The 71,505-nt window shown below is 44.0% G+C and overlaps 3 protein-coding genes across 3 annotated transcripts; 1 reads left to right on the top strand and 2 right to left on the bottom strand.

The window, feature by feature from the left end:
• Window positions 1–23,802: 23,802 nt before the first annotated feature.
• On the bottom strand, window positions 23,803–28,859 carry C12H7orf25 (chromosome 12 C7orf25 homolog). The gene is made up of 2 exons (XM_033165729.1): window positions 28,841–28,859; window positions 23,803–26,023 (listed from the first exon to the last, which is right to left on the bottom strand). The coding sequence occupies exon 2, from the start codon at window positions 26,008–26,010 to the stop codon at window positions 24,754–24,756; it is 1,257 nt and encodes a 418-aa protein (XP_033021620.1). The 5' UTR covers window positions 26,011–26,023; window positions 28,841–28,859; the 3' UTR covers window positions 23,803–24,753.
• A 2,922-nt stretch (window positions 28,860–31,781) lies between these two features.
• PSMA2 (proteasome 20S subunit alpha 2) lies at window positions 31,782–41,777 on the bottom strand. Its single transcript, XM_033165225.1, has 8 exons — window positions 41,672–41,777; window positions 40,204–40,280; window positions 37,157–37,289; window positions 36,396–36,518; window positions 35,316–35,397; window positions 34,340–34,413; window positions 32,234–32,291; window positions 31,782–32,148 (listed from the first exon to the last, which is right to left on the bottom strand). Exons 1-8 carry the CDS (start codon window positions 41,710–41,712, stop codon window positions 32,032–32,034), a joined length of 705 nt encoding a protein of 234 aa, XP_033021116.1. The 5' UTR covers window positions 41,713–41,777; the 3' UTR covers window positions 31,782–32,031.
• A 460-nt stretch (window positions 41,778–42,237) lies between these two features.
• Window positions 42,238–47,447, top strand: MRPL32 (mitochondrial ribosomal protein L32). Its single transcript, XM_033165226.1, has 3 exons — window positions 42,238–42,388; window positions 44,400–44,581; window positions 47,123–47,447. The coding sequence occupies exons 1-3, from the start codon at window positions 42,280–42,282 to the stop codon at window positions 47,375–47,377; spliced, it is 546 nt and encodes a 181-aa protein (XP_033021117.1). The 5' UTR covers window positions 42,238–42,279; the 3' UTR covers window positions 47,378–47,447.
• Window positions 47,448–71,505: the final 24,058 nt, after the last annotated feature.

Genomic DNA, 71,505 nt, shown 5'->3' with positions numbered 1-71,505 from the left:
ACAATTGTAATGTGGAAAAGAGGCTTAGGGAAAATCCATAAGGATTGTTTCCATTTTCAGTAAACTGCTGAAGAAATTCCATTTTGGAGGCTCCACCCTAATATTAGAGATGGTTCCAAGAGCATAGTGAAAATGGGGAGGAGGAAGGACGTTTTCATGCTTCAGAAGCCTTTGCCTCAAATGTGCTAGTTTTTAATATGTAAAGAGAGGGTTTGTTTCAAATGGGATCAAGCATGCCGTTCCCAGCTGCAGTCTGCAAAGTGGTGGTTCTCATTCATACATGCTCACCATTAGGGGATTCTGCAGTTATTGTGGCAAATGGGTGATTATTTGAGTGTGCACACTGGCCCTTAAGATGGAGAGTTTGACGTACCAGGCCCATTATTATTGGCCACTTAGGAAGAAGATTCATCTGGTAATCTGCATGTTTCTTCCCCCACAATTGAAGATATGGTCAACTGTGTTTTTAGTATTTTGAAAAGCTAACCAATCATGTTTACTCCAAAAATATTCTGAAATACTAAGCATGCCAAGTCACATGTTTTCAGCTTCTCATCAGATGCTTGTGATCAGTTTTCAAATACATTTCACTTACTCTACCTTGATGGTATCATAACTCCATCATATCTTCTTTTTTTAAGCTGGGATGATTCTAGACCTTTAACGTTTTTTATCATCTCAATAGTACACCAGTATAGATAAAGGGTTTAGGATTGAGTTTTAAACTCTTTGATCACTATCATGCCTTGCAAGTCATCAAACTCCTGCAGTTGTATGTTGCACTATAAAAGAAAGCTGGGGTGAACATTCCCAAGCCCCTGAGTCATGAATGATCCAGATTTAATCAGTGGGGCTGCTGCTACAGTGGGTTTAGTTTATGCTTTGCAATCAAATCATCCTATCTATAGACTCCTCTCTACAAGCTGATGTGAGAGCTTGAACACCTGGAAAACTTTAAAAGGAGCATGTTTCTTCCTTATTTGTGATGCATCCCTCTTTTGCATCTCCCATCAAATCTTAGAAATTTCAAGAAAGTCTAGTTTGAGACACATTGCTCCACTGCTTTTTCTGCTTCTTATCTCCGCAATTCTTCATTCCTGTAGTAGGTCATTATAAAATGTCTACGATAAGATACAAGACATCTATTTAAACAGTTTGTTAATATATGTATCCAGTTTTAGTTCTATTAATGTTTAGCTGTATTTTAAGGATTGATTTTTCTATGGTTTTAGCAGTTCTTGTTTTTATCTAGTAGCCGACTTGAGTCCCTTCGGGAAAAAGGTGGGGTATAAATAAATATATAACGACGGCGATAACAACAATAGTAATAATAATATTAGGGACAGGATGGGATGTATGGGGTGTTAGGGGAGGGGTGGTGGGGGACACACGTCGTGCTCCTTCTTGGATAGTTTGTCCACTTTTGGTCCCCACCCTGCCTTCAGCTTTCACCTGTGGCTCCTAGAAGTTGTCAGCATGCAACAGCGACCACATCCTGGGAAATGGCTTTGACTGGCTACTAATCCAGCCGATGGGTCTCAAACCCTCGGTGAGTTAGAGGCTTCCCCTGCATGCAAAGTCAGGTGGATGAGACCAATAGTGGGTCCAACAGTCAAGAAGGCAGTTCCTCCACATGTTGTAGAGGAAAGTGAGGGGCAGATGGGGGCTGTCAGCCTGGGAAGGTAGTCCATCTAAGAGAGGCAAAACTCTGATCCGAAACCTCTGCTGCCATGTGGGATATCTTTGAGAGAAGAAAGGGCTCAGGAGTAAACCCTACACAAATCTGGAGTGGGGTCCTTAAAACTGTTGGATGGTTTTTGTATGCCTCCTTCCGGAAACTCCTGCAGCCAAGGTGGTGCCAAACATTGCTCTGCTTTCCTTTGGACAACATCATTTAGACTGAGAGGGGGGCGGCTTGTCATCTGGGCAGCCCAAGATCTCCATACACACTGCCCAGCAGTTTGATTTCACCCCCAGAGGCACACTCCATGGTCTCTCGAGACAGGCAGATGCCAACAGGAGATGGGCCAAAAGCAGAGCTAAATAGGTGGTGTCCTATACAAAGCATCCTTTGGATTTAGTGTTGCCCACCATTTGGCTTTGTGGCAAACCTCATAACCACATGCAGGAGGAAGTAGTGATGAGGCAGTGCCCCGGAGTCACCCTCCTGACACAAACTGTGTCACTGCTGCTTATCATTGCGGGCAGTGCAGGTCTGTAGCTTCATGATGCATTAAACAAAGGGATCCATACAGTCATAGGGTCAAGGGGCTATGCTGATAGCCCTGTCCCAAAAGTCTCACAGCTTTCTTGCCCTCCTACGGAAGTTGAGCGTGGACATCTGCAAGAAGAAAGTCGACCTGCATAGGTGCTCAGTGCATGGACATCTGTGGAGCAGAGCAAAGAAGTTTCAGAATCTCAGAGCCATGCAGACCCACATTAACCAGTCGTTTCCCTTCACATGATCAACTTGTGAAAGCGTCTTAATTAGTGTACTACTATGAAAACCTGATGAGAATCAGGGCAATGTTTCTTGTCTGCACTCTGATTTGGCTTTGAGATGCTGGCCCATATAGCCAAATGTGATGAGCTGCCATACAATGTGACATCCCAATGCCTATACAATTTCTAATTAATTTATTAACATCCCCCACCCCCACCCCTGGCCGGCACTTTTTAAAAACTGGTGTCAAAGTTACAGAGTGGCTGGGAAAACCACTGGGGTATAAATAATAATAATAATTATTATTATTATTATTATTATTATTATTATTATTATTAACACAGAATGGTTGCAAACAATAATATGTGTTTGTGGTTTGCTTTTGTTTTATTATGTATTTTTTTTTCTCAGATTGCCTTGCTGCCCTTTCTACATCTGGACATACCAACAACAGCTCCCAGGCACTTACTTGGACATCTGTGCTGCCAACTCTGACAGAATGTCAACTTGAATTTACCTACACTCTCCTCCTCCTCCTCCTCCCAGCAGTCCCTTTTAATCTGAGAGCAGTAACTTGTTCCCCCTGTACCTTAACTGATAGCCTCTGTTATGTTCATATTTACGACGACAATGATTAGCTGTTGGCACAACACCTTTGCCCAGTGAGGCATTCAAAACCTCACTCACCCAGTCAACTGAGCCCCCTTTGGCTGGCTGAATCTGGCCTTTTTAAAACTCTTGACTCACCTTGATGGCAAACAGCAATATGGTAGCAGTAAAAGGTAAAGGACCCCAGACAGTCAAGTCCAATCAAAGGCGACTATGGGGTTGCGGTGCTCATCTCGCTTTTCAGGCCAAGGAAGCCGGTGTTTGTCCACAGACAGCTTTCTGGGTCATGCAGCCAGCATGACTAACCCGCTTCTGGCGCAACGGAACACCGTGACGGAAACCAGAGCGCACAGAATCCCGCTGCAGTGGTACCTATTTGTCTACTTACGCTGGCATGCTTTCAAACTTCTACGTTGGCAGGAGCTGGGACTGAGCAACAGGAGCTCACTCCGTCATGGAGATTCGAACCACCAACCTTCCGATCGGCAAGCCCAAGAGGCTCAGTGGTTTAGACCACAGGAAGAGGTTGAAGGGTGGAACTGGTAGTACAAATCCCAGTGGGAAGCATAGTACAGGAGGGAGAGATCTTCTAGATGTGTGAAATCCCCATCAGGAAACACAAGTAGGGAGGCAAATTGCCCAAGAAACACCTGAAGGTTGGCTTTGCAACAGTACATACTTGAACAGAGGAAGTCTGCAAATACATTTACATACTAGAATTATAAATCAAATCCAGCTTTGATGTAATTGGGTGAGATTCCTATTGATGTCTGTCAGTGGTGCACCAATTTATATTGCGGCTTCTTTGGGTCCATAGCCTATTGAGACCTAGAATGTCCACCATTGTGAATGTTTTTGCATGTAAATATTAAAGAGACCGGTTTGACAATAGCTACTATTTTGAGCCGAGGAGCACAACAAGCGTCAATCTGAGATGCATAATGCTTCCCATATCTAGGGATTCTTTATTCTGAATAGTTCCATACAAGCAGCATTCTTAATCTCTGCAGCACGGTTACTCTATAGATTCTGTATCTAAAGGAACGGTGCACAGCTCTTCTCAATAGAGGCACCTGTCTTCGCTTTTGAAAGAGCCAACCAAACACTGGAATAAGAGAGATTGAGGTCTGTCTTAGCTTTTGCTTCTCTGGGATGTGATCTGTTGTGGTATAAGAATGTTTCTTTTTCTTTTTTAAAAAAGAGGCATTTGGTTTTCATTTGTTTGGAACTGTTTCTTAGCCTGACACACTTTATATACGGAAGTTAACTGGTTGTCTTTGGGCAAAAGGAAGCTTTTTCAATTATTGCTAAGTTTTAAGGCAACCTCATAAGCAGAAACATGGGACTGATTTCATTTTGATTTTTTTTTCCCATACCCTAAACTGGCTTTTTAAAGGACAATGTTAACTATCAGTACAAAGGCACGAATTGCACAACCTTTCTTTTATCAGTGTTCCAATATGAAAGGAGAGAAATCTCTATAAACCATCAAATTCTGTTCTTCATGGACAACCTTCATAAGCATATTTCGAGTGTCCACCATTTAAGCTGTCCATCCAGCTATCCAACTTCCTTAGTCCACCCCGTCCATTCAGTGTGAGGTTAGTCTGTCAATCTAATCCAGGGGTCAGCAAACTTTTTCAGCAGGGAGCCGGTCCACTGTCCCTCAGACCTTGTGGGGGGCCGGACTATATTTTGAAAAAAAATAATGAATGAATTACTATGTCCCACAAATAACCCAGAGATGCATTTTAAATAAAAACACACATTCTACACATGTAAAAACACGCTGATTCCCGGACCGTCTGCAGGCTGGATTGAGAAGGTGATTGGGCCGCATCCGGCCCCGGGGCCTTAGTTTGGGGACCCCTGATCTAATCTATCTAATCTCACCTTTCAGTTACTAGCCCAGTTGTGAACTGATGAAAAGAAGGATTTGTATCACTAAAAACATGGACAGAAGAGCACACCAAATTACCTATGGCAATTTAGATGAATTTAGAAATAATATAAACAAAAAGCATCTCATCATAGGGCAGAAGACACCAGGTGACTTGTGTGCCTGCTCACTCTGTTGATGGGCAACTTCAAGGCTTCTGCTCTCCCTTCGTTCGGTTCTTTATTATTAGGTCAGGCTTCAAGCAGAGAAGACCTTCAAACAGGGGGCTGTCCCCTGACCGTCCTTCAAAACAGAGAACTGTTTTCTGTAAAGTAGGACACATGGGCCCCCCTAAGTGCTAAGCTGCAAGCAACAGGCAATTTGTCTGCCCAATCTCACATTTTAGGAAAGATTCAACAGAAATAGCAATAACAAGTCACCCATCCTTTTGCCATCCTTATACAGTTCTCATTTTCAAAAGCTAGCCTTTTATTTTATCTAATCAACCAGATGATTAAATCACTCATAGAAATCGATGTGCAGATAATTATTGTAGGATCATCAGCTGCAGAAGATAAAATATTTCTACATTTACAGCCATACCCATATACTTCCATGCCAGTGGTTTACAGTACTGCCCTATACTACAGGAACTAAGATCCTACCATAAAAATGTGAAATATGGGGAAAACAAAATGGTCACTTTACTCCAAAATACGCATAAGGAAAGTATTTTGAAAAGGTGATTTCCCAGCACCTCAGTAAAAAAGTCCATTACCAATTTCCCCAATATATAATACTATCCATGGTGCCAAGGAATTTTTCCTTATATAACATATGCCTAGTATATAAGTCATAAACTAGTAAGGCTTGACTGAGTCTTAATATAGTGGTCCTCTAGTTCAGCTACCATAATCAAGGTAGGCCTAACACAGGGGTCAGCAAACCTTTTCACTGTCCCTCAGACCTTGTGGGGGGCCGGACTATATTTTGAAGGAAAAAAATGAACGAATTCCTATGCCCCACAAATAACCCAGAGATGCATTTCAAATAAAAGGACACGTTCTACTCATGTAAGTACATGCTGATTCCCAGATTGTCCGCGGGCAGCATTTAGAAGGTGATTGGGCCGGATCCGGCCCCCGGGCCTTAGTTTGGGGACCCCTGGCCTAACATATCAAAACATTAAGTGAGAAGGAGCCAGGCTGGCTCAGACATTTGGTAGCCCTCCAAGACAGAGTGGCTCCTGAGGGGCAGCAGCACCACACCCTCCAAGTATCCCAGAATCATGAAAGCCATCCTGGCTTCTGATTTGATCCTGGAACGTCCCTATTTCCACCGCCATCACTGCCACTGAGCTCAGGGAAGAGGATGAGCCGGCGCTTGTCCTAAGCGGTGGCAGCAGTGGCAGCTGCAAAGGAGCATCTTGTGGCCTCTCCAAGGCTGCCGCTGCTGACCTCCTCCTCCCTTGGGCAGCGACTGCTGGAGAGCAGGAGGAAGAGGCTGCCACTGCCGAGCCCCAGCCCTGTGTGACACGTCCTCTCTGGGGGGCAGGCAGAGGGCACGGCTGCCCTGGATGGGAAGAAACAGGGAGCAGAGCGGAGCTCAGGGAGTCTTGCTTTAAAAAAATGTTTTGTGCTTCTGCAACTAATCTTGCCCCTTTCTGAAATTTATTGGTGTGTGTTTTTCTTTTTTTTGTAAATCTAGCAAATAAGAAAATAAAATAAAATCAGGATTAAGGGGTTTTCTCAGGACGGTGGAGGGTATGTGTGCGCTGTGTCCCGTTGGTGTGCTGGTGGTGGCACTTGGCCTCCTTCTGATAGGAAATGCATTGTGGTGGGGGAGGGACAAAATGGGGTGGACAAGAAGGGTCAGTTGGGAGGGATGTTCCTATTTTCATCTGAGGAATGTTGGAGGCTGTGCAGCATGGAGCAAGTATCTCTTCTGACACCATCAGCTGGATGGCCTCTGAGCTCCCTCCAACTTTATGATTCCATGGGAATCTTGAAAGCATAAGGTGAGTACAGGTGAGTACATTGGCACCGTCCCAAGAAGGAATTGAAAGCATTCACTCTCCTTTCTTTAATATTCTAATTCTTCAGTACTATTTTGTGTCTGTGTGCTTTTGCAGTGCTGCTTGGGAATAGCAGTGAGGGGGAAAGGCCCGCAGAGCCACCAGTTCTCTTTCATTCTTTGTCCATCATGCTGTGGGAGCGAGATCAAGCAGTTCACAGCTTCCCTGTGGCTGAAGGGGGCTGCCCTTCTGCCCACCAGCCAGGGCTTTCACCATCACAAAGCTGACTGAACCCACACTGGCGATAGGAAAAGTCACAGAGGTCCTTTGGAAATGATACAACAGCCATAAATGTTGTTTGGGCTTTGGCTTCTTGTTTCAAAGTAGCCTGGGATGTACCTAGAACAGAACCCCCCTCGTGCAGATCTCAGCAGCCTGTATTTGCTTTTTTAAACGTCACCCAATTTACACAACACAGACTTATGCCTTTGCTGCCCTTTGGCATTTGCAGCCTCCCCAGACATCCATGGGAGAGGAAGGAGCAAGGCAATTCTTTGGTAAATTACCATGCAGCTTTCCAATCTGCCCCAGTATCATCCTAGGAGGCACCAAACTGGCCTGGCTCCATTCATTCCTGGAGGGCAGGTTCCAGACTCTGGGCTGGGGAGCTACTGCCTTGCCTTATGGCCATAAACTTCAGGGGTCCTTCAGGGGTCCATCTTGGCCCCCTACTCTTTAACATCAACATGCAATCTCTCACGTAAAGTCATCTAGAGATTTGGACTAAAGTGTCATTTGTATGCCTATAAACTTCGGAGTGAAGAACACGAACGATTATGAATTTCAGACAATGACAAGTATGACTGTCTTGCTTTGAAGGAGGGCTCCCTCTGCAGGATTTTCATTTTCATTTCATTTGCTGGGTTGGACGGAGTTTTTTTAATGTGGGCTTAAGGAGACTTCCAAAACGTTTTTTCTTTCTGCGTTCCAGCACAAAATATGGTGTTTTGTTCATTGCAGGAAATATAATTCAGGCAATCCTACCACTTTTAAGTCTTGTTGATCTCTCAGTGGAAGAGAGCTAAGCATGTGCTTAACTCTTCCGCAGCAATCAATGGGACTTTAAACTGCTTAACTTTGACTGGATTGATTCCTGGGTTTCTTGAAAGAGCTAGTATGCTTTCAATTCTTTTGTGCTTGGAAACTCTGGTTTTTATTTTTTTAATAAATACAACCTGCAGTGGCCCTGCTGGCTGGGATCGAACTTCATTTTTCCAACAACAATTTATGGTTGTTTTGAATGCTGAGAAAAAATTGTTGAATGAGCACAAACTCTTCCACCCCCCAAGCTGAGGCACAGAAGTGTGGTGGTGGTGAATTTATTTATATCCTTCCCTGACAAGGACTCAGGGCAGCTTACAGATAAAAATGAGAACAGCAAAAAAGTGTTATCCTACCTTTGAATTTTCCTAATACTTCATTACTGCAAAAAGTTTGATTATTTTTTGGAAGGAGGTTTGTTGCATAAGAGCACCAAATTGCACGATCTGAATTTGCCAGTATTGCTGGCATGCAACTGAAATTCATGCACATGATTTTTGGCTTCTTATTCTGAAAGCTTGACTAAATGGAAAGAAATAAGAATTTTTTTATTGATTAAATACACTGATATGGAAAAAAGCCCGATTCTCACACTCTGTTTCAAGCCTGATTTCCTCAGTGCCTCACAATTAAAATGCACACCAGTGAGTCAAAAGCTGGCTTAACAACCATCAGCTGTGACCCCATCCCATGCTGCAGATGGGGTGTGTATATGTTTTATTGTTTAAAGTATTGCATAATTGCCAAAGTGTGTCGTGTACATTTAGAAACTCTTGATTTCTGAATAAGCCCATACTTAGGATGCATATGTATAAATTCACATTATTTGTTCTCAAAAGGCAGCTTTGTAAAAGTGAGTACAGCCAGTTTAGAGAGAGGAACATTTTTGGCAGCATCACAGCACTCGGCCAATCAGTGCTATGCGTTTTGCATTTGAACCCTTAGAGAAGCCTTTTGGTCCTAGGGCTGGGGAACCTTTTTGGCTTCATCTTTCTACTCCCGTGGGCCAACTTTGACAGCTGGATGGGATAACCCTCCTGTCAAAAGCCCTGGCCCAGCACTTCCCAAGCACCTAACAGCCAGCTGGTTGTCTGGTGCTTGGGAACCAAAGCACATGGGCCTTTAACACCCCTGCGCACAGAACATGGGAAACACTGAGCCTGGGGCTTGCAAAGCACTTTGCACAATGCTTTCTACACACCGAACAAGCAACTGGCTGTCAGGCATATGTGAAGTGCTGCACCAAGTGCCTTGCAAGCCCTGAGCTCAGCATTTCCCAAACACCTGCCCCCGCAGATGACATCAGGTAAGTGGGTATATTTTGGTGAAAACTGCCCCCATGGGCCGGAGGTTCCACACAAGTAGTGTGTTGGTGCACAGTGCTCAGAAAGTTTCATTACACTATTCCCTTGCTCCTGCTACACTGCAGGTGAAACAAGCCACAATCTGCCTTGTTGTGTTATCAGAACCTGGGCTCAAGGTCAGTGGCGTCACAACGGGGGGGCGGGGGGGGCGGTGCACTCCCGGTGGCACGTCATTGAGGGTGACAAGGCGGTCCTTATTAAAGGGCTTTTCTCCCCACTGCCAGGCAGAGCCGGCCAAAGGCGCGAGGGGCGGGCGGGCCAGCGAGGGTGGGGTGTCACCCTTGTGACAAGCCTCACACCCCTCCTCCTCGCTGGCCGCCCCAGCAGCTCCACCCCGGCAGTGGGGAGAAAAGCCCTTTAATAATTTTTTAAAAAAGGAAAGCAGGCTCTGGCAGCTGGCTAAGCAAGCATGCAAGCCAGGCGCCGCCGATCGCGGGGGGCGGCGCCCCCACCCCAAGTGTCACCCCGACCCTAGGGCGCTGTCCGGGGCGGACCGCCCCCCGCCCCCCCTCACTATGCCCCTGGTTCTCCGCCACAAGTAACCAAGAACAAACATCCCAGGTTGAGACAGCACAACGACTCAGGCTCTGGCTTGTTTCATCTGCTGCCTGAGTGGGGAAAGAGCACCATGGGACTCTTTGAGCAGCAGCACTAGCCTGCTCCTCTGGTTCAGTGGTTGAGTGTGTCGTGCAAGCTGGGGCTCTCTTTGCCAATGAACAAAACACTAAGCTTAGAAAAATCTACCCAATGGATAAAGGAAACGGAAAAGGAGTCAGAAGCCCCCAGGGAAGCCCAACTGGCCGTGCTGTGCTCCATCTGCTATGCAGGAATATCTTGAAAAGGAAATTGCCTAATAGCAACTGAAGAGTTCTGAAACTACTGGGCAAACCAGACCTACAAAGGAAAACAGCTTTTTACCTTATTCAAACAACATTTCTGTATTCTGTAGGGGAAGGGGTGAGAAATAACTGCTTGCCCCGAGCAGAGCAGTGAGGAATACAGTGGCACCTCGAGTTACAAACTCCTCAGGTTACAAATGCTTCAGGTTACAAACTCCACTAACCTGGAAGAGTTACCTCGAGTTGAGAACTTTGCCCCAGGATGAGAATGGAAATTGTGTGCCGGCGGCACAGCGGCAGCAAGAGGCCTCATTAGCGAAAGCACGCCTCTAGTTAAGAACAGTTTCAGGTTAAGAATGGACCTCCGGAATGAATTAAGTTTGTAACTAGATCTACCACTGTAATATACAAATATAATCTAAAGAGTCTGATTCTAAAGTGGTCACAGTGCCAGCTTTAGGGAGGTGCAGGCAGTTCCGCCCCCTCCTCACAGGGAACTGAGCTGAGGGGGTGGAAAATAGAGAAGATCCATTTGGGGGCACCAATTTTTGGCCTTGCACAGGGTGCCATTTTACGAAAGGCTACCAAAGTCTGGTCCTGATGGTCACCATTGCTTATTTCTCATTAGTGCCACAGCTAATTGCTTATAGTTATTGCTTATAACCGTGGCTCAGAGTATCACTGATAGGAAAGTACTAATTCCTGCAGCACAAGAAAGAGTAACAGCAATGGGAGACCTGTTCCTCACCAGGTGCTGCTGGACTACAACTCCCATCATCCCTGGCCATTGACCACACTGGCTGCAGCTGATGGGAGCTGGAGTTCTCCAGCCCTGCTTTCCCCCTGCAGTTCCGCCTGTGGAGAGGGATCATATTCACTGGCTCAGGCCCCAACCTCCATGGACTGCGTTGTTTACAGAAAAGCGTAAGCTACACTGAGCTAGATGGAGCAATGGCACAAGGCAGCCTCTTAAGATCCAAGTAACTGTTTTAGGATTGTTGTTTGTTGTTTAATAATTAAGGGGAAGATGCAATGAAGGACTTGCCTTGAGAATGCATGATCAAAAAACTAGATGTTGCCGCACAAGTTTGACTTAAAGGCTCCGATGGATAAAGCTGTTTCAGGCCATTCCTCCTCTTTGTCTGTGGACAACTATTATGCCAGGGGCTGCTGAACGTTTGAAGACTGTGGGGACATTTGCAAATCAGAGAAACTGTTGTGGTCCCCTCACTAAACTGCAAACACGCACCTGTTCTGTTGGCTACCACAGACTGCTTCTCTCAAGTGTAATTTCGGCCAGAGGAAGGGTGGGGAAAGACCCCTGCGCAGGCATGTGCATTTTTGGGCACCGTGTTGGTGCATTAGGGTTGTTATTATTTAACAAAAACAACCCAACAACCTCAGACTTACTTGCCTGAAAATAAAAGTGATTTTTTTAATTTGCATTTTACAGTAAATGCAAGTAAAAATTGCCAGTTCTTAAAACAAAATATGGTCAATATTGGGTATTCCTTTACAGCACAATTTATGTTAACTTGGCCCAGAATTTAGTTGTTGTTTTTTTTCAGATACAGAGCACAGACCTATTTCTTCTTATTATTTATAATTCCCTTCATCCAAATAGATCACAGGGCGGTTCACAACATAAAAATACAAAATGAGAACAGAAAAGACAAAATAAAGCACAGAAAAACCAATAGCCCCCCTCACACACACAAACACATTTAAAAGTCCACAGAATGTTTTTCAGAAACGTTTTCACCTGGCGCCTAAAGATATGTAATGAAGGCGCCAGGCGAACCTCCCTGCAGCCCTACTCACAGCCCTATCTATGCACAGCTATCCGCAGCCCACAAGATTTTTCCACCATTACAAACTTGGATTAGATTTGAAGCTATCTGGAAACGGATAGCATGGATGGATAAGGAGAGGTTTACAGAATGCAGGTTTCACTGTAGCTCATCTTTTAAAAATAACAATAGTAATAAGAATAGCTCCACCTAGACCTAGCCAACCAAAATCTGAAACTAGTTTATAAACTATCTGGGGAGAGTAATCCAACTCCCCCTGGCTGAGCCACTTTATCCCTGCAGCTGATGTTTTGGGCAGACAACTGTCCTTATCTGATAAGAAAGGAATGAGATGCTGTCATCACCTCTCTCACCTTTCCAGAAAAGCTGGGTTCTGTTGCTGCTGCTGAGTGTCTTCGTTGTGCAACTCACTCAAAGGAGAAACATTCTCTCAGTGAGTAGCCTCCAGTCTCTCTACAAGAAAGCTGAACTGACTCATCTGGGTTCCTTAAGTGAAATATTTGTTGCCCACTTTATAGAACAAATACGGCAATCCCTGTAGGCTGATGTCAGATGGAAGTCATAATTCTCTTTCACACAGTGCCCTTTTCTACTCACAATAACAATTTCCCAAAATCATACAGTGAACTAGGAGGAACAGGCCGCTTCATGGCCAGTGGCTGTAACTTTAAGCTAGTTTATGAGTAAGCCTCATAAGACGTTGTTGTTGTTGTTGTTGTTCAGTCGTTCAGTCGTGTCCGACTCTTCGTGACCCCATGGACCAGAGCACGCCAGGCACACCTATCCTTCACTGCCTCCCGCAGTTTGGCCAAACTCATGTTAGTAGCTTTGAAAACACCATCCAACCATCTTGTCCTCTGTCACCCCCTTCTCCTTGTGCCCTCCATCTTTCCCAATATCAGGGTCTTTTCTAGGGAGTCTTCTCTTCTCATGAGGTGGCCAAAATACTGGAGCCTCAACTTCAGGATCTGTCCTTCCAGTGAGCACTCAGGGCTGATTTCTTTAAGGATGGATAAGTTTGATCTTCTTGCAGTCCATGGGACTCTCAAGAGTCTCCTCCAGCACCATAATTCAAAAGCATCAATTCTTTGGCGATCAGCCTTCTTGATGGTCCAGCTCTCACTTCCGTACATTACTACTGGGAAAACCATAGCTTTAACTATACGGACCTTTGTCGGCAAGGTGATGTCTTTGCTTTTTAAGCTAGTTTATGAGTAAGCCTCATAGGACTTACTTTTGAGTAATTATGCATACAGTGCTTCTTTTCTTTAAAAATGTTTAGGGGTACTCTCATTTTGACTCAAGAAAATCACTACTTTATAGTTCAAATCAGGGAAAATAAATACAGTAAATGGACAAAAGTACAAAGATTCACAAAATGTTTAGGGGTATGCGTACCCCCAGAAAAAAGGACTGCATGCATATATTTCTACTGTAAATGCCTTAATTCTAAATATATTTATAGTGGCTTTGTTCCAGTGGAATTTATGCCATTGGCTCCAAGTAAAACAGTAAGCACGCATATGTCACAGAAAGGCATTTTTACAACACTGAGAGGAGCCCTACAGGATCAGACAAAAGGCCCATCCTGCATTCTGGTCTCTCAGGAGCCAACCAGATACTTATGGGAAGCTTGCAAGAAGGACCTGTAGGCAACAGCAACTGGCATTCAGAGAATCAGAATCAGAAGAATATTTATTTGCACCAGCCACTTGCCATAGCAATAAAATAAAATACAATGTACTGAAGATAGAGGTGAAAACTTAACTATACAAAATACATTCTGGAGGTTTACATCACTAAGGCATTCAGAGGCCTACTTTGCCACTGTGGCTTATCCTACAAAAATCTGTCTAATCCTTTCTTAAGCCCATCCAAGCTATGACCACCTCTATCTCTTGTGGGAAACGGAAGCAGAATCAGGAAATGATGCCTCCCTCTGTGGCATCCTCTGACAGACACCTTCGACTAAATGGAATAAATTTAAAAGAGGCAATTGAAACCTTGCCTTTCATTGCATTCATCAATATAATTGATGCCATATCTACTCAAGTTTGCATATCTGTTGTATTACGCTATAGCAGTTTTAAAAACAAAGCTTATAAATGAAAATTAGAATAATGAAATCATATAACTGTACAGTTGGAAGGGACCACAAAGGTCATTTAATTCAACCCCGTGCGATGCAGGAATCTTTTGCCCAACATGGGGCTCAAACTTACAACCCTGGGATGAAGAATCTCATGCTCTACCGGCTGAGCTATTGGAAGGAAATGAGAGTTGCCTTTACTGTCCTTCTAATCCAAGAAGTAAGAACCTGCAAGACTCCAGATCCCATCAGACTATGACAGTATGGCCACATTGGTGGGGATGATGGGGATTGTAGTCCTGCAATGTCTAGAGGAATACAGATTCCCCACCCCTAACCTAAACAAGCTCATCATGCATTCTGCTTACAATGTGATCCCTGAGTAGGTGGATAGGTAATAATTATTACTAATAGATAATAGATATAACTAATCTAAGAGGGGGAAATGAAGAAGTGTCACCAGGGGTGACACTGGTGTAATAGCACCTAAAGAACCAGTTTAAAAACAAACAAACAATTATTATTATATTTGTAGCGCCTAAACAGGAAATTTCCACGCCATCAAAATAACTACTTTTGACATGAAAATCAAAAGTAGCAAAGATCAGCACAGCCCTGTCTTTGGATCACAAACAAAGCATGAAAAGTGTGAAGATGGGATTCACTTTTAAAGTATATTAAAAAGAGAGCTTTGGGGTAGCAAAGCTGTTCCACCTAGCCTTTGGGTTGGTTTCAGTTTAACCCTGATGTTTCGTTCTTTTGGGGTGATTGGTGGGCTACTTAAAAATGAGGCTGAAGTTTAGATTTAGATTTAAATTGTATTTTAATCTGTATTTTAATGAAGTGTTTTATGTTTTTGTTGTGATTTTATTGGTGTTAGCCGCCCTGAGCCCGGTTGGGCGGGGAAGGGCGGGGTATAAATAAAATTTTATTATTATTATTATTATTATTATTATTATTATTATTATTATTATTATTATTATTATTATAGCATGCCCATCCCAGCCAACACTAGGATTGAACTGTAAGGCATGTTCACAAAAATGCACAATCACTTCCCCTGGTTCTTCACCTGCCACCAACTGCCCAGAGGCCCTTTCAGTGAGTCAGTGCCCATTTCCCCCAGTATCCAGCACACTCAGCCAGAGAGCATTGGGATAATTTGCCTTGAGAAATCAGCACTGCCAGAAGCAAATTCTTATGGGCCTTATTCTCTGTCAGTCTTTTCCATCCCCCCAACAAACACCTGTAATTTTCCTTTGAGCTCGTTGCATAAAGGTTATCTTTCTCTGAGATAGCAAAGTGGAATTTTACCAATGGGAATGGTGATCCCTGATCCTATTCTGAGTCTTGAGTATGTTAAAGGGTTCTATCTTGCAACTTCCGTTGAGGGTGGAGATAGATTTTGAGTAGGTGGAGGCAAAGGATTTGCTTCAATAAATACAACCGAAGATCACTTCCCATGGGATACTTCAGCTTGCCTCTCGGTTACTTGCCCATTACAGGAGCTGATAGCCAACAATGTTGCCAAAGATTGCAATTCTCTCAGCATTAGCTCTTGTTCTGATCATACAAGGTAAGCAAAATACTTTACAAATGCATAGTTTAAGGAATATTAGTGCTAGTGTTTTGTTAAATTCTTCTAATGCTAGATGGAAAAGTTAATGGTGATTATTTGTGAGTACATTGCCATAGGAGTTTGGTGTATGTCAGTACCCAGGTTCTTGGTATCTGGTAACAGTAGACACACCATGGCATTTTATAAATGTTGCTGTTTTTAATTTTCCAGAGGCTTCTCTTGCGCCTACGACCCAGGAACCAACCACAGGACCAAGCAAGGGGGCAACTCTTGAGTCAAGCAAAGAACCAGGTGGCGAAAAGAGCACAGAAGAGCCAACTGCTGAAACAAGCTTGGGGCCAAGTGCAGGGCCAAGTGAGGAGCCCAGCACACAGCCAGCCGAAGAGCTGAGTGGCGAAGCGAGCGGAGAAGCGAGCGGAGAAGCAAGCGGAGAAGCGAGCGGAGAAGGAAGTGGGGAATCCAGCGGAGAAGGAAGTGGGGAATCCAGCGGAGAAGGAGATTCACATTTCATCCAACTAGGCACAGAGGCAAGCAAAGAGCCAAACAAGGAGCCAAATACAGAGCCAACTTCAGAGACCAGCCTGGAACCAGGAGACTTTTCACTTATCCTGCCAACTGAAGAAAACCATGCAGGTGTAAGCAAAGAGACAAGCACAGAGCCAAGACCAACTGCAGCGTAAACAGACGAGTCAAGTAAGTTAGTTCTGCAATTACCGGTACTGTGACCTTGTTAGCAACAGTTCCCCTTCTTAGAACTGGTTTGTATGTGACACTTTGCACAAGGACTGGCACCCCCCAAAGAACACGCCACTTCCCAGCTCCAGTTGCCACATGATTTCGGCCCATAACATATTGAGTGCCCCCACTTGTGACCCATGTTAATGGTGTTAACCAGTAGGATAGATAGACTCAATGCAATGTTCCCAACAGACACAGTACTGTAATTCGTAATAAAGTAGAGGAGTGGAGATGAGAAACTCAGTGTGGCAATGTCACTCAGACAAGTCTAACAGAGAGAACATGGTGCCTTCCAGATATTGTTAGGTTGCAGCTCCCATTGTCCCTGTCCATTCAACATGCTGGAGGGGGGGGCGGCTAGTGAAAATTGGAGGGGGCAGACCACATTGACTGCCCCGATAAAGGCCACCTCTTATACTTAATAGATATGAGGATTCCTGAATGCTGTAGAAGCAGGAAACCCCAGACCATGATGAGTTCCATGCTCATCAATTCACCGTGAAGTGCCCCCCTGCAACAATCACAGGGGTTGTCTTTTTACATGCAGCATGTGTGTTAGCAGTACACATGGCCAACTTATCACTGGCTATTGTGCAAGAAAACACAATCCTTCTCCACCATAACCAAGTTGTGTAAACTAGGAATAAGGAAATGATCAGTATAAAGCTGAGACTTCCAGTCCTAGGATTCTACTTTTTAAAGACTCTTTTTGGCACAGACACAGTAGCTTACAGTCCAATGCTAAGCATGTTTACTTTAGAGGCAAGTCAGGGGTCAGCAAAGTTTTTCAGCAGGGGGCCACTGTCCCTCAGACCTTGTGGGGGGCCGGACTATATTTTTGGAGGGAGAAAAATGAATGAATTCCTATGCCCCACAAATAACCCAGAGATGCATTTTAAATAAAAGGGTACATTCTACTCATGTAAAAACACGCTGATTCCTGGACCGTCCGCGGGCTGGATTTAGAAGGTGATTGGGCTGGATCCGGCCCCCAGGCCTTAGTTTGCCTACCCATGGGCAAGTCCCTCTTAAGTTAAATGGGAGTTGTTCTCTGATAAATGTGTTTAGGGTCATAACCTTACAGCCGAAGTGTATATATGCCTACTCAGAAGTAAGGCCCACTGAGTTCCATATGTGATTTGCAACTTAAATATTTCTACTGACCTGATCTATAGGTCATGCTAAAATAGCATCACAGGAGCAACTTTAGCTAGAATTTTGGATGTGAATTTGGAGGGAGAACTGAAAGAAAAGGTGTAATGTCTGTCTTCTGTATCAGGAGGTTTTGAGAATCATATTCTGTGCTCAGGGCATGAGGCAACATCCCTAAACGAAACTTTGGTGCAACAAGAAATAAGCTCCATGCTAAACTTTTAACATAGACTGATGTCATGGAAGAGCCTAGCTTCTTTTAACCGGAACCAAGACAAGCAGAGGATAAGATGATGGGGGCGCCACTTTTTCTCCTGTGTGATTAGGTTCAGGGAAAAATTAGATGTATGCCGAGAAGTCAGTGCTTCTACCTTTATTTTTATCGGCAAATAATTTGACTGAATACTAATCCCACATACTGTATTGCCTCCATCACAGTGAGGAGTATAGAAATCCAGTCTGCTTTTCTGTGTGGCATCTGTAGATTTTTAACTTACTAGAGGCACTTAATGACTGTTTTCTATGTGTTTTCTATTTGTATGGGCCTATGGCCGTAAATAAAATTCTATTCTATTCTTAATGACTTCCTTCTTTCCTTTTGCCTTTACTTGCTTACACTTGGGTGTGTGTTCTGCCATCTTTGCTTCAGCAATTAAGGCCCAAGTTCTCTATCAGTATTACCACTGTTTTCTGGCAAAGCACTCAAGACAAGTAGAAATTCTGCAGGCTAAAGGCCCAAGAAAGTTTGCTAGATGATGATAGCCTTACAGCTGATAAAGGCAGAGGAGCCCTGGGGCTGGGTGGGAGACACACAAGACCAACCCCATTGGGCAATGAGACAATCATTTACTCACCAGAGCACAGCTGTTAGCAGTGAAGAACAGTCAGATCATGTGTTCCCATCACCACCACATGCTCTCTAGACAACATGGAAGTCATGTCAGAGAATAAAAATGCACCTTAAAAAACTTAAAATATCAAATTCATTTGCTGTTGCCTCAGAAATTTCCTTAGGAATCACATGTACAAACTTTTAGTCTAAGTGATAATAAATTGGGGGTTGGTAGTCCAGCTGTGTTAATCGTGCTTAATTAAATGAATCTAGAATCTCTGTACAACTTCATTGCCCCTGTGTAGCCTTGCTTTTCTCTGATCTTTGTCTTGTGTTTTTGTCTTCAGAATAAAAAGAAAATGAATCCAGAAAGAGAACCTGCATTGATGTCTTCCTGATAATGTTGTCTTGATTGAAGTTGCCCTCCAGTAAATGTAGGTTTAATGCTAGCAAGCCTTAAACCCAACTGAATCAGTATCTGGTAGTTTACCCCACCCAGTCCACTACATTTTGTTTGTTATTTATTAAACTGTGACGTGCCAGACAGCTCGCAGTGGACTTGTAGCAGTTATACTGTGTTAATCCTACTATCACTTTCCCTCCGATCATCTCTCACACCAATGGGCTCTCTCTATTGTATGTGCTGTCTGCTTTGCAAAGTAAAATAAAAACGGAATGACATTATCAACCTTTGTACTGTGCTGTGTTACTGTTTCCAAGCCTTTCCCGGTTCGCCTTTCCTCACAAGCCAGTCTTCACGCTATAGACTTGTAGCATCACAAATTCCACTTTAAAGCGGATGCAGATTATGGAGAGACAGAAGACCTCTTCAGGTGGGCACATTCAATATTATCTAAAACGGAGGAGGAGGAGGAGGCTGGTGAGAAAGGATGCGCTAGCTCCAGCCCCTGTGCTCTTCTGCAAGTTGAGGGCAAATTTGTGAACCCTGAAAAATCCAGAGCTCTAAAAACATGCAGGGAGCCTCTTGAGTATAGGGGGCGCCCCACTTCTGGCAGCCATCTTCCAACTTGTGGAGGACAAGAACAGCAGCAGCGGGTGGGTCGTCCAGTGCACACCCCCACAGGCCCCCTTCACATATTTCGTTAATTTCAGATCGACACCTGAAGGCTAGGGACATTTACATAGAAATACTTGCAAGTCTTTACATCAAGGGGTCTGATCCTCTCCGGTCCTTTTCTTCCTGATCCCCCAACCAATTTTGGCAGAAAAGGATCAGCCAATTAAAGCAGACACAGCGTTGGGGCGAGCAGAGCCAAGCTCCTTAGTAGGGATGCAAATTGCTCCCTCCCATTGTCATCCAATTGATCATTTTCTTGGCAGGGGAGTCAATAATACACCCCTCAAACAGTTCACATTGGGCTGTCTACCTGCAGATGCACAAAAGTGCACTTTTCCCTCACTGATGTGTACCCCTCTCTCACACACAACACACTACTAACAGAGCTAGGTAGAACTGTTTACTATATTCAGAATATGGTAGGTTTTTTTGTCTTTTCAAAAGCTGACGCAAGGTAGTCTCAAGCACAAAGGTTTCTAACTGTTTTGGTCTGGCGGCCACACACGCACTCTTGGCCAAACCTCCCTCCCCTCCACACCCACACTCTTGCACATCCACAGGGCACAGCTCCCTTCTCAGCTGAGGTGAGGTTATCACGCACTCCCTGGTCATCAAATGATTATTCGCTGACCAAGGAGGGGGTGGTTTGCATCCCCATCAGGACAGGAGCAGAATAACTTGGGTGCTTGTGTATGCAGTCAGCACACCCCCTCCAAACCAAGGGTTAGCCACCCGATTTAACAAGTGAGCATCTCCCCGCCCATCAATGTAACACAGTGTTATTCTTCCCGTTCTCAAGAAAGCAGATCTGGCTACAGCAACGAAATCACAACTTCCCTGCCTTAAACTTTCAGCTGCATGTAAAATACTAGAAGCTGGCTATTTATTTATTTTTCCTATGAGGAAACCAAAACCCACCCCTTCTTAACAGGGCCGTAATGTGGCACCAGTTGAAGGTGCAAACATCAGTGTTGCATGTGTGTGAGAGAACTTGTTCTGCCTAACAAGTCGCCAAGTTTCAGGAGAAAGGGGCAAAAATTATTCACACCTTTAGAACCATGTCCCCAGATATGCTTGTATGCACTGCTTTGCAAAATGTCTGGGCTTGACGTAGTTTATGGTACCAGTACTATAGACTAGAGGTACGTACAGCCATGAGGCCTAGTAGTGATCAAAGAGTCTCCAGACTGGCTCCCCTTTGAGAACATGCCATTTATGATCGTGCAGTAAAACTAGCAGAAAGAGGGCTACTGTACTCTTTTTCTCAAAGTGAAAGGGAAGTCAAGTTTCTATGGAAGAAACATGGAGTGGCTGAGTTTAAGAGCCCTCGACTTGAGTGGATAACAGTTGCACAAAAGAAGTGTCAAAAACTGGTTGCATTGAAAAGAACATTTGCATGTCCTTTGTGTGGTGACAAGTACTTGGAATAAATCAGATAGCACTTTTCAGTGACAAGAAAAGAGGAGTGAGAATTAGGCCTTTTCTAGGAGAGCGCAGGTTCTGCTGAAGACTCTCAGGAAGACCTGGGATTTTTTTCCACTTTCTAAACCCATCTTGAGTCACTGTGAGCCTGACAATCTTAACAAATTTAAGCTGCTTAAAATTCTGGCTTCTTTAGTGGGAATAAGAAGCCTATGTGAAAGAGAGTGTACCTTTTAAAGCAGGGGTCCCCAAACAAAGGCCCAGGGGCCGGATGTGGCAAAATCGCCTTCTCAATCCAGCCCGTAGAAGGTCCAGGAATCAGCGTGTTTTTACATGAGTAGAATGTGTCCTTTTCGGCTTCCGGTTTCCGGCATGGACTGGTATGGTCGGAATTCCATCAGCTCCCGACCCCCATGGGGAATTTTGAGGCTGTTTTGGGAGTATGCAGCCTCCCTTACCTTCCCAGGAGCGTGGGAAGGACTGCTTGCCCGCTGTGCTCCAAAACCTGCTCTGACCCTTCGGGAAAATGAGCAGGGGAGCCTGGGCAGAGAGCCCCCCCGGAGGTTCGGCACTCCTGCGACCGGCCTGACCGGCCGAGATCCCCATCGCTATGAAATATAAATTAGTGAGAAGCCTTGGGCATGCTTCAAACGAACGAGGAGAAAGTATTTTGCTAAAGAACTCAGCCACTGCTTGAAAAGAAGAGGATGAGAATTTACTACTGTATCGGTATGTGAAATGGGACAGAAGGGGGGGGGAGCCCTGGACTATGTGATTGTATGATTCTATATAGGGCAAATACCCCCCCCCCCCGAAGACCCAACATTTATATAACAAGTGAGATTTGAAGGACTGAAAAATTGAATTTGGAGGAGAATATATGAAGTATTATTCTATAAATGTGTGAATTATGAAAAAGATATGCTATCCCTTTGAGTGGAATGTTTTGCTAAAATTTGAAAGAGGGAAGAGCGTTCTTATCTGTGATTCTTGGCAAAGATGAACCCCTTGGACACTGATTGACTTTAATTGGAAGAATTTGGTTGACTGCCCAGAAATGACGCAGTTGGAATTACGCCCAGACTGCAAAATGAGATCGAAGGAGGACAAAGCCACATTTTTTTTCTCTCTCTTTACGTGATGATTTATAAGTGAGATGGCTAACTCTCCGAAGATTTATAAGTTGGTGCAGATCGGGGCTTTTAAAAGTGGGAAAATATATGAAATATAAAAACAAGAAGATGGCGACCGCCTAAATGTGACTTTTGGATTTCAACCAGCAAGGGCGAAGGAAGGAATGTGGAGTACAGACTTAAAACCACACAGCGATAGTTTGTTTTGACTTATCTTGCTTGTTGGATATGTCAGCGGCTGCGAAAATATTGGAATGTGAAAGCAAAGCAATAGTTATGATAATAGAGCCTCTGGAATTTGAAGCATGGGAAGCCTTAAGTAAAATTTAAAGTAATAATTTGGACAATTCGGAACCTTTTTTGTTTTATAATTGGAGAAATAATTTGGAATGTAATTTGGAATGTTTCATGTGATGTTGTTTTATTGGAAACCTTAATAAATATGATTTGTAAAAAAAAGGAAAAAAAAAAGAATGTGTCCTTTTCTTTAAAATGCATCCCTGGATTATTTGTGGGGCCTGCCTGTTTTCACATGAGTAGAATGTGTGCTTTTATTTAAAATGCATCTCTGGGTTATTTGTGGGGCATAGAAATTTGTTCATATTTTTTTCCAAAATATAGTCCGCCCCCCCCCCCAAGGTCTGAGGGACAGTGGACCTGCTGAACAAGTTTGCTGACCCCTGTTTTAAAGTTTTCCTCTCTCCCATTTGTGAAAATTAAATACTGTTAGTTACCATCCTCCGCCCAATCTTCAAAACTAGTATACTCAAACAAATGATTTCTGTACCAGAGGAAGTTTTGTATGGCATTGATGTGAATGCACAATTTGATGTACTAAGAATGAACCCCGACCCCCACAAACATGCACATTAAACTTCAAGGCCTGATGGGTATCAAAAGCAGGGTGCTAACATGTGGGCAAAATCTACAGAAATTTTCCAGCTGTGCTATCCTATGCATGTTTGTGTGTTCAAGGGAGTTTACTCCAAGGTGTGTATACAGAAGGGCATCTTGCACACCAGTTTATTGTTTTCCATCCCCTTTTGCATCCAGTCTTCATGCTCTTCCGTATTTTTCCTTTTCCCCACCTGACAAACAAAGGCAAAGTATTGCAACATTTCCAGAGCACTGAGCCCTAGGGAGGGAAGGGAGCTTCATAAATACCACTTTATTCTTACACAATCTGTGTCAAAGAAACAGCAAACAATGTATTCAGAAAGTTTAAGAAACCACGGTAGACACCGTCTTGATGACCATGCTGAGTAAGTATAAACTCATTTCTGCGTCTGAATGGCACACAGAAGGAGACAGAATGCAACTCAACTTTTAACACCAACTTTTTGCATATTTATTTAATTCATGCATATGTAGAGCAGATGGGGGTAGGGCTGGAGAGAGCTGGTACCAAGACACCGTTTAGGGGAATGGTTCCTGCTTGTTCCTTTTCATAATGTGAAACTAAATATCTGGCCCAGAGCACTAGGAACCGGGCAGAACATTAATAATAATAATAATAATAATAATAATAATAATAATAATAAGAAGAAGAAGAAGAAGAAGAAGAAGAAGAAGAAGAAGAAGAAGAAGAAGAAGAAGAAGAAGCATAGATTTCAACTTCTCCAACACAGCTGGTAAAACTTACAAGGGAGAGCTCAACAGTATAACTGTTCGCTTCTAAATTATAATGAATCTGCATTTTGTCAGTTGCTGTCATTTTCCCACTCCCACAACCCCAAGCCATTTTAAGGATTTCAGCAGTTAAATCTGAAAAGTCATAAAAAGTCAGCCTTTGAGCACTAAGACTCCACAGACTGGTTCTGTTTGAATGTAACATTATGATGATACGCTGTACTCTGTTAACAACTTAATTACGGCCAATAAAATAAATTAGCATGGAACCATCAAAGAGAAAACCAGAAGGATTCTGAAAAAATACAGTTTACAATCTAGCTGCATAGAGCTTTTTTTTAAAAAAGACCTTTCGCTTTCTGTGAGAGACGTTAGCAGGTGCCCAAGGCGCTCAAATTTAATAAATGGGTTTAAGTGTGTTTAACTTTGGTGGGATCATACTCATGGCGTATTCTGCAACATATTCCACATCATGTACTGCTCTTCTTCATTCCATACAGTTTTCAGCTGAAGACAGATCCTGGAAAACATAGGACCTTATGCCATGGGCAGAAAGTTGGAACAATCCAGCCAAATGTGTATGCTTTGAAGTTCCACATGGAAGCATTACATTTATCTGTAGGATAAATGTATGTGACTTAAATGTGCCTCACCCCAGAACAGAATGAAAACTTTACAAGGAACACAGCATGGCTGCATCCAAAGCAGTAGCCTGGTGTCCATTTGCACATGTCTCCAACCTTTCATACAATATGCACTAGAAGCAAGGAATTGCACAGCAAAACGATGCCAGCAGATACAGTAAGTTGTACCTGGCACCACAACTGGGTGCAGGTGGACTTCAACTCAGGCCCAATACTTTCTTGGCAGGCCCAAATCCTGGATCATGTTTCTCCCTGCCCTGTGGGTAGATTGGCTTTGCATGTATTTTTTTAAAAAAGCTTTGCTTTTGAAACTGCAGGCATTATAAACACACAAATATTGGGTAAGATCTACCCTCTGGTTCCATTCTTTTAATGGCTGCAGACTAGTCCTGAACCATTAGGACCCAACTGAATGCTTTGGTAAAGGTGTGGCAGAAGATTCTTTGCTTTCTGTCAGCGCCCTCGGCTGATGAACAAACACACTAAATCGAACGCCCTGGTTAGCTGCTGCCCTCACAAAGCCACTGTTTGCAGTCATGGTGATGGCCTTTAAAGCATCTCCTGTGCCAAAGATGGCCAGAGAACGGCTATTGATTTTGGAGCTAGGCACTAGTCTTAAGGCACGCTCAGAGGGCTGGTCTGGCACCACGTTGATTCTCTCCAGGAGTAACAAGGCTCGACTTTTCTCACCTGCCCCTCCCAAAGTCTCTAAAATGACTTGAAAGTCTTTGACTGCAGATTCACAAGCAAACAGCTCCTTGCCCTTCATGAAACCCTCCAGGAGTGGGAGAACACTCTCTTTCCTCTCCTGCACTGCCTGCTCCGATAAGACTTTCTCCTTGAAGATGAAGTAACAGCCTCCGTAGCTCAGGGCAGAGACGTATGTGATCAGAGTAGTAATATCCAAGTTAACCCTGTTGCACACGTCTACTCGGATCTCTGTAGGAAAAGCAACACTAGCTATTAAGTTGCCCCGGTCTACTTTGGTCACCTGAAGGCCCTCCCCTCCTTCATCAGATTCGCCAGAGCTCAAGGGGAGGTCTTCGCTAGCACACTCCATCAATGCATTCACAGCAACAATGTCTCCCCGCACCGATATGCCCATCTTTTGCAGCCTCTGTGCCATTGGGCAGGACACACCGTTGTAGAAAGCGAAGACAACGTGCGGGTTACTGTACTGCACGGGTTGCTGGCCACTTGCTCGCAGGAAATCCTCTGCCTGCTCAGTGATGCTTTTGTCACCGTACTGGCCCCTGCCCAGCCAAATGTTGTGCAGGGCTTCAGCCTTTCGACCTATGGCTTTCACCCAGGTGTGGCCACCATTTGCAACGACGTCCACCACCAAGCTTTGTTTCTCCCCGAATTGGTCCTCATATGTGAAGACATGGACAACACTGACAACCTCCTCCAAGTTTTCAGCTGACTCAATGATGGCCTGCAGGTGAGTGAGATTGGTACTCTGCAGGTGAGACTCTTTGATGGCAACCTTGCCAGCCTCCACCTTGCGCAAGAACTTTAACTCGGCCTTTAGCTTGCTGCAGAGTTTTGATCTGCCTTCTATGCCACCTTCACGGAATCTAGAAAGGGCTTCTGCCCTCTTGATGAGCTCCTCTGCAATAGCAATCCTCTCGCACAGCAAGGCATGTACAGACATGGTAACATTATTCCTGAGAAAAATACGAAGAAGATCACTGTTATTTCAAGCTGTGATATAAAGACATTTATGAAGACGTTTCTCAGTCTAGGACAATGATTCCCTTTCAAAAACTGTTTTAAATCAGCAAAGCAAAAAGCAAAAGCTCAAAACAGAACAAAACAAAACCAACAAAACCACCCCCAAACTAAAACATGCTTTTCAATTCAGTAAAAATCATTTAAAAAATAAATTCAGGGAGAAACCTGAGATTGTGGAACTATAACTATTTTTCTCGGGGACTGACAAAGAATGTGAGATATTTAGGGCTAAGTCACTTGTGAAAACAGGAGAGAAAAAGAGAAAACACGGTGGGGAGGATTCTCTTATGGTAGCCACACTGAAGAAATGCTTCTACCTGGAAGAAATGCTTCTACCTGGATAGCACAACTCCAATATAGTTGACAGCTTTAAAATTGTGTCCGCCCTCATAAATCTAATTTACATAGGTAGTGGGGTGTTGGAGGGGGAGAGAGACAAGGCAGTAATGCCTCCCTCCCTCCCCCTTACAATTCTAACTTCTTATTTTCAAAAATATAAAAATAAGCACAAAGCAGGCCATGCTGAAGCAACTGCGCAATCTGAAAATGTTTCTGTGGAAAGCGGAAGCAGTTTCTGAGCTTAAGAGAAGAAAAACCCATATGCAGTCTGAAACATGAGTCCAAATGGCATCAGTATCATGTTGCAGAAGAAACCAAATGCACGCTTGGGTCATGGTTAGGGAGCATTTGCTGAACGTATAAAACAGGGATGGGGAACCTGTGGCCATCCAGGTTTTTCAGGACAATATTCCCAACATCCCTGACTGTTGGCTGAGCTGAGTGGGAGCTGGAGTCCAATAGCATCTGGCAGGGAGCAGTTCCCCCATCCGTGGTATAAAGCAGAGGTGGAAGTCTTTATGCAATACCCTGGAGAACATTGGTTGGAGAAGCTATATCAGGGGTAGGCAACCTAAGGCCCGTGGGCCGCATGCAGCCCAATCGCCTTCTCAATCCAGCCTGCGGATGGTCCGGGAATCAGCATGTTTTTACATGAGTAGAATGTGTCCTTTTATTTAAAATTCATCCCTGGATTATTTGTTGGGCCTGGCTGGTGTTTTTACATGAGTAGAATGTGTGCTTTTATTTTAAATGCATCTCTGGGTTATTTGTGGGGCATAGGAATTCGTTCATTATTTCTTTCAAAATGGTCTGAGGGACGGTGGACCAGCCCACTGCTGGAAAAGTTTGCTGACCCCTGAGCTATATGCACAAGGGGGTGGAGCTAGAAACTCTAGGAGGCTGAATTGAAGCAATCCCGCATACCGTAGGGTTGTTTACGCTCTTGAAACAAATAGGGTTTAGCACACAGGACTGCTACCGCCCCTGCTTTCCTAGAAAAGAGAAGAGGGGCCAGATGGGAGAAAATGAGATTTCAGCAGGTCAGAGTGCAATTACGGTAGGAAAGCTTAGGAAAGAGAGGCAAAGACGAGCTACAAATACAAAAAAGCACCGGAAGGCTTTTCTCCAGACTTCTGAATATTAAAAATACCCCTAAAGCACCAGGAGAAGAAATTTCCCAGTGTCCTTACAATTCCAGTCCCAACCCTGCTTGAAGAAGAACCATACAGCAGTGCACCCAGCGCAGAGGAATCCCATAAGCAAAGTCCATGTACTTCCTGACATGCCTCATTTATTGAATGTGACTACTTTTGTTATGTTTGCAATTATGTAAAATTTTTCATGCTGTGAGCTGCCTTGAGAATGGTTTTAGCTATGGAAAGGTGGCATGCAAATGAAATGATGGTGGTGATGGACTTTGGCTTGGGAGCAGCTAAAAGCAGCAGCAGATTATCGCAACTTTCACTCGTTTCCTGCGATATAACAGAAAGCTGCTGTAATTTTAAACTCTTTTAGTACTTTAACTGTCATATGTTTTTAAAGTACGGTTGTGGTCTTTTTTTAAAACCGCTTTGAGCTTTTTTTAAAACAACAACAATCAAATGGTGTATCAATTTTAAGAAACAAATGAAATAATAATAAACAAACTGCAAGCACTTTCCTTGGTCTGTAGGACTTTCTGGTCTTGCAAACATAATGTTCCAAGATCCAAGTGTTTTCTTCGCATCTGCAGACACAACATAATCCTGTATCCCCTCCTCCTACCTTTGAAAGCCCTAGGGAGACTAACATGTCATTTGGAAGCCTGCACCGACCTGTTTTGTTTTTTTATATTAAAAAAATATTATATATTTATTTATGACCTGTCTTTTAACCGTGGCAAGGGCTAGCATAAACACAGCTTTAAAAAATAGAAAACTAAGGAGGGGAATCGTTTTTGAAAGACAAGTAAACACTGATAGAATTAAACAGATATACACACATTAAAAATCTATTAAAACTGTACAAATAATCACATTTTCTCTTTTACTCCTTTCCTCCCCCCCTCCATATTCAGGGTGGATTTGATTTGAATCAAACTGATTTAAACCACGATTTAAATCACTAGTCAGCAAGGCTCAGGGTGGATTTTTTTTTAAAAAAATCCTATTTCAATAAATAAAAAATCGGATTTTTTAAAAATTTAAATCCACCCTGAGCCTTACTGACTAGTGATTTAAATCCACCCTGGAATATATTAACTATATGCTTTCAAATGTGTTTGTGGAAGGGGGAATTACTGGTTTGTTTTCGTTCTTCTTATGTATATGGTGTTCTCATTTTGTATTTTTCTGTACAGCCCTCCAACAAGAAGCCCCGCCGCCACGGACCCCCCCGAGCCCTCCTTCCTTCCTTCGTCCTGCAAGACTTACGGACCAACTCGCTCTGCCGTCCTCGCCGGCTGCAAACAACTTCCGCCTCCATACCATAGAGAGCGGGGGGAGACGGGCTCCTTCAGAGCTTCACAAGGGGGAGGAAGGAAGCAGGAGCCGGAGCCGGCACTGTGCCCAGCCCTCATTTCCGGTTCCCGTTAGGCGCCTCCATGTGCGGGGCAAGGGTGGCGTGATGTACTAGGCGGCTCAACCTTTTTCCTTGTATGCATTTATTAAATTACATTTTATTATTTATTTTATTTTAGTTATGGTATTACGTTATAATTGCATTTCGTTATTTATAATTGTAAATGTTGTAATATTACATTATTAAATAATTATTAGTATGTTGGTGTTTATTTAATTACATTATGTTATAGTTAGTTTCACAGAATTATAGAACTGTAGAGTTGTAAGGGTCCACAAGGGTCATCTAGTCCAACCCCCTGTTCGAACCATGATCCTGAAATTGTTTCATGCCCTTACCAACTGAGCTATCCTATTAAATTATTATTAAATTGTAATTAATTCCAACTAGCTCAGTATTGCCTACACTGACTGGCAGCAGCAATCGCTCTTCAGGGTTTCAGACAGCGAGTCTCTCCCAGCCCTACCTGAAGATGCCAGAAGGGATTGCAAGGTAAACACTACCACAGAGCTATGTGGCCCCTCCCTTGGAAAGTTGTTTTCTTCTGTTGAAACTGACTGTTTCTTTTAAACTAACAAATGAGTTGTGGGTTTGAAGAGGAGGGTGGTTAGGAACAAGTGGTGCAATTCTGTGCGGAGCACATCAGTTTTCCTGGAGCCTTTTTGGTGTTTTGGACAACCACAACTCCTATCAGCACAGCCAGCTGATAGGACCAGTTAGTGCATTAGGTTTGATGTGTCTATATAGGGTTGCCATACGTCCCAAACTTCCTAGACATACACAGAATACTGCAGTTGGAAGCAGCGCCTAGGCAGAAATCAGTCAAATGTCCAGGAAAATCCAAATGATGGTAACCCATGTTGATCGTCATTTTTGCCGACTTTCCTGAAAACAGCTCAAAAATGTTTTGTTTTGTTTTTTTTGAAATTTTGCTAAAGAAAGCTCAACTTTGGCCAAAACTAAAAAAACTGTTGTGTCCGGATTTTCACTTTTTGAAATATGGCATCCCTATCTATCAAGAAAGTTGTAAGGGGAAGTTCACAGGGTGGAAATGCAGTGCTATGCTGTTGTGTGTTAATTCTAATCCTGCATTTTAAAATCTAAGCAAGAAATTCAGAAAACAAAGCTACGACATTCCTTTGTATTGAATTTCTGATTGTTGCTAGACATTTTTCTGAGAATAAATCATCTTTGTCAACCTTACATACTTTTTTGGCAGAGGTTATAGCACTGGATTAAAAGGGAACCTTTAACCTTGCGCACTTCTGTATCTCTACAGCTCACAAGAGTGTTTTTTGCGGACTACAATCAGCACCTGGAATACTTACTAGAGAAGAATTTTGACTAAAGTTCCACATACCATCTCAGTTGGTCGGACAAACCTATTTTTGTTCGTGTTTAGATTTTATCATATTTCCAAGCACACCATATCACCACCCTGTGGACAAAGTTTCAAGCAAATATATCCACTAAATTGTTCTGTGCCTCTCCAATCAATGTTTTTCCCTGTGGCTCAAACATTCTATTTACATGGTTTCAGATTTTAGTTTTTGGAAATTCAGTGGCACATACCATTACCCAAGGGGTCAGACTGTACCAGCGTGTACTTTCAGAATGCCTGAAAATACCCCACTAAACATAAAAGGGAGAGTAGCGTTGTGTGCATGTCTTGATTGTGGGTTTCCCAAGCCTCTATGACTAGCAACTGTGGGAACAAAATACTGTAAACTAAATAGGGCTGGATTTTTGGTCTGATCCAACAGAGCTCTTAAATGCTTCTAACTCAGCTAAATTAAAAAAACAAAACACAGAAAAAAGTTTGACTGCATTCAGTGATTTTAACATTTTTCTCAATTAACTCTATGGTGCCCCATTCACACATACAACTCCCCTCTTGACATAACAGTCAATGAATGATCAATGTGCATGGATGAGGGAGCAAGATCTTACTAATTTATCACATTGCACGCCCTTTTCCCAAACTCAAACAAGCCCTACATGTGGTTATCCATAGCAATCCTTCAGGTTAAATTAGGATGATTTATGGAGCTTTACAGCTGAACTGTAAACTCAAGTGGAAGGTTCCTTGGTCCAAATGGGGCAGTCCCCCAGGGGGTGAAGGACAAATCACAATGTGAGACCTGTTACCTTAACACCCCCCTCAGAGCACCTCTGCCACCCTTCCTCCTATGTGAGAGTGAACTCCTCCTGCCCTCACCCATCTTACTTTTTGTTGTTGCTGTTATTCTGCCACTTTACCACCAGCTTCTCCATCTGTAAAACCTTTGAACATGAGCTTTCATGTATTTTGAAAACTCACTTTCAGTCTTTCAATGAGTTCGTCCAATGAAGGTTGGATTTGCTATAGATTTCTTGCCCTATGGGATCACTGTGACATTGGGGGCAAACCCCGCACCTTCTCACTTACACCAGGGAGAGAGGTAGTGAACCTGCCACATGAGTAGAAGACAGATCTCTAACACACATGGTAACAAGACTGCTTTCTGTTCTGACTTGTAGCAGCTTGCTAACTAAAGTCTTTCAGTATTACATGCTGAATGCAAATAATCGGATTTGATTTATAGCCCCTTTGGATTAACTGCTCCCATAGAGGCCTGCATAATATCTGACTCCAGACATACATTTAGAAAGCTTTTAACAGAAGCTATGCCAGTTCAGCTGAGGGTAGTTCCAAAGGATTTATGAGTATTTTAAAACTGTGTGCTTCTGAATAAAATTTGTGGTGGTGGAGAAACCAGAAGGAACTCAGTATTAATTAAATGCCTTTTGAAGTTTTACCTAGAAATCACACCACTCCTGGTATGTTTATTTTTTCATATTGTGTATTCTTGTACAGTGTTTAATATTTTAAAGAACAATAATTCCACATTTTCAATATTAGGACAGTAGTATTTGGATCCATAATATTTCTTTTTTAAAAAATCTAGCAGATAAAGTAGAAATGAGAGTGCAGAAGCCAAATATTTAAATGGCTGGAAAAAAAGATCCTTGTATGTATCGAGGCAGTCTTCCATGACGCATACTAGGCAATTGCAGCCAGGTAATCCTTAACCTCAGTTGGAGTGAGTCTTCTAAATCCTGCCTCATTACAGATGCCAACCTCTATGTTATCTTCTGTCATTTGTCCTTCAAAGCTTTCCTAGAGAGAGGGAAAGACAGGTTGCTTCATGAAAATGCAATTCACAAACCAGAGTTTTAACAAATACACTGGGGATGTTTCTTACCTTCAGTGTCAATATAGCAGTATGAATAGCATCTTCAAGCTCCAAGTCTTCGTTGTACCTATGAAAGAACAAAAGTTCTCTAATAAATATATTTTACTGTCACTGCAACAGCAAACATTCAGAGAACTGCAAAATTAGTTTCACATGCTCAAGGGCTGCATTTTGCAAATAACTTCCTATGGAGCATTGCAAATACCATTTGGAACACAGGAATGTCAAATCATTTGGGGATATGGCAGGACAGTAGAGTGTACTAAAAAAACATGCATTGGGCACACACAAACTAATTTGGGCACACTTAAAGGGTATTTGGATGCCAACCAATAGATTTAGACAAAATATTGCAATTTACAGTAGAAGTTACACCAGTTTATTAGACACACAGGGTATCAATACCTTCCAGAAGTGAAACCCTCAGAAGCCTTAGTCACCTTTGGTCTTATTAGATGCTAAACATTCAAGACCATGAGGAAATGTCATCAAATAGTACACCCACAACTGTGGGTGTAGAAACTGTATTGCATTCTCTCTTCTCCAACTTCACGTGAGTCTCACAAGTCTGAATATTAACAGAATGTTGTATTTCATCTAGTCCAGTGGTTCCCAACCTTTTTTATTTGCCATGCCCCACCTAAGCATCTCTAAAATCCTGATGCCCCCCCCACCCATGACATATAACCTATTATTAAAAAAGTGAAAAAGCCATTAATTGTTAATTACTCATTCTCAAATTGTCCCCCATAAAAAAAATCAAATCAAATTGCCCCCCTGGGAGACAACTGAGTGCTCCTCTAGACGTTAGCAGCACTGAAGTGACCTCCCCGGGGCATAACCTTTGCAGTGTGTATGGAGGACCTGAGCTGCCCAGACAACCAGACCTTCCCCATCTTGGCCTCGCTGATGTGCTCCAAAGAAAAACAGCAATACATTTGGCACCAGCTTGGCTGCAGGAGTTGCCAGGAGGCAACGTAGAAGGCAACATTCAACCATCTTAAGGATCCTTTTCTTCCCCATAAGATATCTCGCAAAGCAGCATGGAGGTTTAGATCAGTTTTCCTACTCCTAGATGGGCTACCTTCCCAGGCTGACGAGCCCCATCTGCTCCAAAGTAAGGGAGCTTCTAATATATTTCTATGTATACAAATCCCATGTTAATTAGCGTGCATTGACTCCAAGTGGATGTTCTGAGGCCTCAAAGAGATGGCCCTGATCCGCATGAATTACAGGATGTTTCAACTACAGCAGAATCTCGCTGACAAGCCTTGAGTCATGCACATTATCAATGAGGCTCTGAAGGAAACTGGAATCCACAGGATATGGCCACTACCAATGCCTTCACTACTGCTGAAGATGATGTGAATACTGATCCTGGGATGGAAGAGTTGAGAGCCAAGGATGGCCAACTCTCCCTTATGGATGGGGCTCGAAACCTCTGTAGGGTGTGTCCATGCTCCAAGCTGTACTCTAGGGAAAGGTTAATTTGGTAACTTCTCATCAAGGTATTAAATGGGATCACCATACCTACACAAGCTTCTCCTAACAAAAGCAAATTGCCATTTTTGTTTCATTTTCACAGGTGTTTCTAGCATTCTTAGTCATTTTTTAACTATAGCACTTCAACACCTAGGAAAGAGCCAGGCTAGACATGGAAAACAACACATGATTACATATAAACTTCTATCTTCATATTTTATTATTGATTTGCAGTCATGCAGTTATGTAATCATAACATAGGTTTTGAATTATGGTGCTGGAGGAGACTTGAGAGTCCCATGGACTGCAAGAAGATCAAACCTATCCATTCTCAAAGAAATCAGCCCTGAGTGCTCACTAGAAGGACAGATCCTGAAGTTGAGGCTCCAGTACTTTGGCCACCTCATGAGAAGAGAAGACTCCCTAGAAAAGACCCTGATGTTGGGAAAGATGGAGGGCACAAGGAGAAGGGGACGACAGAGGATGAGATGGTTGGACGGTGTTCTCGAAGCTACTAACATGAGTTTGGCCAAACTGCGAGAGGCAGTGAAGGATAGGCGTGCCTGGCGTGCTCTGGTCCATGGGGTCACGAAGAGTCGGACACGACTGAACGACAACAAATCATAACATTACCTCTTTTCAAGGAATGTCTTTCCATTCACATAGTTTTTCCCCATTGCAGTTGCTTTCCACGCAAAATAAGCACCCTGGAAAAGTGAGAAAGACAGGGAGTTAATTTACCTTCTAGTCACTGATAAATACAGTAAAAAATTAGCCTCATTTAGGGTTCTCTGCTTGGAGATATGCAGAGCAATCATATACATGTCTACTCAGAAGTAAGCCCCACTGAGTTCAGTGGGACTTAACCCTAGGTGGGATGGTGTAGCGGGGTAGCAAAGATGGAGCCTTCAGGATTTGCTGGACTACAATTCCTATCATCCCTGACCACTGGCCATGGTGGCTGGGGTTGCCAGGAATTGCTGTATAACAACATCTGGAGGGCACTATACCTGGGGTTTAGGATAGCAGACCAATTCAATGTCATAACACTAGGCTCTAAAAAATAAAAATAAGCTGAGAACTATTATCTAAAGCCTCCAGTTTGCTTTTGCCTGATACATCTGTACTACCAGGTTCACTTTCCAAATTCCCGCGCTTTAATTCCCCAATCACTGTTTAAACCCTTGACTTAAAAAGAAATTTAAGGAAAAATTACCTACTACCACTACTAGCTATGGTACCAAAACAGAAACCTCAAATTCAGAAGCAGCCAGTTTCTGAATATTAATTGCTGAGGTGGGAGAACTATTGAATTATCTCTTCCTTATGGGCTTCCATGTTGGAAATAGGATACTGGGCAGGACAGATGTTTCGCCTAATCTGCCAAGGCGCTCTTTATGCTCTTGCAACTGTAAAACTGATCACCCAAGATGTCCTGAGAGTCTGTAATCTTATTCTAGTCCATATGCTTATCATTCCCCACCCACTTATCTGGATTAATTAAAAAACAACACATACATAGAAAGAATATGGCAATATTCCAGATCTTTGAGTAAACAGCCATGCTTTCTATTTAAGGCTATTAAGAAGCTCCATTATGAATACTTACAGATGGATCAGACTGGAATAAGTATGGTCGCCCCTCATTCCACCCACATATTAGCAATGATACACCAAATGGGCGTACACCCCTATGAAGCAAAACATATGAAAAGGATTAATGATAACAGAAGGTTATATTGGGAACAAATAAGATCAGCATTAAGGATGCTGACTGACAGACTCATCTATAAACACACTTACAAGCATATTCCTCTTCTATATATTCTAAAGAAGTTACATCATGCCTCATGCAAATAGTTTGTACACTTTGTTTCTGAGTCTTTATGGCTGTCAACTGTTTTCTTGGTTCTGTTTCTATGCCTTAACCTGCCATACAGAAATTAAGCAGCTCAATATTTTGCTGGCTATGAGACAGATGGGAAGCTATCATCACCTTTATTTTGAACCCCAAAGCAGCTAACATCATGCAGAAACAAACACAAGACTTCAAAAAACAATATTAAAAATGCTACATTAAACCTATAAACTTTTTATTCAATACTGAAGAAAACAGTTAAATACAAAACTCATAAATATTTCAGTAAAGAAAATACAAGTAAGGAAAGACCATCCCATTGCTTAATTTTAGCAAGTCAAGCAACTGTTCCAATGTACAAGAGCAGGTCCAGGAATTTTTTGGCAACTCTACTTTTCCTTCTTAGAAAACTGTAAAAAAATGTACAAAAACGACCTTAGCACAGAAAAGCATTTAAGGCATAACAGTAACTATATTTCCTGCTCTTCATTCTCCTTTGTATAAATAGCTTCCAGGCTTATAGGTAATCAGTTTGAGAGTGTGGCATTGCTGTTCAGGCCCCACACTTAAAAGTATCAGACCAAATGCTCTTCAAAAGTGAATAGAAGAACAGGAGGGGAGTTTATGAGTCTGGCCATGACATGCAGACAAGGCTGAATTCTTGTCTGTATGTACCCAGTCTGATTTGCAGCTCCTCAGATGGAGAGGCAAAAATCTCACTGATATATGGTAAAAGGGGGAGGGCTGCATTAGAGTACAGTCTATTCTGCATACAGCTCTTAGTAAATTTCAGTTGTTTTAGAATAAACAAGGGGCAGGGGGAAGGCATACCCAGATTGTGTGTATTCTTGCATTACAGAAGCAATTCTCTGCACTAGCTGAGCTGTTGGAATAGGTTCATGATAAACCAAGTAGTACTGCTGGGCCAGTTTGCGTGCTCTGTGGACAAGTACTCTGAGAAAAAGAAGAAAAGAAAGAGTAAGTGAAGAAATCAGAACATCCATTATAGCTTAAAGTTCAAAGCAACTTGGGAAAGATTAAACTTAAGGAATATTTACTATCAGCTAATGAAAGAATTTGATACTGCACTGGGATATATCAACTCAAAAAAGGTTGTCTATTATTGTGAGGTTACTAATGTGCTACAGCGGCCAGACCATTTCTGTCCAAAAAAAGGGGGTGGTTAGCATACCAGCCAAAGCTGGTAACAGATGCACCACACTTGAGGACTCTCCAATTTTGTGTTGTGTCACGCCACCCATGGCAGCCACTTTGTGGCTGGCACCCACAGAACTCTCTCAAAATTCAAAATATGCCCAGTGGCCCAAAAAGGTTGGCGACTCCTGCCTTGCATACATGACAGGGTGAAGCCTTGTGCAACCTTGGGGACAGGACCAGAGCTGTAGCCCCATTCTACATGTGTCTCCACTTCTCATGATGCACACATGAAGAGGGTCAAGATATGTAGCGTCCATCCAGAGGATGTTGAAATGGCACCACAGACCCAATGCTATGCTGCCTATATCGGGGCAAGAGCCAAAGGCCAATAGCAAGAGTCTATCACAGTGTTTCCCTCCTTGCCTTCAAGATACCTGTAATCAGGACCCATGCCACTATACACCAAGCCTATGTGTTTGGTTATGGATTCCACTTTGTGTACACTTCGTTCATCATACAGAATGGATTTCTGCTTTTTTTCTGTCGCCAGTACCACGCCATTTGAAGCTGCACAAAGAAAACAAGTATTTTAGTCAATGTAGTTAAAATATCTTCCTTCCATTTTCCTTGTAATCCTTCAAATCCACAATACTTAAAGCAGGCAACTAGAATAATTCATCTACTTGTATATCCTTTACTCATCATATCATATAAATCCAATGCAGTATTTGGCACTATTACTAAGGATGCCTACCCACCAGAAGATTTGGTTCAAACCCCAAATTGGCACTGCATAATAAAACAGGCCAATTCGACTCAGATGAGTTTGGAGGCAGCTCAATTCAACTCAGGGGTCTCTGTGATGGACACCTTTCAAGTTTGATTAAAAAAACAAAACAAAGAACAGCAAACATCAAAACAAACTAATTGTATGTAGAATTGGACGAAATCTTAAGAAAGATTGCATCTTCTGAAGGCATGAATCCTGCCAAATTTCAGAAGGATATATGCAGTTTTGTTCCTGCAGCTGTTAAGTGATTCCCACTGTATCTCCCCCAGCCAAAGTTCCTTTAAAGTTAATTTTTGGGTAGAAAGAATCAGATGATATGTTCTTTATGAATAAAATAATTCCCTCCAATTATAAAGTTGTTGGATGCGAAAGAGCTGCCCCCCCCCTCCTCAAAAAAACCTCTCTGACAATTTCCTAAAGTTAGTAATACAATCATACCTCGGGTTACAAACGCTGCGGGTTGCGTGTTTTCGGTTTGCGGACCGTGCCGAACCCGGAATTATCGAACGGGTTACTTCCAGGTTTCGGCACTCACGCAGAAGCACAAAATGATGTCACATGCATGTGCAGAAGAGCTGAATCGCGCCATGCACGTGCACAGATGCGTCACTATAGGCTGCGGGTCGCGAACATGCCTCCCACACAGATCATGTTCACAACCGAAGGTATCACTGTGCAAGTTTCTGTTTTGCAAAGCTGCTCTCATTTCTTCCCTTCCACCCATACCGAGGTATCACAAATCACTTCAGGGTCCATTGTACAGTACAAGGCTGCATGGGTTGAAGCAGATCTCACTTTGCTTTGGGAGAAACTCAAAATCCTTCCAAGACAGCCTGTTGTTCCTTGGGATTCATCCAAATCCAATAAACACCCCTAATGGTTATGTGCTACCTTAATATCACTACACATGCCTACTTAGAAGAAAAGAAAAAGTTCAGTAAAAAACTGCAAATAAGCTTTTCAAACTTTCTAGCTTCAAAGACCTCGTCCCACATTATCTGCTGAGGAATCTTAGCAGCTCTGCCTCACAACAGATGTGGAGGATTGTGTGAAGTGCACCCTGGCTAGGCCTGTCTGGTCTCATAGTGGCCCAACGCAAACTGTCTACACCTTACAACACACCATAGAATATACCCAGAACTCTCCTACGGGGTGCACTGCAGAGGAAAATTAGTAGTGGCGGAGAAGCTATATCTCAAGGAAGCTTGCCTAACATTACTGATTTTTTTCATTAGGAAACCTGTGGTAGAAAATATGTAAGGAACCCCAGGTTTCCCAAAATGCAATCTGAAAATTATAGTTATACTTTCTGTTTTGAAAATATATTTAGATTCTACTTTTTGAAGATGTTTCATAGCCCCACTAAGAATCCCTATATCTACCTTGGTTAAACATTGACAAGAGTGCTTTTCCTCCTAAGGGCCCCAAGTGGCACGCACTGGGTTTGAAATCAATTCTTAAACTCAAAAACTGGCCAGGAAGAGATTTGTTTTGTTTCAAAACCAAACCACACATGACCTGTATGTTAACATCAGGCTGCTGCTGAATTGCTACAAAGCTAGGGTGGTAATGCGAATCCAGACTTGCATGTGCATTATTAGATGGCCAAAAGGGGAAAGTGAATATTTCCACAATCATCCCCTCCTCCCTGGCCCACAACTTCCTTTGTAGTTCTTACTCTGGAAAGGTTATGGTTGGAACCCCACTGGGACAAAAACATATTTTAAAAGCTCTGGGGGTACTAGGGCAGAGTCATGTCCCCACCATCCCCATTCCTTTATTTAATAGTTTGTTAAATTTGTATCATACCTCTCCACTAAATGGTGCTCAAGGCAGCTAGCAATAATACAATACAAAGAAGCAAGCAGTATTAGCAATGCCAATAGGAAACAGGTAAAATCAATGCCACATATATACCGGTACATTTTGAAAAGTAAGTGGTTCTCCTGATGCTGCTAGACTATAACTCCCACCAGTCCTAGCCAGCATGGTCAATGATTATGGAAGTTGCAATCCAACAGCATCTGGAGGGTCACAGGTTCCCTAACCACTGAGCTCAACGGAACTTATTTCTGAGTAGACATGTATAGGTTTGCACTGTTGGTATGACCAAAATAGGGTCAAACCAGGTTACTGCTTTCACACTGATTCTTTTCAGATCAATTTCTGCCAATCATAATACACCACAATCCTAATAAAGTCTACTCAGAATTAGGTGGTGTTGAACTCTATGAGGCTTACTCTCAGGCAAATGGGGCTAGGACAGAGGTCGGCAACTTCCGGCTCATGGGCCGGATGTGGCCCATGAAGGCCATTTTACTGGCCCACGAGCCACCCGCCAACCGAGCCATCCGCTTGGCACCGGACACGTGCAGCGAGATGCTGGAAATCGCATCTGCGCATCTCCAGGCGCCGGAAATCGCATCTGCGCAGGCGCGATTTCTGGCATCTGGGCATGCGCAGACGCAATTTCTGGCGTCATGGACATGCGCAGACGCGATTTCCGGCAGCATGCTGCTGGATAACCTTGCCGACGCTTGGGCTAGGACTTCAGCCTCAATACCCGTAATCTATGTCTCCTTTCTGGTTCTTTGTTTGTTTTTAGGTCACAAAATGCCAACATAAGTACACACAGACATACAAACTAGCAACGTTTTTGTGGGCTTATTAATCGTGCAAGCATTTGAATACCTTTAATTCCAACTGATGGGGCTCCTGCGGCAACAGCTGCCAAAGCATATTCAATCTGAACAAGCTTTCCAGAAGGGCTAAAAGAAAGCACACAATACAATTCATGAGACAACTTGGTAAGAAAACCCATTTTCAAATCTGAAAATGCCAAGCAATTTATGACCTTTCATTGGGGCTTTTTTCACCAATATGATATTGGGCACATTTTAATACAGTAATAATAAAAACAAGCAGATAGGAGTCAAAACTCTCCCCAAAATAAATGTCTGGTCTTAAACACATTTCTTGGGAGCGAGCCCCAGTCAATTTAGTGGGACTTACTTTAGTATAAGAGTGTTTAGAATTGTACTACTCTTTTCATGTAATCATGCACTCATGTCAAGGTCTGGCAACAAGCTCAAAATAATCCCAAAATAAAAGATGAAAAGGGGAAAAGAAAGCCCACCAAAATAGTTTTACTTTCGTTTTTGGTGCAACATTTGTTTCATGTTCATAATCCTAAACGCACTGAAAGCAATGTCATTTATTTCCAAGTAAACATGCATCTGTAAGGCTGCAATCCTATGGAAACTAATTTGGGATTAAGTGCAAATCCCATTCAATTTAATAGGCCTTCCTTCCAAGGAGACACTGATATGGTATCAATTATTATTTTCATAAAATCTCAACACAGATACGTAAGTCGTGTGTTCAGAGATATTTGTTTCACGTTCTATAGGGTTATAAAGGAAATGAGGCCTGCTCTGGAATCTTGCCATGCAGAGCCAGAGTCAATCCGTGGCTTAAAACCCAGCATACTGGATCCAAAGCCTCATCTGTACATGGCTCAGCAGTGTTAGAAATTCCGATATATAAACTAGGTGCCAAATGGTTCCTTAAACCAGGGTTACAGTCACCAAAATGGAACGTCTAGTTGGCATTTGGGGGGCAGAAAGTTGTATTTTTCAATAAAAGCTTTTGTTTCCTGAAATTCATTCTGATTGTGCGGATAAAATATAACTGATACAATTCTACAAGGTGTGGTATAAATGTGTGAAAACAGTCCAGATCCAATGATCCCCAGGCATGCACCTCCAGAGACGTCGGGTGCCATCCTGACACCCGGGCATCTTCACCTGCCACAAGCGGCCAATAGCCGGGTGCCAAGTGTGCCAGGCGCATTTCGTACACTGGGCTTAGGACCAGGCTGCTGGAAAACACGTATCCCCTCAAGCCTGTTTGATGGGGATGCGGGGTCCCCGTTAGAAACTTACGGCAGTTTCCACACGCGCCACTTTCTCCTCCCAGCAAAAGGCGAGGGCGAGAAGCGCCAGCGGTGACTCCGCAAAAACCTCGGCTCTCCCCTCCGCTTCAACGGCAACGAAACGGAAACCGTCCGAGAGGCCCAAGAATCCTCCCCTCATTTAAGGGCAGCGCCCCAGGCCTCCCGCGCCCGCCCTGCCGCCCCTGAGGGGACGCAGCTCCTTACCTGAAAGTGGTGAGGGAGAAGCTGTACCCGCGTTCCGCCATTTTGACCAGCGCGATTGAACCGCCTGGCTCCGCCCTCCCCTCATAACCCGCTCCGCCCACTTTCTGAGGCTGCGCACGCTCGCTGGGTAGATTTACAGCGCAAGCGCAGAGAGAAAAAAATGTAGAGCGCCGACATACAGAAACATGAACAGATTGAACTTCCGGAAACTCTCGCGAAACTCTATGGCATCCTTTCTCAACCTTGGGTCTTTCGTACCCGCCCGCAAACGTTGTTGGACTACAACTCCCGTCATCCCTTGCTAGCAGAACTGGTAGCCAGGGGTGATGGGAGTTGTAGTCCAACAACGTCTAAGCCACCCGCCACCTCCTAAGGTTGAAAAAGGCTGTGGTAGTGGTGATGGTTTAGTTTCGGTGCCGTTGGTAAGGCCGTTCGAACCGTTGCCTCACCCTCAGGAGCTACGGTAGGGCGTGCTGGGACATGTGACTATAAGTGGCTTGGCGGAAACGCCGCCAAAGAGAGAAGGACGACTCGGTTTCCCAGCGCCCTCTGCGCGGCTGATCCTGACAGGCGTGTTTTGGCGCCGAGAAGGCGGAGGGCCGGTCAAGATGGCGGCGGCCGCGCTGCTGCTGCTGGTGTTCCCGTCTCCTTTGCCTAGGATCCAAGGCTTCCTCCGAAGCTGCTGGTCCCAGCTCGGCTGCCGCAGCCCGCCTTGGGGTAGGTCCTGGCTCCGTCTCCGCCTCTTTCGGCGCATGAGGCTAGTCCTCAAGGGTGTCGCGGGGCCTCCTCAGGGGCGGCTCTCCCCCAAACTTTGGCTTCCAGCTGTTCTTGTACAACTCCCATCATCTCTAGCTGGAAACCCAAGTGCCCTTTTACGACAAGTACCGCTGGAAACTTCGCTTTACTTGGGGCGGGAAGGATTTGTATTGTTTCGTTCTTGCTTTCATTATATACATATATTTTGTTTTTTTCCTGGTATTTTTATCCTGGTGGGAACTGCCCCGAATGTTTGTTTGTTTGTTTGTTGTTTTTTGCAGAGGGGGCTGGATTCTGAAAACTATAAGATTTGTTACCCACCCATCACCCTTGTTATTTACTGTATTGGCCAGAATATAAGCCACCCCCCAATATAAGCCGCTCCTTTAAAATTGGAGAGGGAAAAGAAAAAATACCCACATATAAGCCACTCCATTCCTTGCTGCTGTTGGCTGCAAACTGTCCAGGGAATGGGGAGCTGTGCTGTGTTGCTGGCGGCCTTTCCCCTTCCTGGCCTTGGGGGAGAGGACGGGGGACCATGTGCGAGGCGGGCATCACTTTGCAGCGCTCCTGGCTGCATACCCTAAGGTCCCGAACATAAGCCACACTTTAACTTTTCACAGTCGGAATTGGGGGGGGGGGGGATGAGGCTTATATTCAGGCCAATACGGTAGTTTATTTATATATATAGTAAAAAAATTATGTGCCCTTTGATTATAATATACAGTGGTACCTTGACTTACGAGTGACTCGACTTCTGTATTTTTCGACTTCCGAATGACCTCCGGAAGCAGAAAAATGGCCGCCGCTTCTGAAATTTTCAACTTGCGAAGGGAAAGTGGCAGCACAATACCTCGTCTTACAAAAATTTGAATGCGCTTTTTTCGACTTCCGAATTTTTTCCCCGTTCCAAGATGGCACCTTTGACTTACGAAGATTTCGACTTACGAGCGCGCCTTCGGAACGGATTAATTTCGTAAGTCGAGGTTGTTGTTGTTGTTCAGTCGTTCAGTCGTGTCCGACTCTTTGTGACCCCATGGACCAGAGCACGCCAGGCACGCCTATCCTTCACTGCCTCTCGTAGTTTGGCCAAACTCATGTTAGTAACTTCGAGAACACTGTCCAACCATCTCATCCTCTGTCGTCCCCTTCTCCTTGTGCCCTCCATCTTTCCCAACATCAGGGTCTTTTCTAGGGAGTCTTCTCTTCTCATGAGGTGGCCAAAGTACTGGAGCCTCAACTTCAGGATCTGTCCTTCTAGTGAGCACTCAGTGAGCACTCAGGGCTGATTTCTTTGAGAATGGATAGATTTGATCTTCTTGCAGTCCATGGGACTCTCAAGAGTCTCCTCCAGCACCAAGTCGAGGTACCACTGTATATAAAAAAACCACAAAGTGGTTTACAAAAAGATAAAACAGCAAAATCGAGGAAAAATTCACAAACCTACTTTGAAGCATGAAGGCTATGGAAACGGCATATGCAATTACTAGCATAACTTGAACCACTACAGTTGTTACTGTTGGTTATTGTTACTAGTTAAATTTGTTAGTCACTTTATCTTGCTCATGGCAGACCAGAGCAACTTATAAATCAAACAAAGAGACAAAAAGCCCAAACTTCACATAGATACATTTAAACCAAGGAGAAAAAGAAATACGTTAAAAACATCCCACACACTTTTAAAAGGCTATAGATCAGGGGTCGGTAAGGTTTATCTTGCTTGTGCCGAATTGGTCCAGCAGAGATCCCTCGCACGCGCACCCACAATTTCTGCACATGCGTGAAGAGCGAATTAGCGCTTCTGCGCATGTGCAAAGAATGATTTAGCGCTTCTGCACATTTGCAAGCGACAAACCTGGAAGTAAGTGTCTCATTAAGCAAAACCACCTCATGAAATATTGTATCTAATTAATAAAGGTAAGCAAATTACCACGACTAAATTATTTGTAACACAGTTGTTATTTTCTTTAAGCTCCTGCTTTAGCAATTCAGGGTCCAGCTTTTTTGCCTGAACCTATAGAAGAGAATGCTGAAAGTAAGGAGACTCCAAGCTTTCTAGACAGCATATTTTGGATGGCAGCCCCAAAATCAAGACGGACCATTGAAGTAAATCGCTGCAGGCGAAGGAATCCTAGGAACCTTATAAAGATAAAGGTAACTCATCACATTTCTGTTGTCTTTCTCCCGTTATTTTTGTAGATTTTCTATTCTTCAATGCTCCCAAGATCCTTGTAATTTCTTAATTATTCACATTAGTATTGTAAATTTACCACAGGAAAATTAAATTAAAAATTAAAAAATTACTTCCAGTAGCACCTTAGAGACCAACTAAGTTTGTTCTTGGTATGAGCTTTCGTGTGCCTGCACACTTCTAAAATTGTCATTTAAAATCTGTCTGCAGCTCCTGTGCTGAATCTAAATTGTGATGGTATTGCATTTTGAAAACTTAAATCTTTATGTATACTACTTGACATGATGACTTTCTCAGGTTACTGGAAAACAATGTAATATATCACAATGGTAATGAGATAGTCATTGCCCTACATGGCTCTTACAGTGAGGGGGGAAGGTATTTGATCCCCTGCTAAATTTGTCCGTTTGCCCTCTGATGAAGAAATGACCAGTCCATAATTTCAATGGTAGGTTTATTGTAGCTGTGAGAGATAGAATAACAACAGGAAAATCCCCAGAAACCCAGAAGACAAAAGTCAGAGATTGATGTGCATTATAATGAGTGAAATAAGTATTTCATCCTCTATCAACCAGCCAGATGTCAGGCTACCTGGTATCTTCACTGTATGTAACGAGATGAGATAAGAAGCAACTGCTGTAAGGGAGAGGTCTTACCTGTAATACCAGCTTGTTACAGTACCTGTACAAAAGACACCTGTCGACAGAAGCAATCAATCCAGCAGATTTCAAAGTAGCCACCATGACCAAGACCAAAGAGCTGTCGAAGGATGTCAGGGACAAGGCTGGACTGGGCTACAAGACTATTGCCAAGCAGCTTGGTGAGAAGGTTTCAAGAGTTGGTGCAATAATTCGCAAATGGAAGAAACACAAAATAACTGTCAACCTCCCTTGGTCTGGGGCTCCATGCAAGATTTCATCTCGTGGAGTTGCAATGATCAGGAGAACAGCGATGAAGCAGCCCAGACCTACATGGGGGAACTTGTCAATGATCTCAGGGCAGCAGGGACAATAGTCAACATGAAAACAGTTGGTAACACACTACGCCGTGAAGGACTGAGATCTTGCAGAGCCCGCAAGGTCCCCTTGCTCAAGACAGCACATGTACAGGCCCGGCTGCAGTTTGCCAATGCACATCTGAATGACCCAGAGGAGAAGTGGGTGAAAGTGTTGTGGTCAGATGAGACCAAAATCAAGCTCTTTGGCATCACCTCAACTCGCCGTGTTTGGAGGAGGAGGAATGCTGCCTACGACTCCAAGAACACCATCCTCACCGTCAAACATGGAGGGGGACTGTAAGGTCCGCTGGGTGGTTGCTCGTGAGTAAACAGCCAAAACTCCGTCCTGTATTTCAGCAGTTTTATTGTGCATACTGTTTACAGTGCAGAGCTACAAGTTCATGTCTGTATCAGTCACTCTCAGAATCCGGGAGTGGCCCCTTCCGGCTGTGACCCCAACATAAGAGTTTTGGTATACGAAATCTCCGCCTCCCTTCCTTACGTTTCACCTCTCTGCGCACCTGGGGCAACTGAAATGGCGTGTCTCCCCCCTTGCCCGCGAGGCAAGGGGAGTGCAAGGTCTCTCCAACATCCCCAGAGCCTCTGCTCTCCAGCCTCTGAGCTCCCTGCCCCTCCCCACTGGAGACACTGCTTCCTCTGCTGGAGGAGGAGGTGCTGCTGGTCAGGTGGGGACGGGGCTCTCTGTAACATCCTGAAAGCCCTTCCACCACCCTGCGCTAAGCCGGGGACAGTTCCCTGATGGACATAATGTGCTTTGGGGGTGTTTTTCTGCTAAGGGGACAGGACACCTTCACTGCATCAAAGGGATGATGGACGGGACCATGTATCATCAAATCTTGGGTGAGCACCTCCTTCCCTCAGCCAGGGCATTGAAAATGGGTGGAGGATGGGTACAGCATGACAACGACCCAAAACACACGGCCAAGGCAACAAAGGAGTGGCTCAGGAAGAAGCACATTAAGGTCCTGGAGTGGCTTAACCAGTCTCCAGACCTTAATGCCATTGAAAATCTGTGGAGGGATCTGAAGGTTCGAGTAGCTACACATCAGCCTCAAAATCTTACTGACTTGGATAGGATCTGCAAAGAGGAGTGGGACAAAATACCTCCTGAGATGTGTGCAAACCTGGTGGCCACCTACAAGAAAGGTCTGACCTCTGTAATTGCCAACAAGGGTTTTGCCACCAAGTACTAAGTTACCAGTATCTTTTGCAAAGGGATCAAATACTTATTACACTCATTATAATGCACATCAATCTCTGACTTTTGTCTTCTGGGTTTCTGGGAGTTTTCCTGTTGTAATTCTGTCTCTCATTGCTACAATAAACCTACTATTAAAATTATGGACTGGTCATTTCTTCGTCAGAGGGCAAACGGGAAAATTTAGCAGGGGATCAAATACTTTCCCCCCTCACTGTAGCATTTGTGAAATCTCTCTCTCTTTGAATTGTTCATTGCTCAACTGTTTGTTTTCTTTCTTGTCTTTAGCGAAACATTGATGTCTGTCCTGAGTGTGGCAACCTGAAACTGAAGCATATTCTTTGTGGCTATTGTTATGCAAAGGTTAAACGGGAGACAGTTGCCATAAGGAAAGAAATACGGGCAAAGGAGGGAGGACCACATAAGGCTCCACCTATAGAGACTGTTGTACTGTACGAGGGAGAGAAAGCTAGAGCTGAAGATGAAGGCAAGCGGATCATAGAACGAACAAGGAAGCGCCCATCTTGGTTCACACAGGACTGATTATGCTGCACAGTGGAATCTTTGGTCGCAAAATCCTTGATCTTGCAGAGTAAAAATAGCTGAAAAAATGCTACTGATAACACTTATCCCCAGAAAGGGTAAATTTAAATTGTATTTTTAATTTGCCATTGTAGTACAGCATCATTGCTGTACTTTAAATGTTACAAAGAAGATTCTAAGGGAAGAAGCGAATGCATTTGGTAATTGTACCTTTGGAAATTACCTGGATGGCTGGTTAAGCAAAGTCAATCATTTGCAGGAGCAGATTCTTACAGCATCTATTTGGTCATATTACACTGTACTGTATTAGGAGGGAAAAATCAAGGATTTAAACTGCATTTGTAAATGAAATAAAGCATATTCAGCAATATAATAAATACCGTGTGTGGCTCCATTTGAAATTCTGTGAAATTTTGAGCTATGAAGAGGTGAGGATTGTGAGAATGTAAGAAGTCAAGCAGAACAATGAAGTGAGTTGACATGGATCTCTTCCTGAGTTGGAGCCCAGTGGTTGAGAGGTTGTTTTGTTCTTTCATTGCTACTGACTAATCTAAATAGTGACAGTTCTTTAACATCTGTTTCCATTTGGAAGCTTGTAAAATAGCTAGTTGTGTTTGTGAGGTCCTTTGAGAATCTTTAATGAAAAGGACAGCCACATTAATAGTCTGAACCAGAACTTGGGTACGCGTGAAGCACTTCTTAAACCAAGATAATTACATTGATTCACCCACTAGTGACACAAATTTAATCTCATTTGAAGCGTTATGGGCTTGGAGTTTAACTCCCCCCCCCCCCCAGCTATTCTTTGAGAACCCTATTACAGAGCTCATCAACTTTCATCTCTTATAAGGGCCAATATTTTTCCATGATCCAGACTTTAGAAAAAGTCCTTGTTTTTAATTCATGTAAAACTTAATATTTTCTACCAGGTGACATTTGCACCTACCACGTACACTTGTTTATCTTCTTATCCATCAGTTCAAAGAACAAAGTTACTCTGTGGCAGGGGGAAAATAAGAACTCTGTCCCAAGTAAATACCAATTTTGTGCTCTAAATAAAAAGAAACAAATCAACATAAATGTGTTTGATTTTATGACTACATGGTTGATATTTTGCAGAATTTTGAGTTACTTAGGAGGAACTGGGTATAGAAGGACTGGGAAGAGAAATGAGACATGAAGCAAGACTAGAAGGTGTCGGAATAATGGGGGAGTTTCAAGGCTTCACGGCAGCCTTGGCTACCTCTTATTTTTATAATATTTTCTACATCCATCATGATTAGAAACCTGTAAAGAGCTGAAATTGAAAGGAATTGAGATCCTTGGAGTCAAATTCTCAACAGAGAAGAGCACACAATCACATGGAATTGAAGGCCTAGACAAAACCTGGCATGAGCGGAACACTGGCCATACCATACCTTCCAAGTGGCCCTATTTTCCAGGGGAATAAATAATAATAATAATAATAATAATTGCCCATCTGACTGGGTTGTCCCAGCCAATCTGGGCTGCTCCCAACAAAAAATACACAACATCACACACTAAAAACTTGCCTAATAATAATAATAAACCTGTGTGTGCGTGTGTCTGTGTCTAATCTTGCCCCTTTCTAAAAAATTATTTATTGGTGTGTTTCTTTTTGTAAATCCACCAAATAATAAAATCAGAATTAACGGCAAAGGTGGGTCAATGGCATGTGTGCTATGTCCCATTAGTGAAGTCGTCATGGCGCTTGCCCTTCTGATAGGAAATGGGGGGGGGGAGAAGAGAGAAATGGGGGGGGGGTTGAGGAGGTTCAGTTGGGAGGAGTGAGAAATGCCCCCTTTTCATCTGAGGAACGTTGGAGGGTATGGCATACTTGTATGAGCAACAGCCAGTCTGTGTTTACTCCTTTCTTCACTTTCTTTGTAATCTTATCATTTCCATTCAGCTGCTGGCCTTTGGAAAATTACAGAACACTATTCTGAGTAGCTGTATTGGGAATGTAGATTGTAACTGTAACAGGAGTATAATAACCAAATGCTTGATTCATCTAAAGGCCAGATTAGGAGGGGTGTGTGTGTGTGTGTGTGTGTGTGTGGAGAGAAATGAGATGGATACATCGCTAATAGGTCAGAGATATGAGTGAACAGTAAGTAATACTGAATATTTATGTACAATTTTTTATTAGTGCTTGATGCTTCACATATATTTCACTGATCCTTACAAAAACCCTGTTAAGTGTCAGTCCATGTCCTATGTTCTAGTACTGAGAGAGATGGTGGCTTGGGTAAAATCAGCTAGTGACATGGCCAAGAGGAAGATTAAACCAGGGGCTTATGGCTCATGTCTTTAGTCTACTGTTCTACGGAGGCTCTATAAAACTTAATGGTCTGTCTTGATATTCTACATTATCTTTTTGTGAGTTAGTTCTGAAGGAGTGAGTGAGTTAATTTGTAAGACAAAACAATGGATTATGCTTGTCATTAAGACCGACTACAACCTTCTCTATGACACAATCCTCTATGACCCACCATGTGTTAACTGAAATGAAGTACACCTTTCAAAGCAATAGGTGGCAGTGGATCTCTGGTTATTTCAGACTGCCATACCAACATAGTCCATGGTGGTACTAGTGAAAAATCTGCAAGTGTAATTAACTGCATTGGGAATAATTAAGAGAATGATTGTTGACCCCAAGGGTTAGTTACTATAATACACAGATTTAGCAGAAGTCCATTCTGATAAATGTGGGCATGTGATAGCTTCAATTGTACAGGTAGATATGTTTTCAATTCCTTTTGCACCTGGATGACATAGTTGAGTGATGGTACAGTATATGAGGGATATACTGGATTAAGTCCCTGAGGCAATTTTGTCTGTGGCCCTGGTGACCATCTTAATTTTTAATTCATGGTATGGTAAAATATTTACACAACTGTAAGAGAGGAGAAAGCATTGTTTCCAAAATTTAGCCATGCAACATTTATATCCTTCACTTTTATTTTGTAACAGCATTTAATCCTCATGCATGTATATGCCTGGGCATACACACTCCATAACTGGGGGGTCCTTACTGGTGGGAGCTTCACAGGTGGTTAAGCTTTACAATAAAGGAGTTTTGCTATGTGGCAAAATACATTTCCTGTGTACTTTGCCACATAGGAAGTGTATTGGTAATCTCTGCTATAGAGGTAAACCCAGGGGTGCTTTTTCCAATTGCTTTTTCAAGATGCTGGCAAATGCTCAGAAATCCATAGAAACAGTGGGGGAACACGCAAGTATCCCTCTGAGAAAAGACCAAGAGGATTGGCTCTGAAGGTCATGCAGCTTTTCCAAAGATAGCTTCAGTTGTTACTGCTCCACTTTCAGCATTCCTCCAGTTCAGATGCAGGTGCAACTCCCGATCGTACGTCTGCCTCCCTAAACAGCAGGAGAATGGCTCTTGCTGTTAGCAATACCCAGGGCATCCTTTGTTCAGACTGCAGTTCAGAAGTGCTGGAATATTAATGTTCTTAAAGCTCAGAGTCCGTTTTATTTTTATTTTTTTACAGGTGGGCAGTGCTATCCCTAAAATGCAGATTTGTTTTTTTACAAAATCATAATGAGGAATTTTAAAATACAAATGATCATGGATACTATAAACCAATTAACCTTTTTTTAAAAAAAGGAAAAAGCTAGTGGGACAATAGAATGGAAGCGTATTACATTATTAATATTAATATTATTATCTTGATTTTAATAATACAGGAAACAGTGACCACTTAATAAAGCTACCATAATTGAACAAATGCACAGTTTGTTGCAGGAAACAGAAAGGAATCAGAAAAGAGAACAAGGAAATCAGAAGGTGAAGCTGCACCCAAGTGTCCCATTATATTTGACACTGCTTTACTGGGAGCAACTGGGAATGGATTCCTACGCTTCCACTGAAAAAAGTACAGACCATTGTGAAAATGCTTGATGTAGGGTAGAATATTTTAATTGGATGAGCTCTAATTATTGCAACTCCAAACTCTGCAGTTTATTTTCTCCTAAAAACGTATTTACACAAAGTGTGATAGGTTTAAGCAGCATTGCCTTGGTAAGAAATACTCTTAATCTAGGTAAAATTAGTCATGACTAATTTCCTCTGGGTAAGCCATAGTAAACAGAGGCCGCATCCACACTCCTGTTTGCCCTGCTGCCCCCCCCCCCGGGAAAACCCACAGCTTAGCACTGAAGCAGAACAAAGGGCAACCAGGTATTCCACAGACCGTGGTTTGCTCTGATTTAGCACTAAAGAGAGGATTTTCCAGGGGAAAGCAGTGGGGCAAAGGCAATAATGCTCAGACCTGTGCCTAGAAGGCACAGGACAAGTCAAAAACCACCTGGACCCAAGTTTTCCAAGTGTAGGACAAGCAGAAGTGTGGGTGAGCCCAGAGAGAACCTGCTTTTGAGTAAACATACATGGGAATGGAACTTAATGTACATTTTATGAATGTTTACTAAATGCAAATCCCTTCGAGGCTTATAGTCTGGTAAATGGTTATAGGACCGCAGCTTATGTTTCCAGCTTAGGTTTTCAAATGTTTCGGAACTCAAACGGACTTCTGGAACGGATTTCGTTTGAAAACCGAGGTACCACTGTACCTTTAAGGGTCATTGTTACAATGTTTTCAATAAAAAGTATAGTATGTACCAACCATCCATTTACAGTGCAATATCTACTAAAAAAGAAGTCTCACTAGTAAAGTAAAAGGTAAATGTAAAGGGACCCCTGACCATTAGGTCCAGTCGCGAATGACTCTGGGGTTGTGGTGAGGCACCAGGAATGAGGCACCAGATATGTAAGGGCAGAATGGACAAAGAGATAGCCATAAGAAACCCCATTTTAGATACAGCTTCGCTCCGATTCCCTTTTGACCGATTCAACTTTGCCCTAGCCAAAATCCTTACATTGCAGCTTCTTAGGCAAACATAGCAGATCAGCAGTTTGGCAAAACAGCTGACCACAAACTTCCTGTTTTGAACAGACTGTCTAGTTTCGGTAGACTAGTTAACCGCAGAACTGACCCCATCACCGATGTCAGCAATAGCCTTGGCTATTATTGGGATGCAGGTGCAGGCGAAGGTCAACGGCTAGGCAGTTAAATGCTAGAATAAGTATATAGCACCTCCTGATGGCTAAAGCAGTTTGAAACATGTAAGACAGCCAGATGGGTGTATTCCCCAGCCTGATTGGCCAGAAGGAATGCTAGGGGTTGGGTTATTAGCAGTTTGTAAAGAGTATAAAACACCCCTGTATGTGCTTGTGAGGGTGTGCAGACTTTTGGGCACTAGCCAGCTGTACCATTGCTCTGCCATGGCAAATCAATAAAGAATGCTTAGAGAAAAGCTGCTTGGAGTTTTCCTTCTGGTCTATATTGGGTCCCAGGCACAGGTGCAACATTTCCTGGTGCAAGCGTGACTCGGATGAAGGGTTAGCCTTCTTTGACCAGAGGCAGCCCCCTTGCCCTATCGTACAGAGGGAGGGGTTCCTGGGAGCCGCCCTTCTTCTCCTGCGGCCGCCTGGCAGATTTGCCAGAGGAGACTGGGACGTGTCCTTGGCCCCCCCCTTGACCTGTACGAAGACGGCAACGGACCGAGGAACAGAGGGAGACAGGAGCCGGCTGGGTAAGGAATGGCCTTCTCTATTGGGAGAAGATGGGAGACTTGATCACTCTCCAGCGTGCTGCCAGTACTCAGCAGGAAAGAGGTCCGCTGGGGAAAACACGCGCATAGGTAAGTGTGCCACTACTCAATGGTCTGAAAGAGGTCCATTGAAGGCACACATATAGGTTGCGATGTCAGTAATCAGTGGTAAGTGGTCCACTGATGAAAAACATGCATATAGGTAGGAGGAAAAGGGGAAAAGGGAGGTAGCGTTTGGTTTGGTGTGAAAGGACTGAATGATTGGGAAATTTAGCTGTGTGATGAAGTGGTGTGTGATTAATGAAGTGCTGTGTGATGAATGTGGATGACTAAAGAACACTAAAAAAAAAAAGGTTGGTGAAAAGCACTACATGGGACATAATGGGTTTGGGGTTGCTCTACAGCAAATACTCCATTTGAAGGTACCGGTACTATTGGAAATAGGTTCCAAAATAATGGCTGAGGTTATCTTTTGAGTTGTTGCAGAGTGCTGTGTTACCCAGAAGCACAGGCCAAATATAGGTGTGTGTGATATTGTGTGGATCTCTTTGTGTTTTCTCTCTGCTTTAACACAACTGTGTAATTGTGTTATGTGTCAAGGCCAGGGCTCTGGGTTCCAGAGGGCTGGGACAGGGGAGAGAATCTTTATTTTGTTAAGTTTTTCCCAGCTATCCTTCAGTTAATTTCTCCTGGGGAAGGAAAGGGGGGGACTTAGCTTTTCTGGTTTCCAGCTTTGAATATTGCTGGGATCGACAGAAGCAATCTGTGTGTGTGTGTAATGGTGAGGGTTGCAGGGTAGCAACCTCCCCCCCACCTTCTTGTTGTTTTATGCTGGTCGTTGCACCACAGCGGGGCAACTCCCTTGTACTTCCTTGTATGTTTCTGCATATCTTTGGTTTTCATGCAATGGGTTCTGAGAAGTGTGCCTGCGTAGAGGCAGGGTTTTAGAGGATGTAAGACCTTTAGGGACCCTTAGAGTCAGGGTTTTGAAGGCATAGCTGCACAGTGGCAGCCTACCTGTTTTGTAGGCTCTGGAGGAATTGGTGATGAAAAGGGGTGAGCTTTTCCTCTCTTCCTCTTTAGCAAAAGGGCTGAGAGGAGAGGGGGGGGCCTGCGTGTGTGGGTGTCTTGCAAACGGTCTTTTCTTTGGTGTGTTTGCATCGAGGCTTGTGTTTTCTCCAACTGGATCGGAGGGGCTGTGGAAAACCACAACTTTCTCTTCCCCTTCTTTGCCTAACTTTGTCATCTGTGGTCTTCAGACTTTTATTCTGTTTCCCTCCAATAAGTAATTCTCCTAGCCTTTTGAAAGTGGGTGATTTAGAGTATTTGCATTTCATGCTGCTCAGCCTGGCAAAAGGGGGGCAAAGGGCAAAGCAAAGGTAGCCCTGAGTCCAGGCATTTGCATTGAAAGGCAATCCTGCTATCCTGAGAGTTAAGGTACGTTGTAAAAGGGTGTGAGTTACAGGTAATTATTGCCAAATACTTCTGTAATTGAATTATGGTGCTGGAGAAGACTCTTGAGAGTCCTATGGACTGCAAGAAGATCAAGCCTGTCCATTATGGGGGAGGTCCGCCTTGGATTGCCCACTGGAGGGACAGATCCTGAGGCTGAGGCTCCAGTGCTTTGGCTACCTCATGAGAGGAGAGGACTCCCTGGAGGAGACCCTGATGTTGGGAAAGATTGAGGGCACAAGAATGAGACGACAGAGGATGAGATGTTGGTCAATGTTCTCGAGGCTGCCAGTATGGGTTTGATTAGGCTGATGGAGGTGGTGGAGGTCATGGGTGCCTGGCGTGCCCTGGTCCATGGCATCGCGAGGAGTTGGAAGGGACTAAACAATAATAACTTCTGTAAGTAGAAATGCTTGCCTTTTGATATGTGCTGGGAAGATTGGTGAAAGGGTTTCAGAAATCTTTTGGGTTGCTCTGTTTCTTGTTAGTTAGGATGAAGCCACAAATTAACTGACTTGGTTCCGGCAATTCATTAATTGTTTGTATCTTAATTGATATTTGTTATGGATATGAGAGAACCCCCCCCCCTGTTCCTTTTTTTTTTTAAAGGTCTCTAACAAAAGCTTGCTGGAAGCAGAGAAAAAGGGGAAGTGGAAGAAAATGGAGGAAAGGGAGGGGGAGCGGGGGAACAGAAAAAGCCTCATTTTAAAAGCACAGAAATTTCCTTCGCAGCAGCCTTTCCCCTTTCTCTACCTTGGTAAGGGGGGAAAGAGCTGGAACCGTGTCCCACCAGCTAGGGAAAAGGTATCTTTCAAGCAGACTGATAGGTGACTGGATTAAATTTGCTGGTTTCGTCCTATAACTGGTTTCAATTGGAATTTTACTGGTTTAATGTCACTTTGTTTTGTTAAAGACATGTTTAGGCCTGCACTGATTATTGTTGGTTGGTTGCTTTGCTTTTCCCTCCAATGGACCATAGCTGTCATTCATTGCCAGTTTGTTAACAAAGCAGCATCAAAGAAAAAGGGAGGATTGGGTAATGATCCTCTGGACTGAGTTTATTTTAATATTTGTAGTATCTGAAAATAAATATGTCTTGCTGTATGGCACTTTGAGTTGAGGATGGTGGATGCCAGAATGGGACGAAAATTTAGGTACTCTGTATAATGCAATTGCATACCAAGTCATTTCTGTTATATTAATCTATTCACCTATCTTCTGTCCCCTGTATGGAAGTATAGAAGTTTTAGTGTTATGTGTTGTTCAATATGTTTATGGAAAATGGGGTCAGAAAGGGAGACTGTCTCCCAGTACCAATTCATCATTGAATGAGTAGTTGGGTACAGCAAAAATGTGGGTGTATTGCTTCTTTTCTGTAATTAGGATACCCGATAATGGTCACTGATTACATTAATTTGGCATTCCTTTGATGCAAAATGTTTAGCTCTTGAATCCAGGGCACAGGTTTACCTCATTTATACATATACCCCTAAAATGGGATTTGTGAACAAAGGAATAATGGGAAGCAGCAACGGAAAGTGTTATCTGAGGCTAAATCTGTTGTAGCTGCACAGCCTTTTGAGTTATAAGTGTCTGCAAATGAGGAGATGGCTGCTTGGAGTTTGTGGCAACAGGGAAAAGAGTGCCTCTGCAATTTTGATTCATTGATGGGTCTGCCCGATACCTAAGGAATGAAAGGGTGTGGCTTTCCCAATGGGAGTGAAATGATATTTGTATACAACTGCCCTCAGTGGAGGCAGGATGTACCAACAGTTGCTGCCAATTGTGAATTGTGCTAGCAGCCCAAAAGGAAAAGGGGGTACAGAAGAACTGTTACACTTGTTATGGGAGGCAGGATACAAGCCTCTCAGAGAAAGGCATAAATTGTGTCTGAAGGAAGTCAAGTATTTAGGCTTCAATGTATCATACCACAGAGGAAAGAAGCCATATGTCTCATAAAGAGCCCACCACTAGGAAGCAGTTGTGGGACTTCCTAGGGAAATACAGGGTGGTGCTAAATACCTGGCTTCAGTGTTTTAGCAGAACCCCTGAATGAGAAAACAAGAGGAGTGGAGGAAGACCCCTTTGTGTGGGGACCAGAACAACAAAAGGCCTTTGAGACTATTAAAAGATGCCTAATGGAGGCACCGGCCCCAAGATTGCCAAATCCAGAGAAACCCTTCCAGTTGTATGTCCACAAACAGAATAATGTGGCAGCAGGAGTCCAGACTCGGAAACTGGGAAGCTGGAATCGGCCGGAAGCCTAATTTTCTAAACAATTGGACTCAGTAGTAAAAGGATGACCACCCTGCCAGAGAGCAGTAACGGCTACGCTGTGTGAAAATCCCAGACTACATCTAGGGTAGACCGCGCCATCCTGATGCCCTTGCCTGATGAAGAAGAAATAGAGCACCATGACTGTCTCCAGGTGATGGATGAGGTCTACTCTAGCAGGCCAGATTTGAAGGATGGGCCATTGAAAGATCCCGATATAGTATATTACACAGATGGAAGCAGCTTTGTAACCAACGGACTCAGGAAGGCCGGGTATGTTGTGGTGACCAACGAGGAAGTTGTAGAGGCAGAATCCTTACAACCAGGAACCTCTGCCCAGAAGGCCGAAATAATTGCACTCACCAGAGCCCTGCAACTGGCAGCTGGATGTAAGGCAAATATATACACAGACTCGAAGTATGCCTTCTTAACCCTGCATGCGCATGGAGCTCTATGGAAGGAGAGAGGCTTGATAGGAGCCTGTAGAGGTTTGGAGCTTTTAGAGTTAACAAGCTCAACCAGGTTGTCCCACCCACAGGAGGAAGAGCGTCACCGGATGCTCTGTGTACTGTTGTATTGTGTAATGTGATACTTTCTTTTTCTGTGTCCGGAGAACGGAGAGAAGGGAGAAGCCACAAACATGGCTTGCGTCTCTCCAGGAATGTAGATTTATGCCTTGTAAAATAAAGCTTCTAGATTAGAAAGAAGCCGGACTCTGTTGTCTGTAATATGCTGGCATGCACACCCCCGCTGCGTGAGAGAAGATAAGAGAAGATAACTCTGCTGAATAGCACAGGAGACGGCAGCAAGGAAAGGCGCTTCAGTAAGGTACGCGCAGCGGAAGCGTGCTGGGCCCATAACCTGAAGTGTTTTTTGATTGTTGGAAACGCTTCAAACCAACTTCTGCACTTCTTGGAGCCCGGCACGTTTCCTCTGCTGAATGGCTCAGTCTGCTGAATGGCTCAGGAGCCTAAAACCTGCTGCCAGAGGTTGGAAGGCAGCAGGGAAGCCCAGATCGAGGGCTGCAAAAGCAGTTGTACCTCTCTGGTGAAACCCCCATCTGTGGAGCCGGGTGAGAAGCTACAGATTCATAAGTACGCTACCCCTGGGCAAGATGGAGGGAGCCATAGCATTCCCAGCAAGGAGGAGGGCAGCTTTTGTTTGCAAGCACCTCCAGCCTCATAGCTTCAATGCAGAGGGCTGTTCCCTGAGAGCGTTGATGTTTTGGCCAACGCCTGTGAGGAGGATGGTCTGGCCAGTGCTTGTGAAGCCTGGAAGAAGACCCTAGCCCAGTTTCAAGGGGCTGAGGGACTGGCTGAAGTGGCTTTGGAAGGCTTGCCCCCAGCTCGTCTTATGGCTGTTGTGCAGCAACAGTGCCATGGAAAGCAGGAGGGGGGCCAGATCGCCGTGGGCTTTGCTCCCAGAAAGGGAGGGGCTGTTTCCAAGTCTGAAGCCAGCGAAAAAGGCATTAACTGTGGAGCTGTGTTGTGTCACGTCGCCTGCACCTGGTCTTTTGTTGACGTGCATGGCTGAAGATAAGGCCAAGGACATGACGTGTGGTACTGGCCATGAGAATCGCAACAGCTCTACCACAGCCCAGGCGGAAGAGGATGCCTACTGTTGTCGTGCAGTTGCCGTGGCAACGAAGGCCAACCCTGGTGGGCTGCATGTGATGGTTGCCGTCGTCGTCATCATCGTTCCTCCTGGTGGACTTGTGAGGAACTGCGAGTCTCCTTCTACAGAGCAGTTCAACGTACTGGCTGCTGCAGTCGAGAGGCAGTTTGTGACTGTTGGATGCAAGAGACAGTTTGTCGTGCTTGAGACAGTCTCTGCAAGTCTTAAAGGGACAGAACTGGCATTTTCTGTGGTTGTTGACATAACTGTGTATCTGTTTATGTCAAACCTTCTGTCCAATGTTTTTGCTGTTTGTTTTGTGCTTATCACCTGTTCTGCTTGCAGGGGCCAGAAGATGCTTCTACGCATGGAATGCAGCCAGGACGGGCTGTTTGCTGTCGAGGGGCCTCAAGCAAGAACAGGGGGAGGTGGCGCTGATGGAATGCTTGCTCAGTGCACCAGTGTGCCCGTGCACCACTTACGTTTGTGTCAGTGGTACCAAAGGCTGGCAAGTCGCCACTGGGACAGTGTGCTGAAGCAGCCTGAGTTCTCTGAAGGGTGCAAGTTAAGGGCATGTAACAGCTTTCTTGATTGCAGGGTTTGCAAGGTCGAGGAGTCGACATCCTGCTACCCCGCGTCTGAAAGGGAAACCACACGTCCCTTTTCCCTGGTTCATGTGGCTGTTTCTGAAGGGATGCCAGAAGCTAACCTGGGGGGAGCGTGTTGTTCTGAGTGTTTGGCTGATGTTTTCTCTCATCACATGTGGTCTGCGTTGCTCAAGGAGGCAACTGAGGCAGCACCACTGGTTGCAGTGGAACAGCAGGTTTCTACTGGAGTAGGCTGTTCCCAGGTCCTCAGTGAGAGGGGGAGTAAGCACAGTGTGACTAACCTGCTTTCTTCACAGGTATGTGGTCTTGCAGAGAGGCAGCAAAGGATGCTGCATGCTGCCACTGAAGACATGCTCTTGGATGCAGAGCTTCCACAAGGGTTCCGGGTGGAACTGGGTGGTACCAAGGTTCTGAAAGTGTCTTTCTGTGGGTGCGAACCCAGCTTGCATAGCTGGAGGTTAGTTAACCCAGATAGTGACCAGACCCAGGTTCTAGTCAGCAGGAGTGCTGAATTCTTTGAGCAGAATGGATTGGAACACATCCCTAGAAGCCCTGATGTTCTGGATGGTCCTGTCAGTGCTGGACAGGCCAATGCGCCACCTGCTGGTGGCAGTGGTCCAGGTGGATCAGCCCCAAGAGGGGGTATCGCTGTGGTTTTGGCAACTGCTGGTGGCTCGGGCCGAGTTCCCGGCCATCACCAGGGTGCAGCGCAGCTAGGGGCAACTCCAAGGCAGCAGCCTGGGAGTGCACCCGCAACTCCTATGTCACGGACTAGGAGGCAGGCCACGCTTGGCGACTCTTTGTGTGGCAACTCTTCTCCAGGAGAGCCTGGCGCAGGTCTCGTCCCGGAGCAAGAGCAGGGTTCTTTGGCAGTGAAGCAGGAGCCCAAAGGCGCGCCAACGTCATCCTTGGGTGGTTCAGTTAGGATGCACAGGCGCAGCAAGTCTGTAGGTGAGATGCCTGACGTCAAGGACGTGCAGGTGGAATCCAGTGCAACTGGAACAGAGGGAGAACCTGAAGTGGTATCACAGCAGTCTGCACGATCCACTGAAGGGATTCTGCCCGAAAGGTTCACGGCCACTAGCGTGAGTGCTTGTTTGGTTCAGTGTGAACCGGAAAGCCTTGTGAAGGTTCAATGGGTATCTCAAGGTGAAGCCCAGAAATGGCAGGATGCCATGGTAGAGCAGGTAAGCTCAATGAGGTCTTTGGGTGTGTGCACAACCACGACGCTGTCAGAAGGTCGTTGGGTGTGCAGACTCAAGACGACAGCAACTGGCGAGTTGCAGTGCAAGGCTAGGTCAGTAGCCAGAGGTTTCACTCAGGAGGAGGGGGTCCATTGTTCTGAGGTACTGGACGCGCCCTCTCTCAGAAGCGAAACCACGCGCATGCTGTTAGCGGTCGCGACTCAAAGCAGCTTTGAGGCAAGCCACTTTGGTTTGGGTGCCTGTTTGGATTCCGACCTGGATGAGGAGAGGTACGAGGTACCTCCACCAGGGTTCGAGGACAACGGGCCAAATCAGGTGTGGAGTTTGCACGAGGCAATCACTGGCTTGAAGGAGTCAGCCAGAGATTGGTCCTCAGGCGTGCAAGAAGCTTTGAGTAAGCTAGGTGTCAGCCAGAGATGTGCTGATAGCTGCCTGTTTCTGGCAGGAGTAAGTCCAGAGCAGGAGCTAGTTCTGCAGTCCAGTGCGGACATGCTTTACCTGGTGGAGACCAGGGGACAGGTGCAACGGTTCGCAGAGGAGCTTGGTCAGTCTTTCCAGCTCAGGAACCTAAGCCCTGTTGGTGTTTACCTAGGTGTGCAGGTAGACAGAGCCGAAGACGGTAGTGTCTTGCTCAATCAGACTGGCAAGGTAGTGCAGTTGTTGAAGAAGTTCAGAGTGTCTGAATGTGCTAGTGTCAGAACACCCATGGAGACGTGTCTAGGTGAGGACAGTCAGACCGGGGAACGCTCTGAGTTCGAGAGCCCCGAGGTGTTTAGGTCAGCTCCTGGGAGGCTGTTGTTTCCTTCACGGTTGAGCAAACCTGACATAGCAGTTGCTGTGGATCTGTTCAGCAAGGAGGCTGCAAATCCCAGCATGCATGCCTGGAATGGCATGGTGAGAGTGCTCCAGAGTTTGCAGGAGACTAAGGAGTTTTGCCCGGAGTTGTCAGCTACCGGTGAGCCCCAGCTCACGCGCTGGTGCGACGGCGGTTGGGCAAATTCCGAGGACAGGAAATCTGTGTCTGAAATGGTTGTACAGTGTGGAGGAGCTCTAGGCGGGCTGAAGTCCCGGTGCCAGAGCCTCATTGCTCGTTCTCGTGCAGAAGCCAAGTACAGTGCGTTGTCAGTGCTTTGCAGGGAACTGGAGTTCTATAGGTGTTTGGTCCAAGAGATCTGCGTTCAGAGTTGCCTGCCCGTGATGGTTTGGGAGGACAACCAACTCTGTTTGTTGGTGGCAGAGTCTGGACAAGTCAAGGCCAGACCCAAACACCTAGACGTTCTCTTTCGAGACGTGTGTGTTCAGACCGGCTTGGAGAAGCTGAAGTACTGTCCTGGTCAGGTGAACCAGAGGGTTGGGTTCACGAAGCCCAGGAACTTCCAACGTCATGGGGAGTTCTGTGAGGGTTTGTGTGAGGTAAGCTGCAAGCTTACAACGCCCCTGTGTGCGGGACAAGAGGGGGTGTAGAGGTTTGGAGCTTTTAGAGTTAACAAGCTCAACCAGGTTGTCCCACCCACAGGAGGAAGAGCGTCACCGGATGCTCTGTGTACTGTTGTATTGTGTAATGTGATACTTTCTTTTTCTGTGTCCGGAGAACGGAGAGAAGGGAGAAGCCACAAACATGGCTTGCGTCTCTCCAGGAATGTAGATTTATGCCTTGTAAAATAAAGCTTCTAGATTAGAAAGAAGCCGGACTCTGTTGTCTGTAATATGCTGGCATGCACACCCCCGCTGCGTGAGAGAAGATAAGAGAAGATAACTCTGCTGAATAGCACAGGAGACGGCAGCAAGGAAAGGCGCTTCAGTAAGGTACGCGCAGAGGAAACGTGCCGGGCTCCAAGAAGTGCAGAAGTTGGTTTGAAGCGTTTCCAACAATCAAAAAACACTTCAAGCCTTGAAGTATGGACAAGAAGTGGAAAGTCTATTAGAGGCGGTGTGGGCTCCCGAGAAGATTGCTGTGATGCACTGCAAAGGACACGGGCGAGGTAGAGATTTGGTCACCAGAGGCAACCATAAGGCAGACAAGGCTGCCCGAGAGGCAGCTCTGAAACCAACACCTACAACCGTGGCTGCTCTTATCCCAGACATAACCCCTGAGGACGTAGAGCCTCACTATGCCCCTGAAGAACAAGAATGGGCACATCAGGAGGGAGCCCGACTGCAAGATGGATGGCTACTCCTCCCAGACAACCGAGTATTTGTGCCCCAACACCTGGCCAGCAAGATTGTGAAAAATTACCATGAGTCCACACACTTGGGAGGCACTGCTGCTAGGGAACATCTCGGGAGAAAACTATGTGTGCCAAATCTCTCTCAACTGACTGCTGCTATTTCCCAGAGATGTATCCTGTGTGCAAAAAACGACCCCAAGCAGGGATCTCTACCCCCACCTGGAGTATAACATGTAGGCTACACTCCCATGAAGAGCCTGATTGTGGACTTCACCGAAGTTCCCCCACTAAGATGTTACCATTTGAACTCCTCTACAGGAAACCACGAAAGTAGCAGCTAGAATGGACAGGTGGAAGAGCATATCACCTTCCACGAACAAATAATCTCTCTATCTGTCTGTCTGTCTGTGTCTGTGTGTTGTCATTCCCTCAGCAGGTGGGCCCTCGAGCGAACACTGTGCAGCTTTGCTGAGCCAGTCCATCAGTTCCAGCCTGCTATAGCGTGTGGGTGAAGGAGTGGAAGCGCGACCTTCTTACACGGTCCATACACGGTTCTCCTATCCACCCCAACGGCGGTGAAAGGCCGAGGTGACCCCCTGAAGTCGACACCCTGCTGTGCCTAGCCAGGAGTAGGTACTCAACGCACGGTGCACTAGTCTCCCCTGCTGCGTCTGACCGGCAAGGACGCCCAGCGCACGGGAGACCGAATTGAAGTAGCCCCTGCTGTGACACACCGGACGCTGTCACTCGATGCATGGGCCACCGGAAACTTCCATTTTATGCAACGGAGACCATCTCCAGCTGAACCACATCGGGAAAATTGGTCAGAAGGACATTGTTATTATTGGTTTGTCGACCAGTTGTTAGACAGGGCATAATTCTATAGATTGGGAGTGTTAGAGGTGTGAACAATGTTGGTCTAGGTTGTTGGGATTGGACGGGTAGATGAAAAGGGAAATCCTGTTGACCCCTTGAAATTGACTTTGTTAAGGCAACAATACCTCTTTCTATTCTCTTGCGTGTATATAGTTGGGAACCAAAGGGGAGGGCCTAGTCTTTTATACCTATGGGTGTATTTTCACTGGCAAAGAGAATAGGGAGTCCATTCTACAGCCAAACAGTTCTTACTGTTAGAAAGTTATTCCCGACTATTTGCTACATTGCAACTGCTCTCAAGAAGTCAGAGTAGGTAAATATTCATTGATCCTATTCTTCTCACACTACTTTTATTAGTCCCTTCCAGTCCTCAAGTAAATGTCACCACCCTCCATAAGAAATATGGGCCATATTCAGCTGTAACAGTAAACCAGAATTTAGTCCTCGAGGAATGAACTTGGGGTGAGGCACTGGCTCTTATTCGACTTCCTCCAGTGTAGTCACAAGGAGATTTGAAGCTTTCACACCAGGGACACGCCACCCAGAGTCACCAAAGGGGGGTGGGAAGTCCTTTTATGTATAGCTGAAAGCTCAGTAGGTCAATCTGATGAGGAAGCAGAACAAGCTGCTCCTCTCGATTGAAAGGGGGGAAAATGAGGCACCAGGAATGAGGCACCAGATATGTAAGGGCAGAATGGACAAAGAGATAGCCATAAGAAACCCCATTTTAGATACAGCTTCGCTCCGATTCCCTTTTGACCGATTCAACTTTGCCCTAGCCAAAATCCTTACATTGCAGCTTCTTAGGCAAACATAGCAGATCAGCAGTTTGGCAAAACAGCTGACCACAAACTTCCTGTTTTGAACAGACTGTCTAGTTTCGGTAGACTAGTTAACCGCAGAACTGACCCCATCACCGATGTCAGCAATAGCCTTGGCTATTATTGGGATGCAGGTGCAGGCGAAGGTCAACGGCTAGGCAGTTAAATGCTAGAATAAGTATATAGCACCTCCTGATGGCTAAAGCAGTTTGAAACATGTAAGACAGCCAGATGGGTGTATTCCCCAGCCTGATTGGCCAGAAGGAATGCTAGGGGTTGGGTTATTAGCAGTTTGTAAAGAGTATAAAACACCCCTGTATGTGCTTGTGAGGGTGTGCAGACTTTTGGGCACTAGCCAGCTGTACCATTGCTCTGCCATGGCAAATCAATAAAGAATGCTTAGAGAAAAGCTGCTTGGAGTTTTCCTTCTGGTCTATATTGGGTCCCAGGCACAGGTGCAACAGTGGCACTCATCTCGCTTTACTGGCCAAGGGAGCCGGCGTTTGTCCGCAGACAGCTTCCAGGTCATGTGGCCAGCATGACTAAGCCGCTTCTGGCAAACCAGAGCAGCGCACGGAAACGCCGTTTACCTTCCTGCCGGAGCGGTACCTATTTATCTACTTGCACTTAGATGTGCTTTCGAACTGCTAGGTGGGCAGGAGCAGGGACCGAGCAACGGGAGCTCACCCCGTCGCGGGGATTCGAACCACCGACCTTCTGATCAGCAAGCCCTAGGCTCTGTGGTTTAACACCACATGCCCAACCGCGTCCCTCACTAGTAAAGTATTGCAGCCTAAAATACTTGTAAAAACAATTGTTTGAAGGTTAACTGAGGAATTGCAAGTTATAGAAGCCTTGGTTTCATATGACAAGGCTATTCTTGTGTGTTCTTCGGCAAGAAAAGCATTCCAAGTCATTACTTTTTAAAAGTGTGCTGCAAATATATTTCCCAGAGACAATAGAACTTATTTCTATGTGACTTGTGTGTTATGGCTCTACAGGGTATCTCAATTAAATCTTAGTCCTGTAGCTGTGCTCCTGTATTCCATGGTCCTGGAAAGTGAGGAAGATAAGATGAATTGGCCTACTCTCATGCTTCACGAAACGCACATAAAAGCATGAGATAATACAAAGAGAAGGGGTAATAGAAAAGTGAGCCTGAAGAATGCATTGTCAGTTACACTAGAAAAACAGAATTAGCAGAGGCCATCAAGAGGGGGAAGTATGCAGAGTCACAGAAGGAAAACTTTGTAATGAACGGAGTTCTCTTCTGACTTGGAAGACTCTGTTTCTGCTGGTTAGAGCAGCGGCTGGGAATCTCCAGTGTGTAGGACTAATGAGGCCAACATGAGACTCTTTTCCCCGAGCGTCATATGGCATGGCTCCATGCCTAAAGTGGGGTTTGTAACCTCAGGATCCAGCCTCCCAGCAGGAAAGGTCCCCCGTCTCTGGAGTAGAGTTCACCACAAATTCATAATAAACACCCTCCTACTATAAACCATTTCACTGCCCTCTAGTGAATGAGCTCCAGTGAAAGGTAACTGTTGGCAGAAGTGATGGCTTCTTGCTGTGGATAATGCTAGCAATACCCAGTCCTACCAGGGCCAGCCTACCCATGAGGCAAGGTGAGGCAACTGCCTCAGGTGGCGGAGTCCAGAGGCAGCAGATCCCGATGTATATTCCCCTCTCCGTTCCTGATATATATCTCTGCTTGCCCCTTTCTCCCTGGTATGGAGGGGGGCACCATTTTGTTGTTCACCTCAGGTGCCCAAATGTCCTGAAACAAGCAAATAAGACATGGCTGGTGTTTTATAAGGGCACTGATAACTACTAGAAAAAGCAAAATTCTGTAGTGGGCTACCCCTATGAAAGTATAAGGGAAAAACATATTCTGTAGAGAGAGAGAAAATATTATCTAGAGAGAAAACACTTCGGCAAGGTGTTTTTAAGCAACAATGCACCTTTAAGGAATCACATTTCAGCCAGCATAGAGTTGTGCATTTTTAAAGAGCCGATTCATTTTTGTCCTGTTTCAATTCAACACTTTTTTTTTTAAAGAGATTTTATTATTTTATCATATAACAAAAAAGAAACAACATTAAACATACATAAACATGAACATAGAAAAACATAATAAACAATTCAACAATAAAAAACACAACATTAACATACCAAAAAAAAGAAAACTTATACAAACCTTATCAAATTCTTATCTTTGTTACTCTACTTATTTATACTTCTTAGGGGGACTTCCCCTGGTCCCTCCTCTGTCTTCAAAAACATATATACTTTTTAAGGTAGCTTCCTTTCTTTTTCCATTATCTTATACTCAATATCCTAATGTTCTTTAAATTTATCTAAACCAATATATTTCTTAACTTATATTCTATATCTTAACACTTTCTTATACAAATGAATCTATCACATCAAAATTTCTTTTATAACCATTATAACTAGCCTTATACTTCTAAAGCCGATTCTTATATATATTTCTGCTCAAATATTCAGACATTCAATTTCACATGCTTAACTAAATAGTCCTTAAATTTCTTCCAATCTTGCGACACCTTCTCCTCCCTCTGGTCTCGGATTCTGGCGGTCAGATCTGCGAGTTCCATAAACTCCATCAACTTCATCTGCCATTCTTCAATTGTTGGTATCTCTTCGCCCTTCCAGGTTCTTGCCAATAAGATTCTAGCCGCTGTCGTGGCATACATGAAAAACACTCTATCCTGACTGGGTATCTCTTCGTTGGTCATGCTCAAAAGAAATGCCTCTGGTTTCTTACAAAAGGTAATTTTCATTACCTTTTTAAGCTCATTATAAATCTTGTCCCAGAAGGCCTTTACCCCTGAACACGACCACCACATATGATAAAAGGTACCTTTCGACGATTTACATTTCCAACACACATCCGACATTTTAGAATTCATTCTAGCTATCTTAACTGGTGTCAGATACCATCTATATATCATTTTCATTACATTTTCTCTTAAACTGTTGCATGCAGTAAAATTGATACCTTTCTGCCACAATCTCTCCCAGTCATCCATCATAATATTATGACCCACATCTTTTGCCCAATCTATCATTGTAGATTTAACCAGTTCATCTTTCGTATGCCACTCTAGCAACAAATTATACATCTTGGAAAGGTTTTTAGAGTTCGATTCGATCAGTTCTGTTTCCAGTTTTGATTTTTCCACTTGGAAACCGATTTTTTTGTCTAATTTAAATGTTTCATGTACCTGATGATATTGCAGCCAGTCGGGGACTTGGCTTTTAACTTGATCGTAGCTCTTCAGCTTAAATGAGTCCCCTTCCTGCTGCAATATATCCATGTATCGTAACCAACTTGCAGACATATTCGGTCTCTTATAGGCTTTGGCCTCCACTGGTGAGATCCATCTAGGAGTCTTTCTCTCCAGTAAGTCTTTATACCTAATCCAAACCTGATACAAAGATTTCCTAACTATGTGACTCTTAAAAGTTCTGTGGATTTTTGCTTTGTCATACCAAAGGTATGCATGCCAACCAAACATATTATCGTGTCCTTCCAAGTCCAACACATCTACATTTTCTAATTTAAACCAGTCTTTCAACCAGCAAAAGGCCGCTGCTTCAAAATAGAGTCTTAAGTCAACACTTTAATTGGATTAGTAAAATTTATTTTTACCTGACTCAAACCTTATGGATGGGTAAGATAGACACTGAAACAAGCAGGCCCTGCTTTATTCAGAGAGATATAGCCAACTAAACCATACTCAGAGAAGAATCATGGAAATCCATGGTCTATTCTGAGTATGATTAAGTCAGATACAAGCCAGAGGGAACAGTTGGGTATTAGGTGGATCCAGAGCAGGCTTCCTCAACCTCGGCCCTCCAGATGTTTTTGGCCTACAACTCCCATGATCCCTAGCTAGCAGGACCAGTGGTCAGGGATGATGGGAATTGTAGTCTCAAAACACCTGGAGGACCGAGTTTGAGGAAGCCTGATCCAGAGCTAGAGCAGCTAGATCCACAGCTATTACTACTGACTGAGGACATGAACTCCGCTTTCAGGCAATCAGGATATATGACTTCCTCACTGTGCTGATCTGACAAGTGCTGGGGTTCTTGCTCCTGCTGTCAAATATGCTGTATCACTGTTCATCAGAATCAACTGGCAACTGATTTCAGCAGGGTGATGTCCGCTGCCAGTAATTTAATTCAGCTCACTTTATTGATGACTTAATGGCTTTGATTATAATGACATTGTCTTCCAGATGGCAGATGTCAGAGCTTTCTAATCATTTCCCCAACTATCACACAAAACCAGCCATTGTCTTCCACATGGGATTTACAAAAATTCTGCACATAACTTAAAAGGTGTGCTTGCAAAATAACCTTAGAACACAATGAGCATGGCTTAACTGCACAGTTTTAAACATATGCAGAAGATTCTAGGGATAAATTAAGGATAATTGCATTTAAAAACCAATAAAGCCAAATCCAAATATAAACTAGCTTGTTTGGAAAAAAGTGAAGACAAACACAAAGAAGCTTGCGAATAAAACCAACAGTTAACCTGACAAGACTAATCAGGTCACCTGAGCAGAGTCTTGGGGTTTTAGTGTGCATGCAAAGGTACAGTTGAGAAGTCCTGATGGACAGCAATTTTTGGCGATGCGTCACCCTAGATGCCACTGAAGTGTGAAGTAGCTGTTAAAAGGGAGAGGAGTCCTCTCAAAACCCTCTACCCAAAATCTGTTCTCACTGATCTAAGTGGTTGTGCGTGAGTGGGTGGGTTATTTAAAAGCATTCTGACTTGCTCAGGGCTTTTGTTAAGCATTTCAAAGCAGAGACCTGGCACCAGAGACATTTTTTCCAGAGGAAAGACCTTAGAGCAATGGATGGCACCTGAAACGATTTATGTTTTAAATAGACAAGATGAGCAAAGGTAGTTGAAGGAGAGCAAATGAACATGCACCATGGAACATGTAGCACTGGTGCAGAGAGTCTCCTTGTGACCAGGCCAGCTCAGGTCAGGAGACAAGTGGCTTGCCACATCAAAGTGTTTTAGGAAGAAGCCCTGACATTTGAAGGCCCTGAAAGGTGGACATCCTGAAGAAATGAATTTTCCATTTGTGAAAAGAAAATGGATGCTTTATTATTTATTATAAAACAGATTGGGGGTGGGAATTGCTATCCTGTCCTTTGTCTCAGGCAGCAAATGGTCTTGGGACAGCCTTGGTTGTTGTCCAGCAACATCTGTGTGGCCACAGATCCCCCAGCCCTGAAGTAGAAGATACACAGCAGGTTCTATATGAATTATAGCATGTGTGACCTTAGCCATTATCCTTCTACATGCTGGGTACCAATGCTATCAGGCAAGTCACCTGTACATCAGTACCGGCAAATGCCAGGCGTACACATTTCACATGGTGCTGAGTACAACTGCCACCATGATCCTGGCTCCCCCTTTTCATCCCTTTTGGGTAATTCCCACCAGGCTAAACAACTAAACCAGAAGTGATTAAATTGAGGCATATCATAGCCAGCCTAGACTATTGTCACATGGTTCAGAATTCTACTTTATAGTTGTCATTTTATTTTATTTTTTAAATCATCTTTATTAATTTTCCAATAAAAACAGCCAATTAACATATAATCCAATCAAAATCCAATTAAAAACAATAAACTAAAATAAAAAACAAATTACAGTCTAAATTATTAATTATTAATTTTTCCGGGCTCCCCACAGTCTGGACCTCTAAAGTATATCTCCAATCTTCATTCCTGCTTTCTTCTGTTATTCTCATATTTTCCACATTCCAATCTTAATGCTTTAAAATTCTCCGTCCCTAGTTATTCAATTCTCAACCATGTCAGAAATCATAAATCCTTTCATCCATCAAGTACAGCTTTATTTGTATGTATATATATTTTTTCCACTGTCTATTTGTCCGCGCAGCTTTTCCTGACTTCATTCCAATCTTCCAATCCAAATTTATCCTTTGAAGTTTAATGACGCAGCAACTACCAAATTATTTCAATCTGGGCTGTTGTCCAGACCTATCAATTAAAATTGCAGTAATTTCCACATTGATTGTTGCGCATACTGTTTGCAATATTGCAATGTAAATGAACAGTATTCCACAGATATAAGTCATTGGGCGATTGATCAGCTTTTCAGGAGACCACCAATCCCCCCCTCCAGGCCCTAGAGGGGGGGCTGCTAGACATCCATTAAGCCTTCTCTCTCACTCATAATGGAAAATTCCTGCAAACAGATGCACTATGTGTTATCCCAAATTATTATCTCAAATCATTATAGCGTCAACTTCTCTTGAAGAAGGGAGGAATTCTCATTATTCCGTGCTGCGACACATCCACAAGCGCCATCTTGTTTCTTCTTTTATCCTTATCAAGTCCTTCAAGTCTAAGCAAAGCTGCACAATTAAATACTTAATTATAAATAGAAGTCCGTCTGTACTTTTCTAAAAAACAAATTGAGTTCCTTAATGAGGCTTGGCGTAGAAAAACAATTGTAGATATTGAGAAGAAAGCAAAGAACGTACCAATCACCTCCGTAAATCCAAACACCATGATGAGAATCTCTTTGAAATCCAAATTTAAACACCAGGGGCTTTGCCGTTCTGCAGGTTTTTTTCTCAATCTTCTTCGGTCCAGACTATGTCTGTTTATTGTCCAAATCTAATTATTTTCTCAAAGAGATATTCCCAGCTATGGGAGTGACTTCGGAGAGTGCCTGCCGTGTCATGCTCAGGGACCCAGCGCCCTGCCACTTGCATTTTGTTGCAAGTTGGCAATCTCGGCCGATCTACGGGTTTACGAGACAGTCCTCCCCAACCCTGGGGAGTCTGCCAGGGCCAGTTACCCCCATATCGACCCTGAATTATTGGCACGGCTGAGGTCCGATCATATGGGAGTCAGCCACTTCCCACCACCGGAAACAGGAAGCCTCTATAGTTGTCATTTTAACACCACCGCTCCCCGACAGTTGTACTGAGCTTTTAACAGCTACAAGGCAGATAGAATTTTATGTTTTATTTTGTATGGAAATAAAGTGATGAGGGATAGCATTGCCTGTTGAATTGCTGCCTGCTGGGTCATTCTTAAAGGCCCAGAGCATCTGTCAGAAAAATAATCTGCAGTGCAGCTCTAGCATCCAGCGCACATACTTTAATCTCATGGCTGAAAAAAACAGACAAAAGCAGGGAAACTCCCATCCCCAGCGCTTACACCAAATTAATCACAGTTGGCCTATGTGTCAAATAATCATCTTGCTAGCTTCCCCTGAAGCCCTGGGCAATATTTGAACTTTGTGATTTAATGATTGTGGGTAGCAGTCCTTGGCAGTTAGCTGGCCTTCTAAACAGTTTGTCAAATGTCTACCTAAGAAAGCTGAGGATACTGAACAAAAGCATTCATGAAGATTGCAGAGGGCAAAGTTCA

This window comes from Lacerta agilis, chromosome 12, assembly GCF_009819535.1.
Source record: "Lacerta agilis isolate rLacAgi1 chromosome 12, rLacAgi1.pri, whole genome shotgun sequence".
In the NCBI taxonomy this organism is placed as follows: domain Eukaryota; kingdom Metazoa; phylum Chordata; class Lepidosauria; order Squamata; family Lacertidae; genus Lacerta; species Lacerta agilis.
The sequence above is the reverse complement of the archived record's forward strand: the minus strand, read 5'-3'. Positions and strand labels throughout refer to the sequence as shown.

Coding starts and splice junctions, on each gene's coding strand:
- C12H7orf25 (XM_033165729.1), bottom strand. CDS start 26,010: ATGTCTGTACATGCCTTGCTGTGCGAGAGGATTGCTATTGCAGAGGAG.
- PSMA2 (XM_033165225.1), bottom strand. CDS start 41,712: ATGGCGGAACGCGGGTACAGCTTCTCCCTCACCACTTTCAG. Junction 40,281..41,671: donor TTCTCCCTCACCACTTTCAG/GTAAGGAGCTGC, acceptor GCTTTCTTTTAG/CCCTTCTGGAAAGCTTGTTC. Junction 36,519..37,156: donor GGCATGGGTCCTGATTACAG/GTATCTTGAAGG, acceptor TCTTTTTCTCAG/AGTACTTGTCCACAGAGCAC.
- MRPL32 (XM_033165226.1), top strand. CDS start 42,280: ATGGCGGCGGCCGCGCTGCTGCTGCTGGTGTTCCCGTCTCCTTTGCCT. Junction 42,389..44,399: donor CTGCCGCAGCCCGCCTTGGG/GTAGGTCCTGGC, acceptor ATTTTCTTTAAG/CTCCTGCTTTAGCAATTCAG. Junction 44,582..47,122: donor GGAACCTTATAAAGATAAAG/GTAACTCATCAC, acceptor TCTTGTCTTTAG/CGAAACATTGATGTCTGTCC.